Genomic DNA, 72,089 nt, shown 5'->3' with positions numbered 1-72,089 from the left:
TAAGGACATCGACAGTGGGCCAATGCAGAAAGTACCTGGACTACATAGATTTGAAACATAGCATTATAGCTTTATAGAGCTGCAGCGAGGGCTCTACCGGGTGTTATGGGCCCTGCAGACCGAGATAATTAACGAGGTATGAGGGACCATAACGCCCGGTAAGGCACCCGCTGCAGTTCTATAAAGCTATTAGAACAGCCTCAATTTTTAATTAAAGTAGAATAAACGAAACCTGCTTAGTTGAAGTAGAAAAAATAGCTACATGATACATAAATGTTGCAGCCACATTGACTTGGTTGTGTTTTTTTTATAGGGTGGTGGAAGTTGATTGGGTGGGAGGAGTATGCCATTAAAGAGGAATCTGGTGTGGGTATGCCTACCCAGTGTTCTAATTAAGGTCATTTCAGGTGTCTTTTTTTTTTTACCCTACAGAAACTTCAGCTTTCAATCATTGCATATTTAAATAGAGTAGCAAAACATTAGCGAGGTGCCTCTGCACACACATTAACTTAACGTGCTATCAACTTACATTATAATGCCCTTGTTTTCCATTAGCCTTCCCATACAACGGTGCACCAAACCACGTGAGGAGGTGAGGGCAAGGTTCCATGCGACTTTATTGCGGCGAAAAATGATGAGGGCACGTTCCATTTACAAAAAATGAAGCCCTTCTCGGCTATTTGAAACTACTTGAGACGCTTTCCTTGCTAACTGAAAGCGTTTCTTCCTGGTTTACATGAGTTGGCAGGGCTACGTGGCACCATTGGTTTAGTACATGTAATACGGAATGAAACGTTAACTCTTTATGTTAACTATTTCCGTTGCGAAATTACACGGACACCAACGCGGCCACTTCACAGCTGTCAATGGGCGGCGGCAGCGGCAGTGCAGAGGCCACAGGTCAGCAGCTACAATTAAAACTGCGGGCTGTAATCAATTTGTGGGATATACCAGTTCGTATAACCCGCAGATTGACCAATCACATTACTGAAAACACCACTAGGGTGTTCTAATATAGCTTAATTTTCCATTGAATTAGCAATTTTCAAAAGGGGGCACATTCCATTTTAAGGCAGTGAATGTGTTTCCCCAAGTTTGTATAACTGAGGTTATTGGATTTTATTCTTTATTCTAATAAAATATAGAGAATTAAAAAATGCTGCTTTAAAAATAAATCAGAACTCTAACTAAGCAATAATCCCCTGCCCCAAGGCTTCACCGGCCAGTACCATCCCGGTCCTCAAGTTACAGGCCCAACTAAGCATACAGATGGGGGAGGCAGTGGCGAGAGGGCAGGAAGATGGCAAGTGGGTCCTGGCAGGAGTGAGCATGCTCAGAAAGCGGGCTTTTGATTGTGCAATTCAGCCTGAGTTCTGAGCGACCTGATTGGCTGCTGCACTCCCCCTTGGTGCTAAGTTCCAGAAATTAAAAGGACAGAAGAACATGGAGCCGCAGATCACACTAACAGTGAGTAAGTGGCATCACTTATATCAAAAGGCCGATGGTACGGGGCGCAGGTGCCCAGGTGGCAGAACTGCCTTCCACGTCGATTTCTTCTGCTCCTAAAGCTCAATGAATTCGGGAGACACCTTGAGGTGATTGGGTGCACAGTGTGGGAGTAAGGGGGCTTCTTAACAAACCCAAAATAGCAGCCCATCGAAGTGTAAACATTGGACTATGCAGACAAACAGTCATTGCCTTAACTGCCGGAGTACACTAGCAAGAGTAGGCACACTTTGGCAACACACAATGCAGATGGACAAGAGCAGTGGTAGACGTAGGCGGGAGCAGTTGGGAGCAGTGCTCCTCTACTTTTTTAAATGAACTTTTACCGTTCCTATACTTTTATTTTAAAAAGAAACCATTCCGGGATGATTTCGTTTTATAAGTGTGGGAAGAAGTTGAAAGTTGCACTTCAGTGCACTGCACTGAACGTTCCCTTAAATAGCAAGCACGTTTGTTTGGTGATTTGTTTTGCACGTGTGCGGGGGCGTGGTGATGAGGTTTGAGGGGAGCGGGGCAGGTCAGCAGGGATTTTAGTTCCACTACTTCTTTTCGTACACTTCGACCACTGGACAAGAGCGATTAGGGCCAAGGGGTTACACGCTAGTCTGGTTTCATATAAAGTCTGTTAGCTTGTTCTTGGTAACCTCCCTCTTCAATGAGGCTCCATGTATCCAGATCAGACCTGGGAGGGCCAGGGAATTCATGGTAGGGCCGAGCTAGGACTGAGCCTGGGGTTCTAGCCTGGTTCATAGGGCCAATCACAAGCCGAGCTAAAGAAATTCGTGCAAAATGGGGGAGGGGCCTGTATCAGAGGTGGGGGGTACGAAAAAGGGCTAAACGGGAAGGGGGCAAAACATTGAGCTAAAAGGACTATCAGCAACCAAAGAGGCTAAAGGGGGGAAGGAAGGGGCTAAACGGGACAAAGGAGTAAACTTGGGACAGCGCTGGTGTTTTGGAGGACTGGAAGGGGGCTGGGCAGTTAAAATGGGATGGTGGCACTTTGGGGGTTGAGGAAGCGCTTGTGTTTTGGAATGGGGCGGGGAGCTGGGACAGGGAAAAGAGGATGGTGGCGCTTGCGGCTGGGAGGGGAATGGACTGGGCTAGTTTTTGAATGCTGAGGGGATGGGGGTCATGAGAGATGGCAATGGGAGTGAGCTGCGCACATAATATTACATGCACCACCAGCCACTGCACAGTCGCAGAAAGAAGTGCTCCTGTCCGAGTCAATCAATGAGTGACTGGGGCCGGACAGGAAGTCAGGGAGCAGGGACAGGAAGTCATGCGCATATGCTCCTCTAAGTGTTATCCACACTTCAGGAGAATGTTTTTTTAAACACACTTTCTTTTCTTTTGGGGTACGGTAGGTGGGGCTCGTGGCCGATCCATGTTTTGGGTTGGCACTCACCTGATAGGAGTGGTCAGCAGCTCAGAGTCCCAGCTTTGGCCCGGGCCAAACCCCCTTTGGGCTTGCCCAGCTTCAACTAGATTTCAATGCTGAACAATCTGTACTCAAACTTGCGCTGTCCAGTCATTTGGTCGACAGACAAATGGTCGACAGACAAATGGTCGACGCAATTTGGTCGAAAGACAAATGGTCAAATTTTTTTTTATTTATATATATATTTTTCAGGTTTTCACTTAGGAAAAAAAGGGTGTTTTTAGCAAAAAAAGGGGGCTGGGGGAGACCCCCCCAAAAAAATAAAAAAAGTAATGTGAAAATACAAAAAAAAATTCGACCATTTGTCTTTCGACCAAATTGCGTCGACCATTTGTCCTGTCGACCATTTATTTTCGACCAAATGACCTGTAACCCAAACTTGCTCATGTACGTGTATGTTTCAGTCCCTATTCATTGGTAGACATGATCCGGTCTAGGCGCTGCTCCCTGGCCTATCACTATAATTTGTTTCATGCGTACAAATATTTGCAGGAACGCAAATCGGCTGCCATTTTGGATTTGATCCAGCATAAATATAGTATTCATAATACCTACCTGGTGTGAACTGCGACAAATGGACATTCCAGGGATAGTATCAATAATACTGGCTGTTTGGGAAAGAGACAGGCACGCACAAGACTTCTTGCATCAAACACTGGTGTAAACCATAGCTCGTATGGAGGGCAGGCCCAGAAGTGCAGAGAGCAGCAGCGTGATTAGGGCGATGTGGCTTTTGGAACCAGGTTTGGACAGCAAGACGAATGCGTTGTTTCATGATGTTCTTCTGTGTTCCCGACCTGCCTCTTACACCCAGCAAAACTCTCAGGTTTTCACCTCCAGAGAAATGTGTGGAATCTCCACGTACCTTTTATGAGGCAGCAACCGCGTGACCCCATGGAACATTGTCTTCATCACAGTGATGGGTTTATTAAAACTGTCGAGGAAGAGCCGAAGAGTTTTCAAAGTACAAGCCAAACACTGAGGAAGGCGGGCTGCTTCCGTTCCAGCATGCCACATAGATAGTGTTGGGAAGGAGAGAGGGTCTTCCCACCCCCCTAGGCGATACCGAACATCTTAGAATTTAGGTCCAACCGTGGTGAACAGCACCTTGTATATTAGTATTAGGCCCCCTGAATTAATGCGAACACCACCCCCATCCTGGCCAGGTCCCAGAAATCCACAACCTTCTCCATTGTTCGGAGAGTTACAGGCCCTCGTGCCCTGGGAAGAATGCGCCCTGCAAGGTCATGAGAAAGGAGCAGAGTGCCTCTTGGCAGTGCCATCCCATGAAGCAGATAGCAAGGCCCTCCCTCCTGCCCCCAACAATCTTCACATGAGAAATACGGCTTTGCCATGCTTTTATCCCATGACCCCCGCATGCCACAGCACCATCCAAACTCAGATCACGACCATAAAACTTTTACACCCCTCGATCGATTCCTAAAGTCAGAATGCAAGGCTATTGTGCCTGCAGCAATGGGTCACGTGATTTGTGCAGCAAGCTGCAGGATGGCATCCAAATTATAGCTCAAAACTAAAGTGGAGCACCTTGGGTGTTGCTGATCTGTCTGTGAACGAGTGAAGTGTGTGTGAGTTAGTGTGACCTCAGTTCTCCCCCGAGTCCATCCATGTATCTGCCAGGTGCATTGTTATAATCGTAAGAATAACATTGTGTGTTAGAGTAGATAATTAATTGTTAAGGCCGCTCACTGTGGATGACGAGCCCAGCAGCACCCACATGAACGGAGATGGACAGATGAAGATGGGCCAATGGCCTGGCATCCCCTATGGAGCAGGCCCTATACCTATAGGCCTCCGCCAATCCGTATTGTAGAATTGTACTGTATAGTATGATGTCATTAGTGATACTTTTTGTGCTTATATTGTATCGCATGCCAAGGGACCTCAGAACGTTCCGTGGCAGCAGAGTCCTTTGCTGATGCATTCCTATTTTTGTAGAAATAAATACTTGTTATCCTTGCAAGAATGTCCTGGGCCTTTATCTCTAGCGAGCTGTATTTTTTCTGGTGTGAGCATGTAGGGGTGTGTCTTCATTGGGACAATGTTCGCAGTAAGAGACTTTTTAAAATCCATATTTAGATTGATATACCTGTAAGGACATCCAAACACACCTTGCTTTTGGCTATTGTTAGACTGCAGCTGTTATTGACACCTTAAATGTTAACCACTGAAGACAGGGGGCGGACGTTGGTGGTAATGGCCTACCAGACCGAGCCTTTGTAAGCCTGAGTGTCATTGAGGTCCACCCCAAAACAATGTGATTAAGAGTATTAGCATCCCTGGTGGACAGTATCAGTTCATCACACTTCCTCTACTTCCTCCATGACCAGCTTACCCACTATGGTGGGAAATCTCTTGACCATGTCTTTCTCTCTAATTCACACCCCCCTCTGAATTCTCAATTGACCCTTCTCCACCTCATCACTCTATTGTTTACTTTAACATCTTGGTCTCTCCACCTTCTATTCCCCATCTACTCTTTTCAATGACCAACAGGACTCTCAAGCCGGGCTCCCTTACCCCTTAACCCGATGATTAGTTGATTACTATACTGTATCGCTCCCCTATGCATGCCTCTTCCATTGGCCTTGCCTTTTATGACTTTCATGTTGCATTTATGACTCACTATGACTAACACTATCCTGCAGGCACTGTCTCATTTTGTTTACGGCCATAGTATTAGTGACCATCTATTGATCCAGGTCCCAGCTGCACATCTCCCAACAGTGTCCTGACTACATGTGGAAAGAGTCAATGATACCAAGGTTCAACCTAGGACTCTGGCAGGTGTTTTACTCAGTCCTGGAACACCTCTGAGATCCAGATGCAAATCACAGACCCCCACCCTACTTCTATCCTACTAAAATGTACTTGCTGCCACCATCTCCTGGGCATTGGAGTCTGCAAAATCGTCCTCACAAACATAATCCCTTCACAATCACCCCACAAACATTGATCTACCTTACAAGCTTTTCTCATACCTCCAAAGCCAATATCCATTACCTCCCCCTTTCTGCTGATGACTTTGCTTACTACTTTTCCTTTAAATATCCTAAAATGCATGACACTCTCACTGCTCTGCTTCCTCTGTCACTCCCCTTCCTTCTGTTCACCTCCTCTCTCCCACCCCTTCTACTCTCAACTACTTCTCCCCTACATCCCCTATCAAATTAGCCTTGTCCTTCATAGCGCCAGCCCATCTTTCAATCCTATTGACCTGTTTGCTGCAGAAACAATAAAAGATTTTGCCTTTATCACCTGCCCTTCTCTCTGGGCTCTTTAACCTCTCTCTCCACTGGACTCTTCCCTGTCTCCTTCAAATCTGTAACTGTTCGATGCTATTCAAATAAACCCTCTCCTGACCAAAACGTTGAGGCAGTTTCCCTCCCTCCCTTTATTCAAAGGGATTCAAAGGGATTCAAAATGATCCTTGTTCATGGGATCTTTAAACTAATCGCTACCTCATCGTACCTCATAATGGCCTTGGAGATCCACTTCAATCTATTTTCTCGAGTAAACACCCTACCAAGACGGAACTCATGCATGTCTTCAACTTTCGCTCTGATGCTCACCTCTCCAAACTCTCTTCTACACTCCTTCTCTTCTACCTTATTGCCACTTTCGACTTGGTTGACTACTCCGATTTTCGATTCACTCTTCAAAAACTTGAGTTTCACACATTTGCTCTTGAATGGATTGCATTCCAACTGGAGGATTGGTCCGTTAAAGTCCTTGGAACTCACTAACCTCTTCCCCCCCCTCTGCCGGCAGCCCCAAGAATCATACCTCTGCCCTAGGAAGACTTATCTCCTCACTTCTTTGCCAAAATCACTCAAAATCTTTTTCTTCAAACTCTGCCTCTCTCTGGCCATCTCAGAATAGATTAAAAACATCAATCTTCCACTGGGTGGCTCTATGCTGCATCATGTTGAACTCTTCAAAAACAGAATCCATTTCCTGACTTCTAACACCATGCCTTCCCTTCCCCTCCTATATCCTTCCAACCTGACCATCTAGCTCCCTCGCCCAAGGCTCGTAAGCTTGGGGACCACTTTGATAGTGACCATTGACTTCACTAATACATCACTACCACCACATCTGCTGTTCGTATTAACGCTCTCGACATTTGAAAAAAGAGTCCATTTATTATTCTCCACTTACAAAAACTTGAATATCCACCCTCATGCTCAGCAAACTCAACTACTTTTCACTCCAAAAAAAGGAGCATGCCAATTCACCTAAGGGGAACCTGAATGGGTGCACCTTAGATGCTCCCATTCAGATATTGTTGGGGAGGAGCTGGCGCTTTGGCTACCGACTTCCTGGACCCCTCAAACGCTTTACAATTAGCCAAGACTTCTCTAAGCACTATAGCACTGAGAAAGCTTTTTTGATGCAAAAAGTATCACACACAGGTATGGCCACTAAATGAAATAGTTAATATTTAAGTATAAGGTGCAAACAACTATTTAGCTGAATGAATTTGTAATAATGTTACATTGTAGTTAGTTTTAAAATCTCAAAGCACGGTGAATGCAGCTTGTGCTACAAATAGACTAAAGGGATTGCCTGGTGTCGGCTAGTTCTGGCAGAGAAGGTAACTCAGCAGCTGTGTCCTGTCCAAAAAAGGCCCACGCAGACCAAGAATAGGGGAGTGTACATGCACATGAACACAATGCAACATTAAGTCAAAATGAGGTTTTTGAGGAGAATTACTGGACCAGATAAAATATGAGAATATTGGAAGTGTTGAGAATAAGGAGGGAAGGTGTGTTTATATATAAATGTTTATAACATAGAAAATGATGCTAAACAGGACCTACAATGTGTTCCTGCAGAAGCAGCAGTATTTTAAGTAGTTTGTAACCTGGCCATGCAAGAAGGGAGACTGCAGCATCCCTTGTATGGGAAGAAGAAAAGTTTTGGATGAGCTATACCAGTAAACAAGTTGAACAGTATATAAAGGTGCCTGCTTGCCATCAGTATGGAGGAGCTGGCCACAGAAGGACAAAATGCTGGTCGGAGGGGTCGGGGGGGGCAGAGTCCTTTGCAAGTCCTCATCTTTGTACAGATTAAAGTTTGTTATCCTTGCAGGATGACTCTTGGCCTTAATTTCCTAGAGGGGTAAATTATTAATCTGGTGTGAGCGTGATATATTTAAGGGGTACCCTTGTAAATTGGGCTACCTTTCAATATCTTTTACCACCCCTTGGAGCATTTTTGCAAATCCAGGGGTGTTTCTGCCCACTTAAAAGCTCATCTTGAATTCACAAACAGGATGTGCTTTTAAATGTACTGAAATTAAGGACATTCCTTTGCGCCTGTTGCACACAGGCACAGGGGATTGCGAGAATCATGGCACAGTAATTTCTGAACAGTGGCCGTCATACAGTAGCTTTCCATCTTCCACACAGGAATTAATGCTTTTTTTGCTTACCATTTAACAGTGACGTCCCTTTAGGGGACCGTCCCTGTGCAGGTGATGGGACTAATGTATGCAAGGGGACTGGCCAGCACATTTTTGTGTTGCTGACCAACCCCAAAGAAATGTGCAGGTCACTTTTGATAATAAGGCAACCTGCGCCTTTCTAGAAATAGCACAAATTAAACAAACGCATTCTCTGTGCTTCTTTCCTTTGCACTACTTTTTGAGAATTTGCCCCATAATGTTTGTAGTTATAAACAAGGTGATTACCTTCCTAATTACATGTATGCTTAATTCAACAAAAGGTGGAATAAAGTTTTAAAAAACACAGAAGCAGCTGGAAAATGTACTAAATAAATTGGGCAGAAATGATGTCTGGAGAAGTCATAGCAGAGAGGGGGAATGCCGTGATTGTAAGAAATTAAATCACAGAGAATGCTTTAATAATGAAAAAATAATAATGAAAAAATATCAAATTTTGGTTTAAAATGTACATGGGGTGGAGTAAGTGGTTAACACGAGTGGAGAGGGGGTTGCAGTGGGTTTAAAAGCATAGGGAAACAGTGGGCTTGGGGGGACCCCCTAAAATAACAAAATAAATATAAAAATAAATATTTTCTTTATAAGATTTTCGTTATTAATGCATTCTATGTAATTTAATTTGTTATAATCACAAGTAACCCAGAGTGACTTGTGGTGAGGGCCAATCATACCCTGGAGAAAGAACAGCATGGCCTGCGGCAGTGCAAACTGCCCACGCATAGACCAGACCCAGCAGTGGACGCTTGTCTGCTATAATAGGACAGGCTCTGCATTTGTATTACAAGTGCAACTCCCCCACAAGGAGCAGGCACAGCAATGGCTGCAGCAGTGCTAGCTTCCATGCTATAAAACAGCCCTGGCATCAGCCACAGCAGTGCTAGCTTCTCTCAAAGCAACAGTTACAGCATGGACACCAGCAGTGCAGTTCCCCTCACAAGGAACAGCTCTCAAAAGTACAGCATCTTACCAAAAAAGTGCTGCGTGGGCATCAGCAGCACAACTCCCCTCACAAAGAACAGCTAGAGAGTGGGCATCAGGAGTACAACATCTCTCACACAAAAAGGTATAGCATAGATGTCAACAGTGCAACTCCCCTCACAAAGGACAGCTCAAGAGTGGGCCTCAAGAGTACAACATCTCTCACACAAACAAGGTCCAGCATAGACGTCAACAGTGCAACTCCCCTCACAAAGAACAGCTCGAGAGAGGCCCTCAGGAGTACAACATCTGTAGCACACAAAAAAGGTACAGCATAGACGTCAACGGAAATTGCTGGGTAAACAGCAGAGGCCTGATGTGCTGGTGATCCACTTGGGGGGGGGGGGCGATTTGACCAGCTTGGGGAGGGGGGTCTTGTTGAGGGACATGATGTTCTCATTACAGGAGATCTCAGCACAGCTGGGGGAAATGGAGATCATTTGGTCGGAGGTAATTCCCAGGCCGGAATGGAGGGGGGCCGAGAGCCACACATCAGTGGAAAGATCAAGGAAGAAATTGAATTGCGCCATGTCTAAATTCTGCAAGGGCAGAGGCTTCCAACACATCAGACATGGCCTGATCAATTTAAAAACTCCCGAATATTTTCTAAAAGATGGAGTGCATCTGCCGGCAATGGGGATGGAGCTCTTCTACTGGAATATATGTACCAAGCTGCTGGAGCTATAAAAGGAATGAGGAGAGAGGGGGAGCCACGGTGGACAGTAACCCACCTAGTGGCGTGGCAGTGTTTGGGCGACCAAGCACAAAAGACAGACTCCGAATGAGCCAGGAGGAAGCCGGAAGGGTCTTCGCTATTCTCGGACCAGCGCCTCTTGGCAGCCTAACAGCAGGGGCGTCTGGTGGCAACAACAAAGGCTCAGCTTCCCCCAAATGAAACATCGCTCTCCCCGCCCACCGACACTTGCATGGGCAGAGTAGGCTCAGGCACAAAGGGTTGGGAGAGTTGGGCCTACTATGGACTTTATGCAAAGGAATAGGGGGAAGCAGGTGGATTGGACACGGAGCAAGCGCCACACTTACAGACTGAATTTCACTAAATGTGTGCAGTGATTCTTTTGTTGTGAAAATAAAACTGCGGCCAAGTTTGCCATTTTACAAAACTACTGTCTCTTTCCAGTTAATTTTCTTACAACGGGAGAAAAGGGAAGCGGAGGAATGAGCAAATGTGGCTTATTGGCTAAGGGTATAAATGGACAAATGCAGGGTTTATGAAGATGCCGACAGGAAAGACCGAAAAGAAAATGGAGGAGGCGGCCCGGTAACACCTGCAGGGGCCCCCTCTACCACGTCTTCCATCTCCCTGGGGAAGGGGAGGACTCAGGCGCGGAACGGTGCCAAAACAGCAAAAGCCTGCGAAGGGCAAACAAAGGAAGTGGGCGGGGGAAGCCCTTTATAATGACCGGGTGTCCCACAGCAGGAAGCATCCAGCACCTGCAGTAGGACGCCTGTCCCGCTGCCAGAGGAAGGATTTTGTTTTCCACCCACCCACGCCACATAGAAACATAAGGAGCACAATACCTGGTTGTCGCTGTCGCAGGACGGGCAGGCGGGAATATGACGGTGTTTGGGCGACCAAGCACAAAAGATAGACTCCGAATGAGCCAGGTGGAAGCCAGAAGGGTCTTCGCTCTTCTCGGACCAGCGCCTCTTGGGAGCCTAACGGCAGGAGCGTCTGGTGGTAACAACAAGGGCTCAGCTTCCCCCAAATGAAACAGCGCTCTCCCCGCTCACGGACACCTGCAGGGCAGTGTAGGCTCAGGCACAAACGGTTGGGAGAGTTGGGCCTACTATGAACTTTATGCAAAGGAATAGGGGGAAGCAGGTGGATTGGACACGGAGCAAGCGCCACACTTACAGACTGAATTTCACTAAATGTGTGCAGTGATTCTTTTGTTGTGAAAATAAAACTGCGGCCAAGTTTGCCATTTTACAAAACTACTGTCTCGTTCCAGCTAAGTTTCTTACAAGGGGAGAAAAGGGAAGCGGAGGAATGAGCAAATGTGGCTTATTGGCTAAAGGTATAAATTGACAAATGCAGGGGTTATAGTAAAGCATTAAACGGTGCACCTCCCCTCACAAAGAACAGAGCCTCAGCAGTGCCATCTTCCTTATAGAACAGGCCTAGCACATGCCGCAGCCCTCAGCAGCGCAAGCTTCTCTCAAAAGCAACAGGTACACCGTGTGCGTCGGCAGTGCAACTCCCCCCACAAGGAACAGCTGGCGCGTGGGCCACCGAAGTACAGCCTACGTCACAAACACGCGCACTGCATGGTCCTCAGCAGTACAACTTCCCTCGCAAAGAATAGACAGTGCACAGGCCGCAGGTATGCAATCGTCTTCGCAAGGAACAGGCCCACACATGCCAACATGCCCCATGTCAATGGGGAGATGGCCATACAGTATTTTTCCCTTTGTATTCTGGGACTTATAGTCCTTGTTTTATCACGAGAAGCACAAAAGTACAAGTGTCAGAATGCAAATAAAAAAAGAACTGGAGGAGCACCTCCTGAATGACATGCTCAACAGCGCATGCTTCCTTTACAAGGAATAGCAAAAACATGAATGTAGTGTAATTTAACTGGGTCTGTTTAGCAAGGCATAGGCTTCGACTGCCTCTTGGCGCTACCTTGGCAGTCTATATATCAGGTAAATCCACTTTTGGGAGTCGGATAAGCACTGTGTAGTAGGAGTGCTTTTAACCATTATCACATCTAAAGTCATCACCTGCTGGTAAGACAGGTCCTGAACCATGTCAAAAAGAAAATATACAATTTTCCTTTTAACCACGTGCATTCCTTCAAATGAACATTAACAGACATTTAAAAATAAATTGCTCACAATGTTTCCTGTAGCTTGCTAATTTTGGCAGGAAGTGGTATCTATACTGGCAACGTTTATAATTTGTGGAAACTAAAATGTACAACAAATCCTTTTAGCAGAAACAGCCGCATTAACATCCGGCCCATTTAGATTAAAAAAGCAGGAAAGGGATTGTTTACATTGTGATGTAAGATGAGCCACTCTTTACTCATTTCCTTATTCCTGGTCGAAGGTCAGCAGATTTGCTCTTTTCCATGTATTTGATTTTTAAGTGGCACTCTGCTAATTTGCTCAGTTGCACAATAAAGCAAAATGCATGGTTTTATCTGTGTTGTGATTTGATAGCAGGGAATGTTTTTGCCCGATTAATTAAATTCCTCATTACCAGAGCTAGGACAGCTGTGCAAAAACGCATGAGCTGATAGGCTTATGTTGAAAAAGATAGCTCCGCAAGTCAAGTGGTCACTGCTGAGAAAAGTATGTGTAACAATGCACCCTCTGGCTTAGATGTCAGCAGAGCCAGCTCAGGCTTTTATCCTTTGGAGATAAATAGAATACTTGTCAATTAGCTGAGACGGACAGGGCCAGATCCTCAAAAGTGTTTTTGACACAGGTCATCCTCCAGATTGAGCAGCCGCAGTGCCTCCGGCAGCATAGTGACCCTATATTGTTCACTCTCCCAGTGGAACAGCAGCCCGAAGGGGAAGGTCCAGCGATATCTAATCTGCTTGTCTTGCCGAAACCTGAGGATGGTTCCCATTTCTTTATTTTTCAGGAGGGTGCCGTGGGCGAGATCCTGTTATAGGTGGACCTCTGCCCCGTTATAGCGAATTGGTTCTGCAGACCTCACCACCCTCAGCATCGTTTACTTCTGCGGATATCTGGCCAGTGCTGCTACTGAATCCTGTGGTCTTGCGCCCGGTTCCAATCTCTTTGGGACAATTCTGTGAACCGTGTCTATCGGAATATCGCCTGAGTGGTCCTTGTCCATGAGACTTTTAAATATTCGAATGATCGTGCTGTTCAGGTCTGAGTCTGATACCGTTTCCGGCAGGTTCCTTATTCGGATCTGCGGGACCTATTCTCTAGGTTCTCGCATTGCTGCTCTATGTTGTGGGTGGATATTGCCAGCTCTTCCAAAGCTATGTCCATCTTCTGGGTGTCGTCCACCACCTCCTGTAGGGCCCTCTCAGTAGTATCTGTGACATTCACCCAGCTGTGTGATGTCCTTCATCAGATCGGTGATGGACTGTTTCATTTCCGCCATGTAGGTCGTGAATTAAGCTTGGAACGCAAGGGTCATTTTGTTTGAGAATTCCTGGAAACAGGCCTCCATGTTCTCTTTAGTAGCCGCCTTTGAGGGAAAAACCGTGTTCAGGCCCCCGACTGCACCTGTGGTTGATATTGTGATGTTGGGGGTGGATCCCAAATAAATCTCAAATGTAGCAGGGGTTCTGTTTCCGGGTTGCACTGTATGATATTTAAATTGCATTGTATTTGTATTTGTTTATTTGTATAGCGCAAACCAGGCCCAGAGGCAACCGGACGCATATCTTAGAAGCAGTGGTTACATAATGTTACGGCATTTCAGATAACATTTAGAATGACATAGTAATCAGGCACATTGGTAATTTTACAGAAATACATAAGTCATCAAGTTTTCAGAATGCAGCTTGGTCATCTGATGTGACTAACCAAAGTTTGGCTTTGTGTTTGAAAAGATTCAGGGAGGGAAGGTTTCTGATAGTAAGGGGGACAGAATTCCACTGTTTGGCTGCCAGAACTGGGAAGCTGGACCCGCCGGCAGTTTGGAGCTTGTATCTGGGGATCAGTAGTCTCTGGTTGAGGGAAGATCTTAGCGATTGAGATGGGGTGTACTGTGTGAAGCGCGAGGAAAGATAGATGGGGGCCAGGTTGTTCAAGCATTTGTAGGTCAGGGCAAGCGATTTTAGTGAGATCCTTTGGGTGACTGACAACCAATGAAGGTTCTTCCTGGTTTCCAAGATGTGGGCTGATCTAGGGATATTGAGGGCTGCTCTGATGGCGTTGTTCTGTATGACCTGGAGTTTGTCTAGGTTGCCTTGGTTAGTACCTTGGTACAATGCATTGCAATAGTCCAGTTTGGACATGACCAGAGTCCTAGCAAGGATAGTACAGTTCTGCGTGGATAGAAAAGGGCGGCATGCTGTGATCAGCTTGCAGGTGTAAGCAGCGGCGGCAGCAACTGCATTTGTTTGTCTATGGAGGGAAAGTTTGGAGTCAAGGTAGATTCCGAGAGTTTTTGTATCTTTAGAGACTTTTATGGAGTTTCCGTCGATATTAAAGGAGCTGAACACGGGGTTCAGCTTGTTAAGTCTTTGCTGAGAGCCTAGGATGAGGATCTCTGTCTTGTCATTGAGACAGAGCTCATGTTGGCCCATCCATGTTTGGATGACAAGGTATATGTCATTTAGAGATTTCGAGTCTACCGTGTAATCGCCCGTAATGGGGATGAGCATCTGGGTGTCATCAGCATAATTAGTGTAGTTGACACTCAGATAGTCCAACACATTGAACAGGGGTTTAGTGAAAACATTGTAGAGGGTGGGGGATATGCACGATCCTTGGGGCTTGATTGGCCTCTCTCCCACTAGACAGGTCTCTCAAATTTAGCAGGGCTTCTGTTTCCAGGTTGCATTGTATGATACTTAGATTGCATTGATAGGCCCCTCTTACACTATACAGGTCTCTCAAATTTAGCAGAGGTTCTGTTTCCAGGTTGCATTGTATGATACTTAGATTGCATTGATAGGCCTCTCTCCCATTATACAGGTCTCTCAAATTTAGCAGGGTTCCTGTTTCCCGGTTGCATTGTATGATACTTAGATTGCTTTGATAGGCCTCTCTCCCACTATACAGGTCTCTCAAATTTAGCAGGGGTACTGTTTCCAGGTTGCATTGTATGATACTTAGATTGCATTGATAGGCCTCTCTCCCACTATACAGGTCGCTCAAATTTAGCAGGGGTTCTGTTTCCAGGTTGCATTGTATGATACTTAGATTGCATTGATAGGCCTCTCTCCCACTATACAGGTCTCTCAAATTTAGCAGGTGTTCTGTTTCCAGATTGCACTGTAAGATATTTAGATTGCATTGATAGACCTCTCTCCCACTATACAGGTCTCTCAAATCTCACTGACCAACTCACTCTACAGTGAGACAGAACCCACCAGTGGATTACTGTGGAGTGACACTCCGTTTAGGGGCTCAAGCCTCATAAGGCGTAAGTCCTAGCTGCGCCCCTCAAGTCACTCTTTAACTAGTAGAGATCATTCCTAAACCCACATAGCTAGCTCACCGCAGTGAACCGCGTTCAGGGAGACGGACACTAAGTTTAGCCACCGATAACACCCAACTATATAACCCTTAACCACCTCACCTACCCCTCTGAAGACAGCGACCGAACGAGTCAGCAACATCAGCCGGAAAAAACACCCACAGACAGAGCCCAAACTGGTAGCGGACAACCCTCCACACCCAGTAGCTCACCACAAGACAACCAGACCAAAGCAAAACCAACTCGACATCAGCAAACAAATAAAGACAAAACAACTCTCAATCTTATAATAATGCGCAAACGAGCCATTTGAGGGAAAGAAAAAGAGAAGAAAGAACAAACACTCCGGAACAGCAACAAAGAACCACAGCTACAGAACGCCCCCTCACAGACAGGAACAAAAATTGAACCAACGCTGAGAGAAGAGACAAATCCCTCTGCTTAACTCCATACCTTGCTGACAACTGGTCACCAGAGCAAACCAATCCAATGTTAGAAGCAGCATCATCAAATAACCTAAAACAAGCAGGCAGAAGAAGGATGAACAACACTAGAACCAACACCACCGATGTGATAACACCTTACATCACCAAAACAAGAGGAACTTCCAATCGACAACCACAACTCCTGGAAGACGAACCCGATGAAAAAACAAAACCCAAGACAGAACCTAGAAGAACTCTTCAACGACACTGACACCCCAGAACCTATACCTCAACAAGAGATTGAACAGGAAGGAAACCTCAACACCAATCAGAAGACGACCTCAACAAGAAAGTCCAAACCAAACGACACCTCCAAACTCCACTGCAATCTAATAAACGCAAGATCCATGTCAAAACACTCAACATAGATCTTTGACCTACTCGATGACAACAGCATTGACATCCTGTTCATCACAGAAACATGGCTGGACGACAACTAAAAAATCACACTCCAAAGCTGCCTTCCAACCATCTTCAAATGCCTTCAAATAAACAGGAAAAACAAAAAAGTACAAACCGCTCAACATCCTCAACTGTGAAACTTGGTAATACACCTAACAGCGGGCCCAAAAACCCCCATCACATTCATCTTGGTGTAGAGACCACCGACATATGATGCAACCTTTGTCTACAACTTCATAGAAGCCATCACCAACATAGCCATCAACCACGAACATCTAATCATCCTGGGGGACTTCAACATCTGGTTTGAAGACAGTCATGCTAACTCCCAAAACTCACGGATTGAACAACCCACTACCATGAAACTACGACAACTAGTCAAAGGGGCAACACACTCGGCAGGACACACCCTCAATGCAATTTTCACCAAGGAAAAACTCATCACCAAGGTACCACCAATACAAATACTGTGGAGTAACCATCTCATCATCCCATTCGTGATCACTCTGCCAACTCAAGTCTGCATCCAACCTCCCAAACTCACAACCACCACAAAAAGAAAATGGAAGCACATCAAAGACAGCAACCCATTCGAACAACTGGAGTTAACCAAACCCTCAACTACAGAACTAGAGCTAGCTTACCTAGACGGGAAAGAGGAGCTACTACACAAATGGATTGCAGATACAATTGATAAGATCGCCCCAGAAAAACCATTCACCCCATCAAAAAAAGAGCAATGGCAAAATGGCTCACCCACTATTAAGCACCATGAAAAAGGAAAACAAAAAGATGGAACTGGAATGGAGGAAAGAATACAACCCAGATAATAAAAACACTGTTCCAGAAACAAATCTGTGCATACAAGAAGGAAACTCAAACGGCAAAGAGGAGGCATTGTGATGACAGAATCACCAATGCCACCAACACACGAAAAGAAATGTATAACATCATCAAAGAGATGACAAACCCACCAGGCTGCAACAACACCCCAAACCCCTCAGAGAAACAATGCAACGACCTGGCAGACCACTTCAAGAAAAAAATCAATGACATCCGACAAACCATACAAAACAGACCAACCAACCACAACATAAAACCAAATAAACCCAACACCGAACCACAGAACAAACTCCAAAACTTCCCTGAAATATCAGCAGAGGCATTCGCCTTGCTGGTAAAATACAGCAAGAAAGCAGGATCACCCATGGATCCCTGTCCCCCGGACATTTACAAATCAATCCTCGCACAAGGAACACCAGCAGAATATTACAGAAACCTTCTAACTCTATCACTAGCAACAACAACTGTACCACGGAACTTCAAATCAGCATATATCAAACCGCTTCTGAAAAACACAAGTGGCGACGTAGAAGACCCCTCCAACTATAGGCTGATTTCAAACATTCCCTACCCGGCAAAACACCTGGAAACCTACGTCTACAAACTAATTCAAGAGCACGTAGAAAAACAGCACCTGCTAGATCAAGCTCAAGTCAGTTTCAGACCCGCAAGTGGAATGGAAATAGCAATACTATCCATCTGTGATGACCTAAAAACTAACGCAGACTCAAACACAACCTCAGCCCTTATTCTGCTCAACCTCTCGGCAGCCTTTGACACAGTTAGCCATGACACCATAACCAAAAGACTAGAAGACATAAGCATAGCAGACACAGCACTACTCTGGAGTAAATCATTCCTAGCAGACAGAACAGAAACTGTATGGATTAAACCCTTCAAATCCAACCCACAAGTTATCAGAATCTTCAAAAAATATGACATTACATGCTACAACTACACAGATGATACTCAAATCATCTACAAAATCAAAGACACCAAACCGATCACTCAACCCTAATCGAGTGTCTAAAAGACGTCTTCAACTGGATGAATGCCAACAACCTGAAAATCAACCCAGGAAAGCCAGAAATCATGATCATATCCAAAGACCAAGAGAACAAAACTGCCATCCCTTGGTCAACGGAAATGGGAACTGCACAATCTCAAATTCTCAAAGTTCTTCCAACTATGTCCTCAGAGCTCATTGAGCTGTAACTCTAAGGTATCCTCGAATTCTTCCAAGTGCAATGCATTGGCTGCTCCCAGAAGCACCTCTATGCACAGCAAAAGTTACCAGACATAAAGTGTGCTTCTGAGTGGAGCAAGATGAAGCAGCTAATGTGATGCATGGCTCATCTTCACAATTGTATCTGAATGTGACGCATGGCTAATCTTTACAATTCTGTCTTTTGCAACACATTTCCTGCCCCCGATATACATCTACGTGTAACACATTGCCTGCCCCCTAAAATACATCTATCGGGCTATCTAAGGAGCACAGCAGGTAATCTACAGAGTGTTCTTATTTGATGGTACTAATGAAGAAGTGGTGGGTTTTAATTGAGCACAGTAATGGCTGTGCTCACCACCGGTACCAACTTACCTTAGTTGTTGCTGTAGGGTGCTTGGTCAGGCATCCATGGGTGAACAGGGGCAAACAGGCATGGGAGCCGTCCATAAGTGAGCTGCCCTTCTCCTCTCGTTGGTGTAAGAGGCCTGACTATCTTGACCCAAAGGCTGCCAGGAGCTACATATGGCTCACCCAGCCAGCTGGCGCTACTCATGTGAACCTGTCTGGCATTAACTCTGTGACTGAGAACTTGTTTGGAAACTCTAAAGAAAAGGCTAGCATGAATGGTTATCTGGACTGACCAGAGACATAGCTGCATCTTATTTGGAAGTTAGATTAGCTGTATACTATGTTTTAGCATCACATTTTGCTGCACTTTGAGAGAGAGAAGGAGTGAGCAAGGTCAACTACGATAAACTGGAGGCAGTAGAGAGAAAATGTTGTGGCATTAAAAGACCCAAATAGTTCAACAGAGAAACGGATGTAGTGGCAGCGTTACCAGAACGTCTGAACATTTACGGAACAATCTGACAAAATCAAAAACGTGGCTTTAGATACAGCAGGCCACAGCAGACTAAGGGCTTTCAGCCACCACAATGTCTATCCTCGCAGTGGGGTTAAACCTTTGATTGCACATGAAATATTTATCATGGCAGAACGCATAGATAATGCGAAAGAGGGCGGGTGAAAGCATATACTATAATGTTTAACCAACAAAGTGATTCACTCTGCATACCTGCAAGCCCTCGCGGAACGTCGCCACCCCCCCCCCAGGCGCAGACGAAATGAAGCACCCGAAAAACACCACAGCCCACCTAGCCCATCCTGCAGTTAGCCATTTATCTGTGCCTGTCTGTATCCAATTTGTATTTTTGCTCAGAAAGTCATGTGGATGTACAAATTCGCCACACATTGCAATCAGTGCTCAGGAAGGCAAGAGGAGGTAGGTTAGGTGTCAGCAGTGGTCAAAGTGCACAAACAGAAGTAGTGGAACTATGTGCCCTGCTGACCTGTCCCCACTCCTCACAAACCTCATTGCCACGCCCCTTCCACTCGCAATCCAAACCTCCAAACAAACACATCTGCTGTTTAAGCGAGTGTTCAGTGCAGGGCTGTTAAATGCAAGCTTGAACTTCTTCCTACACTTTTATTTTAAAACAAAACCATTTCGAATGGTTTCTTTTTAAAGTAAAAGTATAGGAACAGTCAAAACATTTTTTTAAGGTAGAGGAGCACTGCTCCCAACCGCCCCCGCCCACTTCGACCACTGGGTGTCAGTCATTGTATGTGCATCCAGTTGAAGCTCAGTATGTCCGGTCAGTCCCTTTACAACAGGGGTGCACAACTGATTGTGACAGAGGACCGAAAGTACCTTCCATGAGGGCTATAGTGGGCCTTAAAGTAAATGTGGGCGGGGCGGTAGGCGGGGCGTCGCAGGAGGCTTTTTCAACCCCCAATTTGTATTAAACACATGGAAAAATAATATGTTTTTGAGGGGTAATGATTTTCATTTGCATTTCAAACTTACATTTTGTACTACACATTTTCCATTGTTATAATTTATTTCTATTTAGTTATTGTATATTGTCTGTTTAATTAAATTATATATATTTTATTGACCCTAGATTGGACATTCCGTTATTTTGGACTGCTATAGTTTGCTGTTTGGGTTGCCCAAGAGGAATATGGCCTTCGTTGAGTCAGGTTTCCTCAAAAAACAAAGTATGTACATCTCCGAACTGTGCCTATTTTAGCTTTATTATTGGGTTCACTCTTGGAGTGCAACACTATGCCCCATGGCTCCCACCCCCATCCAAACACTATGCCCCATGGCCCCCTCACCCCCAACCAAACACTATGCCCCATTGCTCCCTCAACCCCCAACCAAACACTATGCCCCATGTCCCACACCCCCAATCAAACACTATGCCCCATGTCCCCCACCCCTCAACCAAACACTATGCCCCATGGCTCCCTCAACCCCCAACCAGACACTATGCCCCATGTCCCTCACCCCCAACCAAACAATATGCCCCATGGCCCCCACCCCTCAACCAAACACTATGGCCCATGTCCCTCACCCCCAACCAAACACTATGCCCCATGGCACCCTCACCCCCAACCAAACACTATGCCCCATGGTCCCCTCACCCCCAACCAAACACTATGCCCCATGGCTCCCACCCCCAACCAAACACTATGCCCCATGTCCCTCACCCCCAACCAAACACTATGACCCATGGCCCCCTCACCCCCAACCAAACGCTATGCCCCATGGCTCCCACCCCCAACCAAACACTATGCCCCATGGCACCCTCACCCCCAACCAAACACTATGCCCCATGGCACCCTCACCCCCAACCAAACACTATGCACCATTCCCCCCTCACCCCCAACCAAACAGTATGCCCCATGTCCCTCACCCCAACCAAACACTATGCACCATGGCCCCCACCCCTCATCCAAACACTCTGCTCCATGGCTCCCTCAACCCCCAACCAAGCACTTTGCCCCATGGCCCTCACCCCAAACCAAACACTATGGCCCATGGTCCCCACCCCTCAACCAAACACTATGCCCCATGTCCCTCACCCCTAACCAAACACTATGCCCCATGGCACCCTCAACCCCAACCAAACATTATGCCCCATGGCACCCTCACCCCCAACCAAACACTATGCCCCATGGCTCCCACCCCCAACCAAACACTATGCCCCATGTCCCTCACCCCCAACCAAACACTATGACCCATGGCCCCCTCATTCCCATCCAAACACTATGCCCCATGTCTCCCACCCCCAACCAAACACTATGCCCCATGACACCCTCACCCCAACCAAAACGCTATGCCCCATGGCACCCTCACCCCCAACCAAACACTATGCCCAATGGCCCCCTCACCCCCAACCAAACAACTACACACGTTCCAATAGGCATTTTGTACATGCAGGATTTGTGTTTGTTCCCTTCTTTCATATAATATACTAGAAATGTTCCGTACTCCAGTGGTATGGTCGGCTGGTTATATGATAATTGGTTTTTATACAGAGCAGTGTACAGTTTACACTTGGTGCTGTAAAACACCTTCAAACCAGGTACATGTCCCTACCTAATTACCATAGAAACATACGTGTTTTGCTATTATAACAAAACGCTGGTTTGGGATATGGCAGCTGCTGCTGAAGAAAGTGCTCTCATAGGGATCCGAACCCCCCACCCCCCAACTCAGCACACACACTCAAACATGCACCCATACAGGCCCAAACCCCCCACCCCCCAACTCAGCACACACACTCTCAAGCATGCACCCATACAGACCTGAATCCCCCCACCCCCAACTCAGCACACACACTCTCAAGCATGCACCCATACAGACCCGAACCTCCCACCCCCAACTCAGCACATACACTCTCAAGCATGCACCCATACAGTCCCGAACCCCCAACTCAGCACACACACTCTCAAGCATGCACCCATAACAGACCCGAACCCCGCACCCCAACTCAGCACACACACTCTCAAGCATGCACCCATACAGACCCGAACCTCCCACCCCCAACTCAGCACATACACTCTCAAGCATGCACCCATACAGTCCCGAACCCCCAACTCAGCACACACACTCTCAAGCATGCACCCATAACAGACCCGAACCCCGCACCCCAACTCAGCACACACACTCTCAAGCATGCACCCATACAGACCCGAACCTCCCACCCCCAACTCAGCACATACACTCTCAAGCATGCACCCATACAGTCCCGAACCCCCAACTCAGCACACACACTCTCAAGCATGCACCCATAACAGACCCGAACCCCGCACCCCAACTCAGCACACATTCTCAAGCATGCACCCATACAGACCCAAACCCCCCACCCCCAACTCAGCACACACACTCTCAAGCATGCACCCATACAGACCCGAACCCCTACGCCCCAACTCAGCACACACACTCTCAAGCATGCACCCATACAGACCCGAACCTCCCACCCCCAAGATCAGTGGTAGCACACTCATCAGCATCTCAGACTTGTGCCTCTAGAAGTCTGAAAGAGGGTATATGCAGCCAGTTTATGTGTTAAGCCTAGGGCTATGTAAGCTGCAACGCAGAAATGTTCCCCAAATGCTCCAGCCCAACCCCGCCTGAGCAAGCGGAGAGACGCCACGAAAGGTCGCAAACATGCAAAATAAATGACCGCGATAGCCCACCTCAGGCATTGACTCATTGCTCTCCACCGGATCAACACTCTATTCAACCCCTGGCTAACACGGTAGACTCAAATTGAAATATATATATATATAAACACATATATATATATATTCAGTGAAAAAACTTTGTCAAAGGGACGTTATGGTTCCAAGTAAAACCGAAAAACCATTGAAATTCGCCAGTTATGGTAAGCTAAGCAACCATAACTCGCGCCACCACCGTGCACTGCTAAAACTAACACCCAGGACATCAAAGATGACATCACAAATGTCATTGATGACATCAATGATGACATCACATGTGTATGTAGTTTTCGTGAAATATGTGTACAAGGGATTCTTATTGTGTCAAGGATCATTGCAATAAATATCATACCCTAATTAGTGCATTGAACGATGCATTGATATAAATAGCATTCTATTATGGGGTTCTATCTAACACACGGGGCATGAGCGGGGGGTGGGTGGGAGGGGAGAGACACACGGGGCATGAGCGGTGGGTGGGGGGAGGGGAGAGACACACGGGGCATGAGCGGGGGGTGGGGGGGAGGGGAGAGACACACGGGGCATGAGCGGGGGGTGGGAGGGAGGGGAGAGACACGGGCATGAGCAGGGGGTGGGTGGGAGTGCTAGAGACACACGGGGCATGAGCAGCGGGTGGGGGGAGAGACACACGGGGCATGAGCAGGGGGTGGGGGGAGGGCTAGAGACACATGGGGCATGAGCAGGGGGTGGGTGGGAGGGCTGGCTAGAGACACATGGGGCATGAGCGGGGAGTGGGGGGAGAGACACACGGGGCATGAGCGGGCGGTGGGTGGGAGGGCTAGGGGCATGAGCAGGGGGTGGGTGGGAGGGCTAGAGACACACGGGGCATGAGCGGGGGGTGGGGGAGAGGGAGAGACACACACGGGGCTTGAGCGGGGGGTGGGTGGGAGGGCTAGAGACACACGGGGCATGAGCGGGGGTGGGTGGGAGGGCTAGAGACACACGGGGCATGAGCGGGGGGTGGGTGGGAGGGCTAGAGACACACGTGGCATGAGCAGGGGGTGGGTGGGAGTGAGAGACACACACGGGGCATGAGCGGGGGGTGGGTGGGAGGGCTAGAGACACACGGGGCATGAGCGGGGGTGGGAGGGAGGGCTAGAGACACACGGGGCATGAGCGGGGGGTGGGTGGGAGGACTAGAGACACACGGGGCATGAGCGGGGGGTGGGTGGGAGGACTAGAGACACACGGGGCATGAGCGGGGGGTGGGTGGGAGGGCTAGAGACACACGGGGCATGAGCGGGGGGTGGGGGAGAGGGAGAGACACACACGGGGCTTGAGCGGGGGGTGGGTGGGAGGGCTAGAGACACACGGGGCATGAGCGGGGGTGGGTGGGAGGACTAGAGACACACGGGGCATGAGCGGGGGGTGGGTGGGAGGGCTAGAGACACACGGGGCATGAGCGGGGGTGGGTGGAGGGAGAGAGACACATGAGGCATGAGCGGGGGGTGAGAGGGAGGGAGAGAGACACACAGGGCATGAGCAGGGGTGGGGGGAAGGGAGAGACACACACGGGGCATGAGCGGGGGTGGGGGGAGGGAGAGAGACAAACGGGGCATGAGCGGGGGTGGGGGAGGGAGAGAGACACATGGGGCATGAGTGGGGGGTGGGCAGGAGGGATAGAGACACACGGGGCATGAGCGGGGGTTGGGGGAGGGAGAGAGACACACGGGGCATGAGAGGGGGGTGGGTGGGAGGGAGAGAGACACACGGGGCATGAGCGGGGGTGGGTGGGAGGGATAGAGACACACAGGGCATGAGCGCGGGGTGTGTGGAAGGGGAGAGACAAACGGGGCATGAGCGGGGGGTGGGTGGGAGGACTAGAGACACACGGGGCATGAGCGGGGGGTGGGTGGGAGGACAAGAGACACACGGGGCATGAGCGGGGGGTGGGTGGGAGGGAGAGAGACACACGGGGCATGAGCGGGGGTGGGGGGGAGGGAGAGAGACACACGGGGCATGAGCGGGGGTGGGGGGGAGGGAGAGACACACACGGGGCATGAGCGGGGTGGGGGGAGGGAGAGAGACACATGAGCGGGGGGTGAGCGGGAGGGAGAGAGACACACGGGGCGTGAGCGGGGGTGGGGGGGAGGGAGAGACACACACGGGGCATGAGCGGGGGTGGGGGTAGGGAGAGAGACAAAGGGGGCATGAGCGGGGGTAGGGGGAGGGAAAGAGACACATGGGGCATGAGTGGGGGGTGGGCGGGAGGGATAGAGACACATGGGGCATGAGCGGGGGTTGGGGGAAGGAGAGAGACACACGAGGCATGAGCGGGGGGTGGGTGGGAGGGAGAGAGACACACGGGGCTTGAGCGGGGGGTGGGTGGGAGGGATAGAGACACACGGGGCATGAGCGGGGGGTGGGTGGGAGGGATAGAGACACACGGGGCATGAGCGGGGGGTGGGTGGGAGGGATAGAGAGACACGGGGCATGAGCGGGGGGTGGGTGGGCGGGCTAGAGACACACGGGGCATGAGCGGGGGGTGGGTGGGAGGACTAGAGACACACGGGGCAGGAGCGGGGGTGGGGGGAGGGACAGAGACACATGAGGCATGAGCGGGGGGTGAGCGGGAGGGAGAGAGACACACGGGGCATGAGCGGGGGGTGGGTGGGCGGGAGAGAGACACACGGGGCATGAGCGGGGGGTGGGTTGGAGGGCTAGAGACACACGGGGCATGAGCGGGGGGTGGGTGGGAGGGATAGAGACACACGGGGCATGAGCGGGGGGTGGGTGAAAGGGCTAGAGACACACGGGGCATGAACTGGGGGTGGGTGGGAGGGCTAGAGACACACAGGGCATGAGCGGGGGTGGGGGAGGGAGAGACACACACGGGGCATGAGCGGGGGTAGGGGGGAGGGAGAGAGACACACGGGGCATGAGCGGGGGTGGGGGGGAGGGAGAGACACACACGGGGCATGAGCGGGGGTGGGGGGGAGGGAGAGAGACAAACGGGGCATGAGCGGGGGAGGGGGGGAGGGAGAGAGACACACGGGGCATGAGCGGGGGGGTGGGTGGGAGTACTAGAGACACACGGGGCATGATCGGGGGGTGGGTGGGAGGGCTAGAGACACACGGGGCATGAGCGGGGGGTGGGTGGTAGGGATAGAGACACACGGGGCATGAGCGGGGGGTGGGTGGGAGTGATAGAGGCACACGGGGCATGAGCGTGGAGTGGGTGGATGGGATAGAGACAAACGGGGCATGAGCGGGGGTGGGTGGGAGGGCTAGGGGCATGAGCGGGGGGGTGGGTTGGAGGGTTCGGGGCATGAGCGGGGGGTGGGTGGGAAGGCTAGAGACACACGGGGCATGAGTAGGGGGTGAGGGGAGAGACACACGGGGCATGAGCGGGGGTGGTGGGGAGGGAGAGACACACACGGGGCATGAGCGGGGGTGGGGGGAGAGACACACACGGGGCATGAGCGGGGGTGGGGGGAGGGAGAGACACACACGGGGCATGAGCAGGGGGTGGGCGGGAGGGATAGAGACACACGGGGCATGAGCGGGGGGTGGGCGGGTGGGATAGAGACACACGGGGCATGAGCGCGGGTGGGGGGAGGGATAGAGACACACGGGGCATGAGCGGGGGGTGGGCGGGAGGGATAGAGACACACGGGGCATGAGCGGGTGGTGGGCTTGGAGGGATAGAGACACACGGGGCATGAGCGGGGGTGGGGGGGAGGGAGAGAGACACACGGGGCATGAGCAGGGGGTGGCTGGGAGGGATAGAGACACACAGGGCATGAGCGGGGGGTGGGTGGGAGGGATGGAGACACACGGGGCATGAGCGGGGTGTGGGTGGGAGGGATAGAGACACACGGGGAATGAGCGGGGGGTGGGTGGGAATTCCAGGGGCATGAGCGGGGGGTGGGTGGGAGGGCTAGAGACACACGGGGCATGTGTAGGGGGTGAGGGGAGAGATACACGGGGCATGAGCAGGGGGTGGGGGGAGGGAGAGAAACACAAGGGGCATGAGCGGGGGGTGGGCGGGAGGGATAGAGACACATGGGGCATTAGCGGGGGGTGTGTGGTAGGGATAGAGACACACGGGGCATGAGCGGGGGGTGGGTGGTAGGGATAGAGACACACGGGGCATGAGCGGGGGGTGGGTGGGAGTGATAGAGGCACACGGGGCATGAGCGGGGAGTGGGTGGATGGGATAGAGACAAACGGGGCATGAGCGGGGGTGGGTGGGAGGGCTAGGGGCATGAGCGGGGGATGGGTGGGAGGGCTAGGGGCATGAGCGGGGGGTGGGTTGGAGGGCTCGGGGCATGAGCGGGGGGTGGGTGGGAAGGCTAGAGACACACGGGGCATGAGTAGGGGGTGAGGGGAGAGATACACGGGGCATGAGCAGGGGGTGGGGGGAGGGAGAGACACACACGGGGCATGAGCGGGGGGTGGGCGGGAGGGATAGAGACACATGGGGCATGAGCGGGGGGTGGGTGGTAGGGACAGGGGATGAGCGGGGGATGGGTGGGAGGGCTAGGGGCATGAGCGGGGGGGTGGGTTGGAGGGCTCGGGGCATGAGCGGGGGGTGGGTGGGAAGGCTAGAGACACACGGGGCATGAGTAGGGGGTGAGGGGAGAGACACACGGGGCATGAGCGGGGGTGGTGGGGAGGGAGAGACACACACGGGGCATGAGCGGGTGTGGGGGGAGAGACACACACGGGGCATGAGCGGGGGTGGGGGGAGGGAGAGACACACACGGGGCATGAGCGGGGGGTGGGCGGGAGGGATAGAGACACACGGGGCATGAGCGGGGGGTGGGCGGGTGGGATAGAGACACACGGGGCATGAGCGCTGGTGGGGCGGAGGGTTGGAGACACACGGGGCATGAGCGGGAGGTGGGCGGGAGGGATAGAGACACACGGGGCATGAGCGGGGGGTGGGCGGGAGGGATAGAGACACACGGGGCATGCGCGGGGGTCGTGGGGAGGGAGAGAGACACACAGGGCATGAGCAGGGGGTGGCTGGGAGGGATAGAGACACACAGGGCATGAGCGGGGGGTGGGTGGAAGGGATAGAGACACACAGGGCATGAGCGGGGGGTGGGTGGGAGTTGAGAGACAAACGGGCATGAGCGGGGGGTGGGTGGGAGGGCTGGGGCATGAGCGGGGGTGGGTGGGAGGTCTGGGGCATGAGCGGGGGGTGGGGGGACAAACAAAAACACGGACATGCCGCACGGACACATGAGTTTGTGCAGCAGATCCCGCTCCTCGGCCTTCCGCTGGCCACCGTGTGCGATGGCGTGAGCGGGGGGCTGGAGGAACAGGGGACACACGGAGCATGAGTGGGGGTCGGGGGGACAGGATGGACACACGGGGCATGAGCGGGGGTTCGGTCGGACAGAAAGGACACACGGAGCATGAGCGGGGGGTGGGGCAGACACGGGCATGAGCGGGGGTGGGGGGAACAAGAGACAGACACGCTCCTGCTGACCTGACAAAGCCTCTCATGCGGCAATGAAAGATGGCGGGCGTCTCTGAAGCCAGACGCACTGCACGCTTTCACCGCATCCAATGAGAGAGCACGTCAGATGTCCGCGGACATCACGCAAGCTGCTGGCCCAATCACCGTCCTGTCCGCGGAGCGAACAGGGAAGTCCGTCCGCGGGCCGAACACAGATATCACAAATTTTTTTTACCTACTTTTTGGTCATTTTAAAAAAAACTACTGGACGAATTTTCACCAAATTTGCAAAAGCACGCTTTCGGGACCAAGTCGCTGCTCCTGGTCCAAATTTGGTGAAAAGCCGTCCAGCGGTTTGGGCTGTAGACGCGAGCAAAAAATGTTTCCATTTCAGTCTATGTTTTTTGGGACCCCCCCCCCCTATAACTTTGCCCCCCCTGGACGAATCCCCACCAAACTTTGCAAAAACAATTCAGATTGACCAAAATACTTTTTTTGCAAAGTTTGGTGAGGATTCGTCCAGGGAGAGCGAAGTTATAAGCCACCCAAAAAGTGCTCTTCCTATGGAAACAGCAACTTAACCATAACTACATGGCCACTACCTATATATATATTCAGTAAAAAAAACTTTGTTAACGGGACAATGATATTTGTGATGTCATCTTTGATGTCCTGGTTGTTAGTGTTAGCAGTGCACAGTGGTGGCGCGAGTTATGGTTGCTTAGCTTACCATAACTGGGGAATTTCAAGGGTTTTTCGGTTTTACTTAGAACCATAAAGTTTTTTTAGTAGGACAACTTAACCATAACGTCCTGTTAACAAACTCTTTTTTACTGAATTTCATAGTTTTTTAGTAGGGCAACTTAATCATAACATCCCTTTAACAAAGTTTTTTTTACACATTCATCATATGAAATTGGGAGATAATTACTAGGATTCCCTTACTTTGTGTACATGTAACAGCGAAAATACTGAACCTCCTTCGCTAATGATATTTGAAGGCCACGGACTGAGCGTCTGTCCGCGGACGGGCACAGACTAGAGCTACACTACCCAAACAGTCAGGGGGTATTTGAAATTGTTCTATCATGCTATATAAAAACTTCACAAGGTTAAAAAGCAGCACATAAACACATTATAAGTAGTAATAAATAACCATTGGAATCTACACGTCTCACACATAACCCATCCATTTAAATACCATGTGTAATGAAATGGATTATACCATAACAAAAAAAGATATGCCTCCAACGTAATTACTTCACAGAAACTGTACAGCTAGGAGTGACAGTAGACGAACACAACACAACGAATACAAAATTACAAGAAAGTAGTAAGTGAACTTCATTTTACGTGTATGTTGGTACACTTTTTGTATGAGGTGCAGAACAAATAATGTATTTCTGTTGTTTTCACACAGAAATGTGCAGTACTTTGGACTGGCTGGAGGAGAATCTTCCGCATGGTGAAATGTCGGAAGATAGCGATAATAATGGTACACACTTCTTTGCATAAGCAAATTAATAGTCAGTACATTATGGATACTTAACATATATATATTTATTTTTAAAAGACCAGGTAAAAAATGAACAAAGTCCACCAAAGGACACAGTGGAAGACACTGTGAAACGCATAGAAGGCAAAGTGGACATGCTAAAAGAGAATTTTAACGGGTTAAGGCAATTTGTGGAAGACCACGTCAAAGGAAAAATAAGATACCACTGTCCTACCTGTACCTGTCCCCCTTCTCCATTTCCCAGTGAACTATCCCCAAATCCTGAGGAACAACATAAACGTTTCGACAAAACTTCCATCCCTTCATCCCCTCACAACGAGCCTGTGGAAACCCCTAATTCCCCTATATTTGTTTCAGTGTCTGCTTCCCCCTCTCTCTCTTAATTGCTCTATATGTGTTTAATAAAAAAAAACGTTATGTTACTTTTAATGGAATTGTGTGCATCAATTTTAAAATATCAGTGGACAGAGCGCCTGTTCTGTCTGTCCGTAATTACTAAAAATGGATGTCCTAAGGGCAATACACCTACCTGTACCATTTGCAACCAAGATGGAACTGTTCTTAGAATGCACCAGGCGGCCGGGATGTCCGTAAATGTACAAAAGAGGAGTGTCCTAAGGACACTACACCTGTCCGTACCGTCCACAGCGAAGATGGAGCTGTCCGTAGAACAGGCGCGGTGTCCGGCATGTCCCTAGTCAAACAAAATGGAGGTGTTCTAAGGACACTATACCTGGCCGTACAGTCAGCAGAACATCTACGCACATGCGCACCCCACCCGTAAATCCTGCGAACATCGCGCCTGTCCGTAACTGTCCTTCTCACTTGTGTCGCACTTTTAATTAGTTTCAGGACCCGAACACTGTCCGTAGAACACCCACGCGCATGAGCACGACCGTTCCTGTGCATTTGGTATCCTGCGGGCACCCATTTCCTTCGCGGATGTGTTCAAAACATCATCATGTGACCGCACCCATGCTGAGCGTGTGCCCTAATTTCAGCACTTTGTCTGCTTCCGCAACATTTTCAAAGAACCTATGCAGACAAGGCAAATTATTTTACAATACAAAATCATCATTTCACATGTCCCATACAATGGCCCTAGCTTTCCACATATTGTTTGGAACTTTTTCAATACTTTTGAGTGATCAATATGGTCACGAGGTGCACCCCTCCACCCCTATAAAAGGCCACACCCCCGAGCTCATCTTCATTGTACTTCTGGCGATTGTATATTGAGTTTTGCTGCTTTTAGTGCTTTAGTGGAGATTATCTCACCAACCCTAATGGCATCCATGGCTGCTGTTGCTACATCAGCCCCAGCACCACCCCCAAACCCTCCACTGCCACCACCTCCCCAAGGGCCTGCAGAGGGAAATACGCGTGAGGATGTAGAGACCGAGGAAGAAGAGGATGAAGAGAATGAGGTGGGGGAACTCCCTACTACCACCACTCGCCGGGAGTCGTGGGTGTGGCGGTTGTTTACCATTTTTGGTAACGTACCAAAAGCAAGTGCGAACCTGGTCACCTGTAAAAAGTGCAATTTGGTTCTGAGTCGTGGGAGGCCTGGTGCGTACAGCTTTGGTATGACAACCATGAAGCGACACCTAACTTTGTTCCACGGTGCGGAAATTTGCAAGGTGGTAGCATGTAAACAACGTAGTAGGTTGAATTCCTCCACAGCATCCTCTGTGTCCGATCCTCTCTCCACAAGAGACACTCCTGTGGGAGAGCACATCCCCCCAGCTGCCTCACAGGCCATTCGCAATACTGTTGACCATTACCTTTCGAAGGTCACAATATTGTGTATGTACTGCGACGCAGTACTCTGCAGGGGGCAGAGTCTTCAAAGTGCTTTCGAGACTTCGGTCACGGAGCACCAGAAGACCTGCTACCTACCTAAATAAGGCCCACCCTACATCTTTCTCTCTCCACCTGCCCTTTATCATCCCCGTGGTTGGTGTCCCTTCCTTACCCTCCTTTCCCCTTCTCTCCTAGTGTGTCGTGTGTAAAAAATCCAAAAAAATATAAAACAACAAAAGCTAAAAAAAAGGCTCTTTTCAGAGCCGCCTTTCTCAGTTTAAAAAAGGAAGTATCAAATAAACGGTGTAGGCTGCCGTGCATTTTTCAAAAAGTCAGCGGACAGTCCTAGGACAGACAACATATTAGGGTGCAACCGTAGCAAAACCAATGCACTTTTCTCTGGCAGTAAGTGGTGGCTCTGAAAAGAGCCTTTTGATGGTGTTTTGTGTGTTTGAAAAACTTGGATTCCTCAACATGTAATGCAAAATGGGTGACTATAATGGCAAAAAAAGTCACAATGCATTTTGTACATTTCTAAGAAAAATCTGATTGCCAGCATATGTAAGATGGACTCCATCTCTGCGAAAAATGAATGCGCTATGAAACATAATATATTCATTGTGGAAAGAAGACATTCCAACATCTCTTAGAAAGGCACAAACAGCCTTATTGACATTGCGCCTCGCTTTCTCCATTTGTGGACCATATAAAGAAGAATGCAGCCACATTTGTCTTCGTGCAATACGTGAAAAAATTACTTGGCAATTTGGAAACATTTCCATGACCTTGTCAAGTCCTTCCTTCATTGCAAATTGCAAAGAAATTCCAGACACATGCCCTAAACTGTTTCCTCCACAATGAATGATAATTATATCAGGAGGACGCTCTGTCTGTAAAGTAGCACAGAGAGGTACCAAATCCAGCCACTTCATTCCAGGAACTTCATGCCAGTGCACTTCCACATGAGGGAATCCAAGATCTGCAGATATACCGCGACGTTCTGCATGCACCTTCAACCAATGTATCCATGCGTCTCCCAAAATCCAGATAATCTGTTTTTGAGCACACACAGCCATAGCTGTCTGTCCTCCTCTCACGGAAAAGACGTTGTCACTAAATCTCTCCATTCACAACATACCCACTGAACTTTACTGACCAGTCCCTAGCTCCGCTCGTTCTCATTTGCATGCCTCTTCAACCCAGAATCCCTGTATGCAGTACGCGCTGCCTGCAGACTCCCGCCATGTTTGCGGACATGTATTGGATCTGAGCATGACGACTGTACATTTAAATAGTGTTCCCCTTTTCCCCTTTAAGGTGGGCTCTGAAAAGAGTCGTTTTTCTTTTTTGCAGATGCCTGACAGACACCTGTTATTTTGTATTTTTTTTTTCTTAGTTTACTCCTACAATCATTACATAACCTCCTCCAAAGCAAGCCTTACATTCCAAAAGAACATGGCATTTCCCAAAAAAGATAAAGAAACACCATCTGCTTCAAAATAAGCCGCATTACTGGAAACAATGTTCTTGTGGCTGCAGAAAAACATTCAAGCTCTTAAAATGAAAGCGTGCATGCCGCGATTGATTGCACACCCAGCAATACTTTGATCAGGACAAAAAACAGAACTGTTCTCCCATTTTGCTTGAGGGAGTAAGCCAGAAAAAATTACTTTAGCAGTTGGAAAGATGTGGATGACTGCTTGAACCAACTGTTCCAAATCTCCCAACAAAGTACGTGAACTCACGCAGCCCAAATGGAAAGCACCATAGTGCAAAACTACAACATGGGGACTGTTCATCCTATGCATATCTCTGCATATTTGGAGAATTGCCTCTACATTGCAATCCGTCACAGCGCTCCACACCACCTCCACTGCTCATACATCAAAATGTTTGCCACATGCCTACATTCAGAATAGTTCTGTAAACCATGGACAAAAAGATCTCTGAGCACCAACACCCTGACTGTCTCCACCTCTGCCATCTTCACTGCACACACTCTCTTTCTACACAAATCAACAATGTCAACATCTGATTGGCTGATCCCTACAGTCCCCTTTCCATGCTGGATTTCCTGGAAAACCACATATGTGGCACACCCTACCCGCGGACAAGCGCGGTGTCCGTGCGGCACGTAACTCTTAGCCAGCCCTTCTACCATTTCCACATCACTCGCAAATCCATTCCCTCATTGGACACAACTAAGCAGTCAGACAACCATCCACCAATCACATCCAAGACCTCTACATATAACTCCGTCATCAGAGTTCCGCACTTCAAATGTACTGTTAATCACTCTGAATACAAGTCTCATATAATTGCAAATCACCTACTACAAAAAGTACTGTGCAAGTTTGGAGGATTTCTACTTACAACTCCATGCATACCCACATGCATGATTACAAAGTACAGGTATGCATATATTATTCAGAGTACATGTGCAGTTCTTATGAATCCTTTTAAACAAATTAATGTCACTAAATCTGCATAGCCAGTACATACATACCAACGCTCCCGCTTTAAGCGCGAAACTTCCGAATTGTCATTGAAAAATCGCACTACTTCTTACTATCTCCCACATAACCTATACATACGTGCCAACCCTCCCGATTTACGCACGAAACTCGATTTTGCATTAAAAAATGTCACAATATTTTACTGTCTTCCGCCTAAATTAATGCTACTTCCAATGCTATCGTACGAGAAAAATAAACCTTCCTGATTGCTGTGGTGACATCTCCCTCTCAGGTGCTTCCGAGTTTTCACATTCCTACTTATAATATGAAAGTATTCAAATTTTTCCCATCTACTACAATTACCTATCACTTCCAATCCTCTCTGCTATCTGCAACACAGCTGCAAAAAAACAAGGGAATTTCATGAACTTAAAATTGTACTCATTTGCGAAGCAGGTTCAAGTAACATATTTCAAATAACATATACATTCTGCGCATAGTCAAATGAAATGCATGCATACACTGTGTCGAGCTATCAAACGAGAATACTTCCACAAAAGCTGAAAAATGAACGTGTACATTAACATCCGTGCTATAAACACAAAAAAATTCTAAATTCTTCCTTTTACAAATGCAGTGAAGACCACTCTCGTGAAAATCAACCGCATCTACACTACAAACAACATATCCGAAGAAACCTGGTCATTGCACAAAAGAAAGTAAGTACAAAACTACCTTTATATTCTTACTGTTCCTCAAAGAGATTGTGTGGGGTATGTATGTAATTTTCGCACCAAAAAAAACATCGATTTCTGAACCATTTTGCCCACAAATCCCCATTTATTAAACAAAGATTAGCAGGCACAATGGCACACAAATCTCTGTTTTTTTGGAACACAAATAACATTCTCATCCCTTAGAATGTTAGTACTAGAAAACAAATAATTGTTTTAATTTTATACCATTACGTTTACTATTAATGCTTCTCCTCACCACTAACTCACTTTCTACTCTCATCTGAACTCCAGTATAGTAACATACACACAGAAGAATAGCCTTCCCAGCTCATTGTAATTGCCCAATGCACATTCACACACCACCACATACATCTTCCCTATCAAACTCATACACGCATGCACACAGCACACATGCATTGTAAAACAGACCAACCCATACCTTCTTTTTTTTCAACAGACCCCAAAGAATGCCTACCAAACAGCAAGTCTGTAGAAAGGAACGCAGAAATAGAGCAAATGAAAATAAAAGTGTCCAAAGAAAGCATCCATCTCGACCAGAGTTTGTACAAAACGTTAAAACAAAACAGCTAATGCAGTCATTTAGCGAAACAAATGAACCTTCAACTACAGAAACTTTGCCTCCTCTATCAGAATGTGGCACGAAAAAGAAAATGCTTAACAAGAATTCGGCTACCACTACTGCTAACACTGCTCCTATAAATCCTGATATAGTAGGAAGAAACCATAGTAAAAAAAGTATTTTAGAAAAAATGTTCCGCCACAGAGTCCTTCAGAATCTAATAAGAAGAGGAGTGAAATTATCCACAACCCTTAAAACGTATCATAGAAAATTAATTCTAGAAGCTCTCGTAGACAGTGCAATGCTTCTCAAAAGGAAGTTATTTATTTTAGTTTTAAACAGGATGAAACCACTAACAAAACTAAGTACTAAACTATTAAAGAAACTTCTCAAAAAATGGAATGTCAACAAAAATAACTTCTTAAATATTTGTGGAGATGAATGGAGTCACACCACGATCACAGAACCATATTTTAATGAAGAAGCATACAAACAAAATCAAACAAACACAATTGCCATCCATAGCAGTGGACGAGGATATGAAAAAATCAATAATACCATCATGGAACAAGAAACACTGCTTACCAAAGTTCCCCCAGAAAACCCAAAATTACCTCTCCATTCGACTGAACCAGACCATCCAGTATACAGATGGCCATGCACGTCAATTTGTAACATTCCTAACAAATTATTCAAATCTTTACGCCAGTTCCTCAATCAGTATGTGAAAGGTAAAGACAAAATCAAAATGAAAGTGCTGCAAAATATGGATACCTGTCCAGTGCGCAAATACACAGGACTACAAGGGCATTCATTAGCCTGCATTTCAGGACCTATTTGCAAAAGCACCTTCCATGATATCAAAATGATATCAACACATCATTCAAATGTAAGAAATCTAGTGTATAAACAGTACTATGCTAAAGGTCCAGCTTTATAAATAGCCAATTTAAAAGAAGAAATCAGCCGTATCCAGAGTAAATATTTTGGAAGTGAAAGCCACGTACAAAATGCAATAGTTTTAGAACAGACTAGCAACAATTCTGCACATGGTAACCTTCTATTACACACATACAAAAAAGAAATGCTAAAATGTAAACATACATCCGCTGAAATACCAAACCATGTGTGTGTGTGTTGCCGCAGAACTTTTTACAAAAGTAACACAAAAACTATAGACGTAACATACAAAATAGAAGACAATGAACATTCCAAATGGGTTGAATTAGCTCTGTACCTTTTAGCAGAAAACAAATACTAAATAAGTTAACCCCTAATATGTTGCAGTTACTGCACTACAAAACTTGACAACAACCAAACTCCTTCACGTGCTATCACAAATAATTTGGAATTATTACCACTACCAAAACCCCTACAACAACTCAATTTGTATGAGAGCATCATAATTCAAACAGTACACCCATTTAAAGCAATAATACGCCTTCAACAAAAAACAGCAGAATTACCATACGATAAAGTCATTTATGGCAAAGTAGTTTATTTACCATTAGATCTGACAGAAAATGTGCACACTCTAGGAGTGCAACGTCCAATAGAGCATTCTTTAATTGTCTTAGTAAATGGTGTACCAACAAAGGACAAAAAAAAATGGCAACAACTCGTGGATTTACATAAATTTAGACAAGCCTTGCAATATCTGAACCACAATAATGAATACTACAAAGACATAAATATTGAAGAAAGCTTAAGGGAAACAACTGAAATAATTCAAGACTCCTCAGAAACTGGTCAATTTAAACTTCTGGATCCTGCTGCAGTATCCACTCTTTTAGACCATTATACAATTCATCCATTGCACTCTAATGAGAGCATAGATGATGCACTAGAAACTTACCAAATGCGACAAACCAAAGGGTCAACAATCAGCATATGGGAAAAAAGTATAGAAGCAAGTGCTTTTCCACTACTATTTCCTACTGGCAAAGGAGGAAGATAAGCATCAGAATACCGCTCATTACGAATGTATTCTGAAGATCCCAGATTTAGACAAAATATGGAATACATATTCCGCTTACTCTTTGAAAGTGAACTTGCAACCCTATGTTACAGAGTTGCACACATATTGAAATCTGGAACCCACGTTCAAAATATGTCAGCTACACAATTAATACAAAAAGTGGAAGAAAAAGATGAGGTTTTACAATCAAGCATAACAAATCTGTTTGCAAACATGTGTGTATGAAAGAATACTGGTTCCGATGTCACGGAGATGTACGTTGTATGATCAGAAACATTGGACCACCCACTTGGTTTGTTACATTAAGTTGTGCACAATATGCATGGGACGATTTACAAGATTCCCTACGCATATCAAACAACAACAAAACCAACATAGATATACTAACATCCGGAGAACTTTGCTCTCTAGATCCTGTTAATGTTTCAAGATATTTCCACCATCGTTTCATTGCTATGCTGCACTTTATTTGTAATAAAACTGTTCCTCCCCTTGGAGAAGTGCAACACTTCTTTTGGAGAAAAGAATACCAAGCCAGAGGAGCACCACATATCCACATGCTTTTATGGATTAGGTGCACCTAAATTTGGTCAGGACAGTGATGCCACTGTTTTGCAGTTCATTCAAAAATATGTCACTTGTGAAATCCCTTCACAAAGGACACATAGTGACCTCCATGGACAAATTGTACAATTTCAAAGACACAAATGTGGCAAATTTTGCCGTCGCAAATTCAAAAGCAAAGGGAAATATTACACCAAATGCTGCTTTGGTTTCCCTAGCCCAGTTACAGAAACAGGTGAAGTGAACAACTTCATATCTTCAGTTCGACATAGTGTTAAAGGTAAATCACCTAAGAACACGTATTACATAAAAAGAACAGAAGAATCAAAATATATCAATGATTACAATGCAATCATTGCCCTCTTATGGAATGCAAACATAGACATGCAGTACATTGCAGACAATTCCACTGCAGGTGCACGATATGTTAAAGCCTACTTAACAAAAGCAGAGTTGCAAGACCTCTGGAATTACCTATCATCAGTGTTAAGATGGATTTCTGAACTCTGACCTGGAGGAGCAGAGGTTCAGAAGGCCAGCCTAGTTTCTTGGAACAGGGTACCCTCTGGACAAGCCAGACCAATCAGGGTAATGATGGCAGCGGTCAAGACTAAGTCTCAAGAGGGGTGAGGGTAACTGAAAGACCTCAATGAGCACACAAAGCAAGGACACTTACACATTTCTCCAGACAGGTGTTATATTAAAAATATAGACACATTTATTGCAAGGCCTTTGTAACATCGACCATAGCAAAGAATCACAATAATACTGAAGTAAACCAACACATCACTATCAATACAATATATATACAAGACCGAGGGGTCTAAGGAGTTAAAAGCACGAAATATGTAGACCACCTAGATGGGGAGGAAAACAGGCAGTGCAAGTAATCATTAGAGCCAGTTCGACATCAGAAATACACCTAACTAAGAGGCCGTCCAAGCCCTACGAAGAGAGGAGCCTTATGCTCAATAGTACATGCACGCGTTTGTGCTAATCGACAAAATAGGGTTTCTTCAAGGGTTTCTGACAATTCAGGAAGGTGAATGAGGTGATGAAGAACAAGTCCCCACTACTCAAGCAAGACCTCCACTTGCGGGCAGAGGAAGGGTGAGAGTGCTGGATGGAGCCACTATTTCACAACAGCGGTAGAAAATAAATGGGTTCCTGTGCAAGAGGCCACCGGTTGGGGTATGGACTACTCACCGGTCCCCGACGCAGGCAGACCCAGACTTCGCCAGTTCAGTTCACTTTGCTGGCAGGTTCGGATGCGACAAGCAGGACGTCTCGATACCGTGTAGTTTCCACGGTAGCAGGTCTCACGGTCAAGGGGGGTCATAAGTGCAGCGAACTTGCACAGGTCATTGCCGCAGCAGGGCAACACGGTAACCGCCTTTACTCTGGTCCGGGCGCACTCGTCTCACTTCAGACCTGGGAATGCCAAGTGTACGAAATTCGGTGTGAGGGTGCCGGGGACAGAGAGCAAGCAGGATACCAAGTTTCGAGGGCTTCCTCAAAACGGCAGCGGTGACGGAGCAAACGTCCCGTGTAAGCTGGTCAGCCCACTGGTTGGCCCATGGACACTTCCGAAGAGGCTTACTTGTAGGGTTTGATGAAGGTGCTGAGAATAGTTGGTCCCACTATTCCAATGGGTGGAAGCGCCTTCGCAGACCTTCTAGGACGATCAGATGCAGAGGGTCTCTCAGGACGACAGCAGGCTCAGGGTGCCAAACCTTCCAGCGGGTCACCAGCGGTTCCTCGACTCGACTTCTTGTTGCAGGATGCTTGGCTCCTTATCCTTTGTTCGTGTGAACTCAGGAGATCGATATGGTAGTGGTGTTTTTGGCCTCCTCTTATCCAAAGTTTCCTTCATGCCAAAATGGAGATGACCCAATGGGAGATCTGCTCACAAACACTCACTCCATACGTGGACCAATCACGGACCACGGTGGTCCCAGGCATTCAGGACACTCCAGACTCTCTGGCACCCAGGATGTGTATTGGGGACAGACATCCCAGCCCACATCCTGGAGGCAAACACACAAGGCATGCAGAAGCCTGTGAAAGCTTTGGGTTTCGTGGGAAAGTGCATGACCAAATAAGGACTGATCCGGGTCGGCTCGACCTGGGGAAGTTGAAGGGGCAAGATGGCCAAAGGACAGGACAAAGAACCTCGTGGCATGGCCATATTGGAGCCAGGCCACCTATTTGTGCCAAACGTGGTAAGCGCGGATAACATGCCAAAAAAGGGTTCAAAACATAAGATAAACGATAGCTGCCACCAGTCCTGTCCATGACACTCCTGCACAGTTCATGATAAGTCCAGCAAGAGTTTCTAGGGCCTTTGGAATGACTAGAGATCCAACGGTGCGGTAAAGTAAGTTACATTGCACTCTTGTTACATGTTGCATGAAAGCTGCAACATGAGGAAAGGACTAAGGGAAATGGAGTCTCCCAGTACTGACTGTCTTAAGGGCATGTCAGTTTCCCCATAAGAAGTGAGCGAAAGCCCAGAGGAGTGCGGCGGAGGGCTGCACTTCTCTGGCAAAGGTTAGATCAGGGTGTAAAACAGCAGCAAAAAGTTTGGGGGTTGACACATGGAGGGAAAATTACATTCAAATATGACATCTTTCCTAACAATCAGACAAAACACTATTTCGGAAATTGTACAGCCTGTGGCGCCTGTGAAGTTGCGCCTCTGAAGTTGCAGATCATTTAACCGGTACTGCTTTGTATGGAAAATCTGTAAATATAGTATGGCTAAGTCTTGGTCCTGCTAAATCTAGGGAAAGAGTTCTCAAATCATATGAGGACATAGAAACAATAGCCAAAAATGATCCCAACAGCCAAAACATTTTAAAGAACAATTTACTAGGCACATACTACCCGAACAGGAGTACCACTTTGGAAACCATGTGTCTATACCACATAGCCCAAAATTATGCATACAAAAATAATATAAAACCCGATGAAAGCAAAGGTAGATATTGAGTGACAGATTGTGAAGGCATCTTAGTGAAACTTACCAAACAAAGCTTAATTAATCATGTCAAATTGTCATTAAAAACTTCTCAACAGAAAGAACTATATTACATGTCCCTGCTACAACTTTTTAAACCATGTAGAAAAGAGGAAGAGATACTAGATAACTATGACTGCTATGAAGAGGCTTTCAAAGCAAATGAAAGCACTATCACTGATGTGAACATTACGCAGTACAAAACAATGTTGCACAATGAACAGCAACACGAAGAAGAACTCCAGGCCTAACCAGATAAGGACACTTCCGACAGTAGTTAACCTTCTATAACAGGAAGTTAAGAACCACTAGGGCAGCCACTAATAGCAAATGAGGCAGAATTAGCTATGACAGAAGTGGAAAACATCATGTGTCACTATGAAGAACATACAGAAGACTTAACTGTACTACAATCAAAACTTAACAAAGACCAGCGCACCATTTTTGAAGAAGTAACAAAAGAAATTGCACAAGGTGGACAGCACGAAAATAAAGAATGTACCTGCCAAAATTACAAACCTATACTGCGGTACTTCAGTGGGGAAGCTGGTTCAGGCAAAACATTCTTAATCAAAATCATCAGCAAGTTCCTTCAACAATTGACAAACAACAAACTGTCAGCTGTTGTAACTGCCCCCACAGGTTTAGCTGCCTACAACATAGGCGATGTGACTTTACACCGATTACTACTCCTTCCAGTAGAACACCAAAACAAATTAGACTATTATAAACTTTCTACAGAAGCTGCAATGGAACTACGCAGAGTATTAAAACAAATGAAAATGCTACTAATAGATGAAGTGAGCATGGTCTCCAACCTAATGTTGGCTTTGATTCACCTCAGATTGCAAGAGTACTTAAAACAAACTACGAAGAACTCTTTGCAGGAAAACACATTATAGTTTTCGGAGATCTTCTACAATTGACACCAGTGAAAGGTGAACCTATTTTTAAAACCTTAGGACACAAACTCTGCCGTAAAACTGTTGGCAGCATAGGAAATGTCAACCTTTGGCAACATTTCCAATACAGAGAATTAACAGAAAACATGCGTCAATCGGCAGACCTCACTTAACCCAGCATTTAAAAAAGTATTAGAATTGGTGTACTATCTCAAGAAGCACAAGCAATATTGAAAAACTGGCACATCCATGCACTTTGTGGCGATAACAAAATTGCTACTGATGTTATGGAACAATTAGCACACAAAAATGTCAATTGTATGGCCTTAATGCCAACTCTTGCAAGCTGTTCCAAATTCAATGAAACAATGTTAAAAAAGAAATGCAACCAATAATTGAAATTTGTTCCACAGACAAACTGGACGTACATGGAATGACACTACCCATTTGTCAGCAAGCCACAACAAGACTAAATACCTTAGAAAATTCAATCTCCAACACAGCTGGGTTGGAATAAATATTAAAATTGTCCTTAAATTGTAGAGTGATGCTTAAACGTAACTTTGACATGGAGCAAGGACTAGTTAATGGGGCACTGGGTACAGTTGTTGGCTTTCAAACATACCCATGTGACAACAACATTCAGTTTGTCAATATTCTCTTTGACAAACTTTCAGAAGTAAAAAGGATAGGGCGCTCAACAGCTCGATTCCTTCTCTTCAAAGACATGTATGTACGTAGAGAACAATTTTCTCTAACTCTTGCATATGCAGTCACCATTCATAAATCCCAAGGTCTTACCCTAGACAAAGCATTGGTAGATATTGGAAACACAGTCTTTAAAGAAGGCATGAGCTACGTAGCACTATCACGCTTACGTACACTTGACGGTCTATTTCTAATCAACTTTGATGCAAGTAAAGTGAACGCTGATATTCCTTGCATTTTAGAATACAATAGACAGTGTTCACTGTACACCCCCCATCTGAAATCATATCCTGTTCCAGAAAAAGGAAAATGTTGTAAAAGAAAACTTATTCAAACAGAAATGCAACAGGATCTGACTCAAATCCTTCAAAGAAATCAAAAGAAGTTAATAGTTCACAAATTACCACAGGCAAAGAAGAACCTATTAGTGAAAGTAAATCAGGTACTTTTTCAAAAAAGGAACACAAACTCCAAAAAAATCACTCGGACACAGAACTATCAGGTCCATTCAAATTTTCAAATGAAACTGGTGTAAATTGGTACGCAAATGTAGCAATGAATATTCTATTTCAATTGCCACCAATTGTTAACAGCATTTACTTACACAGTACAGACCAATTGTGTTTGCAAATGTTAGTCCTTCATAGAAATGCAACAAACCATCCTGACAACACGTATAGTGTTCACGGAATAAGACAAGAATTGGAATACTGTGCATGAATGGTGAGGTTCACTACAAACTCACAAGAAGATCCACAAGAATTTCTAATGTACTTGCTACAAGTACTTGAAAACAAAAAAACATACCTATAAATAAAATCTTCCAGATTTCATACATGTGGAAACATACATGCACTCTCTGTAACAATGTGACACAGGAACAAATCCCTAATGAGTGATTTCTGTATGTATCCACACCTAACTGTGAATCCATTCCATTTCAGCAACTTCTACAAAATGCAAACCATGGCAGATTATGTACTATCTGCAATTCAGATAATCACTCCACCTTACTGATACAAACACATAGTAAATACATAATACTAATGCTTCTTCGTTACAATGCAGACGGTACCAAAAACAACTGCAAGCTGACTGGATTCACACACGGTCAAGTGTCACTTGGTAAGAAAACCTTTACAACAATAGGTATAATCTACCACGCAGGAACCACAACCAATGCAGGTCACTACACTGCATATATTAAAAAGAAAAGTGGATGGTTCGAATTTAATGATAGTAGCATTACTCTAAAGCAGAGATTACCAGCAAATCTTACAAACGCTTATTTAATCTTGTTAAAGCCAAAATTTAATAACTAATGTGTACGTGAACTTTAACAAAAAATCAATTAAAAAACTGTAAACAGTTAGAATACGCCAACAGGTATCTAACTGCCCAAGATTGTACAACAACCACACAGAAAAATCAATACCACTGATTTGCCACAAAAAATACACAGTTAGAATACGCCAACAGGTATAACTGTTTAAAAAATCTGCAAGAAGCCAACATATAGAACATTAATCAGAAATAACAAGTGAACACTGAAAGGAAACAAAGAAATTGTTTGTAGCATAGCAAAGAATGTTTTTTTTAATCCGACAGGGATTTTTTCCCCCCAGACCCAATGATTTAAAAACAGACACAGAAACTGACCAAAATGCACAGTACATTGTTTTGTAAACTAAATATGAGGGTAAAAAAAAGCTAACATGTCTATTATACAATTTAATAAGTCTTTATAAAAAACAAACATTAACAAGCTCTTTTCTTTTATCACAGAAATTGAAAAAGAATATTTTCTCCAAGTACTAAAGTCATGTAAGAAATATATGTAATCTCAACAAATTAAACAGTAAGTATAATTTCACACATTTCTTACATATTCAAATCTATACGTGTGATCTTTGGTTGTAATATGGTGCAGTGGCTGTGGGCAGGGCCTAGAGTCTTGCATGTATAACCTACAGCCTACACTCTACGGCCATGCAACCAAGACTCTAGGTCCTACCCACAACCACCACAGAATATCAAAACCATGGTAGCTTATAACTTCACTGCTTATAACTTTGGTCTTAGGTGCATGGCCTCTGGCCATGCACCTAAGACTCTCGGACGTGCACACAACCACCACACCACAGCACACCCATGCTGACATATAACTTCAGTGCTTATAACTTCAGTCTTGGGAGCATGGCCTTCGGCCATACACCCAACACTCTAGGTCCTGGCCACAACCACTGCAGCATATCACACCCATTGTGGCTTATAACTTCAGTACTGACAACTTTGTTGTTGGGTGCATGGCCATAGGCCCTGGCCACAACTACTGCAGCATATCACAGCTATAAATACACTCGTAGTATCGAACATAGATCAGGTGGTTGTGGGGAGGGTTAAGAGTCCTGGGTGCAAATTGAGTATATGCTGCGGTTAAAATGTTTCATTCTATGGGTGTGGTAATGACTTTTAAGCCACCATGGGTGTGATATGCTGCGGTGGTTGTGGCCAGGGCCTAGGGTCTGGGGTGTATGGCCATATATATTAGAATCTATGGGCGTGCACTAAATAAAACCCATGTTGGCTTATAACTTCAGTGCTTATAACTTTGTTCTTGGGTGCATGGCCTTTGGCCATGCACCCAAGACTCTAGGCCCTCCCCACAACCACCTGATCGATGTTCGATACTACAGGTGTATCTATTGCTGTGATATGCTGGAGTGGCTGTGGCCAGGGCCTAGAGTCTTGGGTGTGTGGCCATAGATAAGCGAATCTATGGGCGTGCACTATATAAAACACATGGTGGCTTATAACGCCAGTGCTTATGGCCACAACCACCACAGCATATCACACCCATTGTGGCTTATAACATTATGACGTATAAATTTGGTCTTGGGTGCATGGCCTTCGGCCTACGGCCTGCGGCCATGCACCCGAGACTCTAGGCCCTGGCCAAAACCACTGCAGCATATCACACCCATGGTGGCTTAAAAGTCATTACCACACCCATAGAATGAAACATTTTAACTGCAGCATATACTCAATTTGCACCCAGGACTCTTAGCCCTCCCCACAACCACCTGATCGATGTTCGATACTACGAGTGTATCTATAGCTGTGATATGCTGCAGTAGTTGTGGCCAGGGCCTAGAGTCTTGTGTGTATGGCCATATATATTGGAATCTATGGGCGTAAACTATATAAAACCCATGTTGGCTTATAACTTCAGTGCTTATACCTTTGTTCTTGGGTGCATGGCCTTTAGCCATGCACCCAAGACTCTAGGCCCTCCCCACAACCACCTGATCGATGTTTGATACTACGGGTGTATCTATTGCTGTGATATGCTGGAGTGGCTGTGGCCAGGGCCTAGAGTCTTGGGTGTGTGGCCATAGATAAGCGAATCTATGGGCGTGCACTATATAAAACACATGGTGGCTTATAACGCCAGTGCTTATGGCCACAACCACCACAGCATATCACACCCATTGTGGCTTATAACGTCACGACGTATACATTTGGTCTTGGGTGCATGGCTTTCAGCCATGCACCCAACACTCTAGGCCCTCCCCACAAATACCTGATTGATGTTCGATACTACGTGTGTATGTATTGCGGTGATATGCTGCAGTGGTTGTGGCAAGGGCCTAGAGTCTTGGGAGTATGGCCTACAGCCATGCACCCAAGACTCTAGGCCCTCGCCACAACCACCGCAGCATATCACAACCATGGTGGCTTATAACTCAGTATCACACCCATAGAATCAAAAATGTTTACTGTGGCATATATTCAATTTTAATGTCCGCTGACAACACGCGTGTCCTTAGAACAGTTTAAACTTGCCTGTGCACAGCACGGACGGAAATACTATCCTTAGGGCACCCCTCATTTTCAGTAATTACAAACATCCCGGACATGGCGAATACATCAGTATCACCTGCCGCCTAAACAAATACAGTATATCACCCATCTCTTACTCCCTAAACCTCCCCAAGCACTCTGATACACCAAAACTCTCCCCAAAACTGCATTTCGCCTCTGTTTGCCGCTGCGCTGTCAGTGGATCCAAGATGGCGGGTGCATCTGAACAATCTGACGCACATCACGCCTCACTCCAGCCAATCGGCGGACACGTCGCGTATCCGCGGTCATGACGCGAGCCCATTAGCCAATCGTTATCTTGTCTGCGGAGTGAACAGGGAAGTGTGACCGCGGAGCGGACATAGATATCACTAATTTTTTCAGACATACTTTTTTGTCATTTTAAAGAAAACTACTGGACGGATTGTCACCAAATTTACAAAAACCCGCTTTCGGGACCAAACGCCTGTTCCTGCCGCAAATTTGGTGAAAATCCGTCCAGCGGTTTGGTCTGTAGGCGTGCGCAAAGTTTTTTCCCCATTCAGTCTATGGGAAAAAAAGACATTTTGGGACCTGCCCTATAACTTTCCCCCCCCCAGACCCAACCTCACCAAACTTTGTGAAGAAATTCAGAGTGGGCCATATACTTTATTGCAAAGTTTGGTGAGAATTCGTCCAGGGAGAGCGAAGTGCGAAGTTATAAGCCGCCCAAAAAGTGCTCTTCCTATGGAAACAGCAACTTAACTATAACTACACGGCCACTAATAATGATAATAATAATAATAATAATAATAATAATAATAATAATAATAATAATAATAATAATACTGTGGCCGTGTAATATATATATATATATTCAAACACACAAAAAAGGCACCATGAAGGTACTGGGTTGCACTGTGAGCTGCAAACAGCAAAAGTATCCAACCAGACACTTTGGTCAAATTAAACATTTATTTTTAATATGGACAATGACCAACATCAGGAGCCCAAGGTAAGAAAAGAAAATGAATAATAACAGCATTGGAAAAAATTATAATCATTTATAATTATATCCATCATTGCAAAAGAAAAATGGCACAAACATCAACAGAACTGAAACAAAGTGAGCAATGAAGACAATTCTTATTATAGTCCAATGAATGCATACAACTCCTTATCGATGTTGTGTCCATAAGGTCCCTTTGTTTCAAAATCTAACATCATTTCCGTCTCTAACTGTCTAAGTTTCAGTGTCCTGTCACTGCCTCGTGGTTGTATATTGACATGTAGGACTCCAAAAAAGGAAAAACCTTGTAAATGTCCATTATGTCATTCATGGAAATGTTTAGCAATGGGGTAGGAGAAGTCATCATGTTTACTAGCACATATATGCTGCAAAATCTGTATCTTTAATTTGCAAGTCGTGCTGCTGACAGACCATTTTAGACAAGGGCAATTGAGGATGTAAACAACATAGTCTGCATTACAATTGATGTTTTTACAAATAGTGTATATATTGCCCATAATAGGATGTTTAAATTTGGACTGGCAAGTCGCATACTGAAAAATCGTACATATTGTACACTTTGTAAACCCCAAATTATTCTGGGCTAACCATGTTTGTGATTTGACCGCAGGTAGAAAACTTGAAACCAATTTATCCTTTAGGGGCGTTGCCCTACGGAAGGTGATGCATGGTCGAGTTGGCAGGACACCACCCAAATCCTTATCAGTTCTGAGAACATTCAATATTTAGAAATGATATTGCTAACCCCCATGGATTGAGAACCAAATGTAAGAATAAGTCTGATGTCCTGGTCTGAGTAAGGCACAGTAGTGTAAGATGTGGTAAGTAAAGAATCACGATTGAGACCATGGGCATTGTCAAAGGTTCTTTCAATAGTTTGTTTTTGTTGGAATAACCACGCTTGACAAATGCAGACGCAGCTAAAGCACTCTGCTTCTCAAAGTCAGTGGGGTCAGAGCAATTACGGCGAAACCATATCAACCTACCGTAAGGAACGCTATTGATACAACTCATGGGAAGATTGCTCACCGCAGATAAAGGCTGACAAGAGATGGTGGGTTTACGTTAAACGGTGGTTCGAAGACCATCCACCGCTGTGCTAACTTTAAATCTAGAAATACCAACTCAGTCAAGCTGTGGGACTCTATAAAACGCAAATTCAAATAATTGTGATTAAGGATCTTGACAAGGTCCAGCAACTCGCCCACGTGCCATACCATGACACCTGTTCTCTCACAGCCCCTTCTAACAGCCGATGGGTAACCACCAGTAACCGTTTCACACCTTTCTTTTGTCGTGGGTCTTATTCCTGAAGGTCCTTACCAGTGAACTGCAATATGGTATCTGCAGTTTTCCATTCATAATGGGTAAAATACACTATAATTTGCAAGTATACTTGAAAGGGTACTATATGATGATGTGTCCTGTCATCCATATTGCAATAAGAATGTCAACATGTATATCTGCATATCTACCCACCCACTTATACAGGAGAATATCAGTAACTTCTACTGCATTTCCTCCTGGTATTTGTAGCCTGTCCCTGTGTAATCTGTCTGCAGTTCCCTAACATACTTCTTTGAATGCGCAGGTAAACATGTTGACAACAGTCTTCAAAACTTGAGTGTAGACTGTGACACTTATATTATGGGTTTCCTGCATATATTAAATAATTAAATAATGACAGTAAACCTGTTTCTAAAAGGGAGGCCTGCTAATCCAACCCCACTTAAAAAGAAGCGCCATGCTAAAAGCACATTGTATTCATGTGCCCTAGCTGCACATGTCTCCTGACCTCTGAAGCTCTTGCTCTCCAGTGGCAAAGGGCAGGCTTTGAGGTCTCTGACAGCTGATATGAACCAAAGTCACTGCAGCCAGAGTTTGCCTTTTAGTGACTGCAACTCTGTTCTAAAGCGGATTAATTGTTGCCTTATCAGTCTGGTGGTAGGGTGGGCTCTAATACGGCATGTCTGGTTGTGGTATTGTGACTGATCAGAGCACACAATTATTAAAGCCACATCAATTTGGCATCATACAAGTGTCAACTCTGTGAGCCCAGGTCAGTCATGCCAGGGCAATGTATATTCATGTCTAGCCTGGCTGTTTCCACTGCTCCCAGTGAGACGCTAACCAGGATGCTGTCTTCCTATGATTTTTCCACGAGGAAGGGCAACACCTCTCAGGCCACAGGAGCTCTCAACAAGAGATGACCTGGGAAACCTGCTTCAAATGGGCACTCACACAACAAAGGGCAGACTCACACTAGGGTCCTGTACTACATAGGGCCTTTGAAGTCAGCTGGCATGGGGAAGAGGCCGAGTTAGAGTAGCCAGAGAGGGAAAGGTGGACTTGATAAGGGGTTTCACCATGTTGCCTTTCTGTTGGGGTTCACCCTTCACGTACCCTCCACTTTGTGCAGGACAAGGCACTCTGGGTGTGATGTAATTAGTAATGGGTCGCTTTCTAGGGCAAGAGGGATTGGACCCCTTACATCAGGCTCGCTTTTTTCCGATCAATTGCCTTTGTAAGGAAGGGGTCTCCCACTGCTTCCTTGATTCTTCTTTCGACTTTCAGGAAGACATGAATCAGTCACAGTGCCTCTATTGGAAGTGCAGTCCATTCCAAAGGCCTCCAACAGTGAGGTGAAGATATACAGCATCCAAAGCAGAGGTGAGCTCTGTCTCCTAAACATTTCCAAGGGGTGACTGCTTTTGGATCACTGCCTGCTCCTTTGCCAGCTGCACTGGAACGAGCTTCCTCAATGGAGGTGAAGGAACCACTTTAGGCAGTGGCGGATTGGGCTTTCGCCCGATGTGCCAGCAACATCAAATGCTCCAAAGGTTGTTCTTGTCTTGGTTCGGGAATGCCTCTCTTTTTGTGGTCACTACCCTCCCCGTTCTCTCTCAAGGCACTGGGCCGCCTCAAAGACAAACCACTTTAAAATCACACATTAACGTAACTAAAGGGCTCGTAAGACTTGGACCTCCCTCCTGCATTCGTCAGGGTAAACATTAGTCATCGGCATCCACATGGCTCATGTTCCCTCACAGGGCAGATAGCTCACTGCATTAGGCGCATGTTGTTCAGATCCATGCTTACATTCCAAATTAATGTGTTTGATTCCAGGAATGGCTGAAACATTTTATTTTCCTGATGTTGGGAAAATGTGCCCAATTCAAAAAGCTATTAACTAAAGTGCTGTAAAGCAGTGCAAACTGCATCAGTTATGTACATTTGCACTACGACTATTTTAGAGAGAACATCAATCCAGGTACTTCTGACACTGCCCTGCTAGCAATGGGGGGTAGTAGTATTTTTTTTCTTTTGCAGCAGTGCTTACGAGCCGAGGAGCCTTCACACTGCTCTGTATGCAGAGGAATAGTTTAGCATTTTTGAACCGGGTTGAAGTCCCTTACTGCTCTGGCTGCTGGTAGCCTCCCGGTCCGCCCCTGCCTATAGGTGCCATCCACACTCCATGTATTAGGAGAGCAGAGCCAGAAGGACCAACCTTGCCCTTAAAGTCCCTGCATTGCTAGTCTCGGCATGATCTTGATCCCGGTATGACCACAAGAAAAGGGCAGAGAAGCCAAGTTCGGGTGTTGAGCCACCTAAGATCAGGAATGAGGTATTGTCAAGAGGCCCTGTACCCGCTTTTGGGACCATGGTGATTTATAGGCCCCCTTTTCAATCCTTTTCTTGAAAGACGTATCCTGTGAATACTGGCTTTGATGTAATTGTTTGCCTGATTAGCCGTGCTCACATACCCAGGGTGCTGTTTTATATCACTTCTGCATTTTTTGTGTTCTCCCCACAGGTGTATGTTTTTGTTTGTATTTTTAGTTGATTGCATTTTTGATTGTTTAACTAAAGTATATATATTTTTATAGAACCTTGATTGGGCGTTAATTTATTTTGGAGTCTTTGCCCTATTGTTGTTTGTGTTGCCACTGTTACTCCTTCGCTCCCCTCCTGGGAGTGTAGTCTGCCCTCAGCTCACGTTACCAGGAGGTACACTGGTCGAGCTGTATCTGTTTTACCTTTATAATTGGGATCACTGCTGGTTTACTAATAGTGCAGGTTGAGTTGGCGGTGTAGCGACTACCCTGTACTCCTGCAGAGTAGTCATTTCATGACAACACTTACACTGTGTAGTAAGCTCCGGCAGCCACATCTGCCTCCTTCAGCTTCCTGTGCTCTCACTGACACTGCTGCGCACTTCCTTTTCCTCACTCCCCCAACCTTCAATGTCTCTTCGTCTGACATTGCTCCACCTGCGTCAGTCAGACCAACATCCCTACACTGACCGCCTCCATAACAATGAAACAAGTCCATCCATTATAAAGTCTGGCGTTCACTCCTTCTGGCCCAGTAGGTTCCACTAGCCTGATGTGCCAGTCTTCATTTTGACTGGCCCTTTGTTCTACTGGTACCTCTAACATGTATTCTTACTCAATCCTGCCCTGCTCTGATTCCGTTCTTTTGGGTCTGTCTGGAGCCGTGTCCCTGTGGATTCTCCAGCCATTGCATTTTGGCCACTTGGTCTAATAATGTCTTGTTTCCTCTGCTCCATTGCTATTCTTTCCAAGTTCCATTTTCTGCTATCTTTGCTTTGAATATACTGTTCTCTTGCTGAGTGTGTTTACTGTGGAGCGCTGTCCTTGGACAAAAGCAAAAACCAAACAGTGATGGCTGGAAGTTTTTGAATCAATCATAACCTCTGGCATTGTTCTGGGCCACTCCCCAGACCATTGTTTTTTGCCTGCAAAGCCATTACAGAAGGGGAAAGACAATATTCAAATCAGACTTGGTCCCATCCCAAAAGGGGCAGTCCAGCCTGAACTGCTTGGTCAGATTCCCTTCTTCATGAGAACACAAGTGTCCGCAGACATGTTTCAGCCTTTGAGGCGGTACCAAGCCTCATTTGCATATGGACTTCCCCTTCCTGCAATGGCTTTGCAGGCTGATGAATGATGATCTGGGAGGTTGCCCAGAGCTGTGCCAGAGGTTAAGATTAATTCTAACCCTTCCAGCCATCACACCTGTTATGTTTCTTTTGAACTATACCTGAACAGCATTTGTCATGAATAGGTCACATTATTATAATAATTGTATTATTATTATTTGTGCAGGAACTTTATTTCCCATTCTCTAGCCCTGAGTTTATTTGCAGCGGTGGCTTTGCAGGCATCATTTATTTCTTTGCTTGAGGCTTGCTTTTCATGCACTCTCCTATGAGCACTTGGCTATTCTGCTTCTCTCCTCCTTGAAACACTCAATGGTGGACCACACGGTAATTGCTTACACTAATGTTACTTCTTGCATTTGGATATGCAGTTCACTGTTACAATTCTATGGGATCTTTGGGACCCATGACGTCTTTTATGGGATCTTTGGGACCCACGACGTCCCCGTTTCAGGCTCCACTCTACGTTTTGCGTAGTGATTAATCTTTTGCCAGCTTCCTACTTGCCGCTCTATTTTTTTGTCCATTTGAGGCTACCAGTACCTCTCTCATGCCCTACGTCTGGTCATAATCATTGTTCCTGTGTGACCTACATGTCCAGGTTGAATACATCTTGTTCTAATAGTTATCAGTGGCATGAATACTTTTTCCCACCATCAGTGTGGGTTTTCTGGTGCTATATTTTTCAATGCCTCAGTTCGGGTACAAGTCTCCTTTCAGCCCGCCATTTTCTTTTGTGTGAGAGCTCACTCTCTGATGAGTACATCGTCTTCTCTGTCCTCCCTTTCCCACAGCCCTGGAGAAACAGCCCTTCCTAGATGTGCTGTCAAATCCACTATTATGGCCATTACACACTCTTATTTTAGATAGGTTTGCCTTTGAGGGCCTTTCACGGATAGTCTAGAAAGATGATCTGCTTGCCTGTTCTGCCACTCTGGTATTCCTGCATTTTGGAAGCCATCGTGCTGATCTGGGCATCTGGTTTCCAGTACTTCTTTATCCTAGGATGTTAACCAAGGGTTTATGTTCTGAGAACAACCCAAACCTTCTTCCCCATAAATGACCCGGAAGTTGTTTATGGCCCAGACGCTTGCAAGCATTTCCCTCTCTATGACCAAGTACTGTCGTTGCGTGTCTGCAAGAGCATTTGAAGTAAACTCTGCTGTGTAAGCTTCTCTAATCGTTCTTGGTACCTAAGCCACGCCTATGCATAGGCACTGACATCTACAGCAATTATTGTCCCTTTGTCAGGATTGAAAGGTTTCAGACAGGGAGATTCTGATATTTCTTTTTCATTGTTTCCGAAACTTCTGTGCATTGTTTTGTCCATTTGTATTGTTCTCCACTTTTTAGCAGTTTTCTTATAGATGCTGTACTTGTTACAGAGTCATTCATGAACTGGGCATAACACTCTGCCATGCCCATGAATGAGTTTATCTATTCCATGTGTTTCGAGCGATTCTTTTGAACCTCTTGCTAGGTTTTTCTTTGGGTTCAATGCCTTTGGCAGACACTGTGGAGCTCATGTTCCTCCCATGCGTAATTTGACGGCGGGGGCCTGGTATGTTTGTACTCAGGTGGAGCCAGGTCCCCACTGTCACATTTTCATCATTGAATGGCAGAGTGCAAAAGTGCAGGGCAAAAGGCGGCGGACTCTTGTGTAAGGAACAGCCACATTTACCTACACATTTCTGTTAAACCATACTCACTTTTACAGGTTCCATTTACATAATATATGTTGATTCGTTCTGTAATGCTGTTTCCTCTGCACTAGGGATCTGCATCTCCAGGCGTTATGGACTAAAACTCCCATTATGCCTCATCATGTACTATGCTGGCGAGGCCTGACTGTATTTGTAGTCTAAAAAATCTGAAGAGCCAAAGATTGCTGACCCCTGCTCTACACTGTGCTCAATGCTTAACTCTTCCTCTAACCAGGGATTTTTGTTCAGTGCTTTTTATTTCTTGCATCTCGGCACTGTAGCACCCCGTCCACTGGTCAGTCTCCTAGCACTGGACGAGCAGACCTGCTGGTTCTCTTGACATCATTAGACAGTCACCCATGGGGTTTCATTTGAACCTGTCTTCTGATTATAAAAGTACAGTCTATGCACTTCGAATCTCTTGGTTAGCTTTTGGATAGCTTCTTCATATGGATTTCTGGCCAATCCGCTTCTCTTTGAGCGGGGACAAAGTGGCATATTTTCTGACCTTCCACCCCTAGTCTGTTGATCAGCACCGCTGCTTCGTGCTGTGCTTCTCTCTTTTGCAACCTCAAGCCTCAATCTATATTTTGATATTCTGCGGCTTTTGCTGCTATCTTGTGGTTGGTGTGCCTGGGGGTCTGCATATAAGGAGGTGGTGTTGCTACTTGTTACGCTACACTGGTTTCTTCTTCTTTTGGGTCATGTTTGTTTTGATCTCTTTCATTGTACTTCCCTGTCCTGTTTCGCCATCTGTTTGTGGCTACCTCTTGCCTTCTGATATATATCTTCTTGGTAATCTTCATGCCCCACCCTAGGGCATCATTGTGGAGATTAATCTCCTGTTTGTTCGTAAACTGCTTAACATAACTATTAACATTGCCATATGCTGCTTCTTTAGTTGCACTTATGGCACACCACTCAATTCTATGTCAAGACCCGGAGGCCTGGATTATGCTTTCTCTCAACTTTACTATTCAAGCAGCATCATCAAAACAATAACAGTAACATACAAATGCGAAAAACTACAATCCCCATCTGCTTAGAGTCTTTTATAGTTCGTAATGTTATTGGTCTTTCCAACATGTGACTTAAAACACCAATAGCCTCTGTCCATCTCTATAAATCCTGTCCACCATTTTATATATTTGTCTTTCTTTGCTGCTCAGGCAGCCAGTTAAAGGAATGATTTGGTCAACATTTTTTATTGTCCCTGCGGGTCGGCCATGTGTTTTTAAGCCTAAGTCACTCGATTTTAGAAAAATTTCCTATGGATCTTACCCGGGTTTTCGTCCATTAAACGCACGCGAAAACAGGCACCAGGGCGCTGCCATTTTGTGATAATCCTATCACTTGCCCCATCGCCCTGGCTGACCTGCTTTTGCGGCACTAAATCATATCACCCGCCCCTGAGCCTGACATCATCAAAACATTCATATTCCCCGCCTCTCTCCGTGACGTTACTGTGCTGCGTAGGCAAACGCGCCCAGTCGTCTTCTATGCGACTTCACACAGAACCCGGAAACCAACACAGATCAACTCACAACACAGCGCGCCACAATTCGGAATATGAACCTGTACTTTAATATCAAACAGCAATACAGTACATTTGGTGAAGTACATTTATTTGACATTAAATGTTTAGAGAATATTCAGCAATTGGCATGTTAAATCGGAATGGAATTTTTTTTCTTTTCTCTCGACCCGCAAATCTGGAAAAGTTTATCGTGAGTCACGCACTGTTCCTTTATGGTACACAGGGTGTTGGTTTTCATTAAAAGAAGCACTTTGGACGCACAGTGAACCAAAAGGCTGTTCCATCAACTAGGCACTAGGCCACCGTAAAGGTCGATATGTTGCTTTTAGCCGCTAGTACCACGTAAGGGCATATGGCCCCTTGACGATCGTCCCATAAAATGGTCAACATTGTGCAGGCGTTTACAAGAAGCTGCAGCTGGTGGTTGAAAAATCTGTCTGCCGGGGTCTGGAATAGGTGGCAGTGGCAGTACGGTAGGATGTACCTGTTTAGAAAACATAAAAATTGAAATTAGTCTCACCAGCCGATTATTCATTATTATTACTATTATTATATATATATATATATTATATTATAATACTATTATTCATTTTATTTATTACGGGCGAGCAGGAACTATTTGCTTGCGAGGATAGTGCAATGGAGTATTGTTCGGCTCTAAAAGCAATGCGAAAACTAACAAAATAAATCGAGGGAAACACACAAACCAATGATTTTTTGTACCGTTGAACCACTGAGAAACGACTGTTTGTCTACATGCGTGTCGAATGGGCACATGCATGCCCATGTGCCCAGTAGAAAGACGATCCCACAAATGTTGTACTTGCTCTTCATTCATTCATTCATTCATTCATTCATTCATTCATTCATTCCGGTATAAATGCATCTAAAGAATTACTTACATTATATTTGCCATTTCCATTTTATCTCTGCGTAATGCAGTCCGTAAATCCCACTGCGTTCGTGCCAATGATTTTTCATATACTGAACTAACATGAAACTCGGTCTAGTTTCAGAATTTTCAGCCTTATCGTCTCTTACGTTATTGCCCCCCTCCTTCAAATGAAGTCCTTTCGGCATGGCCCCTGTCTCTCAAGGTCAAAAAACAATAGAACCTTATACTGCCAGTGCGATTCGCGGGCCTCTTCAGCCCGCGAGCAAAAAATCAAAGCTGCTGACCTTCACTCTGCATGAGCGTACATTCTTACTTTGCAACATCCTGTCTAAAGCCATCTGTGAGAACCTGAATTTTCAACTCCATGTTTGTACTAGGCCTCAATGTGCAAATGCAAACTGACTTCTCTCCCATCTGCAACGCCTTGCTTGGCGTTCTAAGGCCCCCAATTTGGTCCTCGTTGTCCGTGAGCTTTGCAGCCCTAGAGAACCATAACTACGGACACATTGACTTTTTGGGAGAAGGTCAGGGAAAGTATAAAGTACCCGAGGAGTTGAGTTGAAAGTGAATTTATTGTTTATTTGTTTTATTATTTGCAATACGCAAGCCTCCCCTCGGTTAACAGTGCGCAGCATTTACATGAAATTGCGAAACTTAGTTACAGCAACAAAAACATATACATACACATACACATATTCACAAGGTCAGTGATATGAGGTGAATAGAGAGAGAAGTCAAAGATGACACCCATGTTGTTCGCCACCCAGGATGGTGAATGGAGTGTTTAGGGTTAGCATACTTTGTATGCATACTGTACAATAGCATTATTTTCAAAAAGACAATCAGATTACAATGATTTATTTAAACCGGGATTTGAACTTCTCAACAAGCTCTGCTTTGGGTGGACATGGCACAGTGGCAATGTTTGGTGGCAATGCATCAGTGCTCTGCACAGAAACGCTCAAAATTCCATATCTGTGCTTCTCTAGTACACTAACAATAAGGCCTTTAACAAAGTCTAACTCCATTTCCTCATATACTGGTTTTAACCCCCATTTCTTAGTTCTTTTTCGAAAGGTCGTAGTGTAGCGAGGCATCCCTACATTTCCCGTAGTCCTAGACTGTTCACGGACCACATTCTCGTTATGGGCCAAGACCGCTTGTAGAGTCCTATGTTTCATGCCCTGTAAGCTGAAATGCAATCGCTTTGGCCTGTACTTTAGGCACATATTGTGGAACACCTCCAATTCTCCTGTGTGACAGAATTCTGTCAGTCAATCTCTTGATAGAGTTTTATCGAAAACAATCTTCTCAATGGCTTTGTGTGTAGGTGAAGATGCAATCAACCACTTCTTCTTCCGTGCCTCCTCTGTGGACAAAGGGCCATGTTCACATTGGTGGAAATGTTGGTTTCCTGTCCAGCGGTGAACGTTGGTACAGTGGTGCTTCAGTGACCGCCATTTTTCAAGTAGGATTTACACTGACCCTTCACAAGTTTTGGAGCTCCACCAAAGATGGTTACTGATAGACTGGGACCACTGTGAAATACTTTCAAAACCTTTTTTTTCTCTGCAGCCGAGATTTTCTTATTGATTGATTTAGCAAGATGCCATACGTCAAATTAATGTTTAATATGTGGGAACTGCTCTCTCATTGTCTTGGCAATTGAAACGTGTCTGTCTGTGCCTATGAGGTCGATGTGCATTCCCCTTGATTGTAGATATTGAAATGATTTTATAAATCCTAGTTTCTCCATGGCCACTGAGGATTTACATTGGGACACCTGCACGACCAACAAACTCACAATTTTCTTACTATCCATGTCCTGAAAGTGGTAGGTGCAGTACGTGGCAGAAAATCCAGGGCTGTTGCACTGTCCATCGCCAGCTAGCCTGAATCGTTTCCCTTCAAATGTACTTGCTAGAGACAATTGTTCAATTTTCCAAGCATCACTAATGGCCGGAAACAGATAATCATGTTGGTATTTGTAGTACTGCGTTTTAGTTTTTGTTTGTAACTAACCTTATTTTTGTTTCTTTTCTTTGCAACTTTCTTGACTCGAACTTCAACATCTGCACGCTGTTTCTCTGATTCGTTTCCGCATGTCTTCCCTTCCTCTTGCGCTGCAACGACTATATTTTCTGGATCCGCATAGACAGCACGGAATGACGATCCATCGACTCCCTGAAAAATAGTACTTTCATTACTATGTATCACAATATTGAAAACATAAAACACACGTGAGGACGAACACACAGGTACATCTCAATAGCTAAACACGAATTAAACATTCTGTAGAACAATCAAACGACAAGTATTCAAGGTCTGATGATCTAGTTCGATGGAACTGTCAGTATCCATACCTCTGGCTCCGCATGGACTGCCATGAATGGTTGTATTGGAGAGGAGGCATCAGCATCTCCCTGAAACACAGTACTTGCATTAGTATGATTTTCAACATTGGAAACATAACACACACTCGGGGTCGACAGCAAAGGTACATATAAAGAGATAACCACAAATGATGCATTGTCTAAATGAATCAAGGAATATCTAAATATGATCAGATTTCATCGACTTATTTCTCCGATTTATTAACATCTGCAACATCTAAATGGGATATTGTTATTGTAGTGGAAGCTCCGTCGTCTCCCTGAAACACAGTACTTGCGTTAATAGGTAAGAAAGTATAGCAAATGGAATCACGTTATATGATGACGCTCAACGGAGCTGTCAGTATCCATACCTCGTGCTGCCGAAGAATATGTAGGGATGTTGTAAATGCAGTGCGCACTTCCGAAAGCGGTTGCGCCGATTCGTATACGCAAGGTCCCGCTTCCACTTCCCCTGGAATTACTTGAATGTCAGGCTCCGCATCAAGTGCAGGGCTTGACGCTCCATCAACTGCCTGAAAGATAGTACTTGCATTAGTAAGGATTACAATATTGAAAACATAACACACACTTGGGGTCGACCGCACAGGTACATATCAATGGCTAATCACGAATGAAACATTGTGTAGAACAATCAAACGACAAGTATTCCAGCTCTGATGATCTAGTTCGATGGATCTGTCAGTATCCATACCTTGTGCTGCTGAAGAACATCTAGGGATGTTGTCAATGTGGTGGACGCTTCAGCATCTCCCTGAAAGACAGTACTTGCATTACTATGGATAACACTAATCATAACTGAAAACAAACACCAGTGGACGATAACTAAGGTGTATATCAATTGGAAAGCACTAACCAAACATTCGGTAAAATAATTACACGATACAATAAAAATATTACTTGACATGCATAAAACAAGTCTGTAGCGGAATAGCCAGGTAAGAGTACCTGATACGCGCTAGAAGTGGTTGATAACTGCGAGCACGTCAAGGATGTAGAATTTTCTTGCTTCCGATTCAAGGGATAGTCAAGCAGTTGTAAAGGTAAATTATTGATTGATAATGAAATGCCAATATTAAAAATTGCCATGTAAGGATACAGAATACTTGAGAGTAATGCTATTGAAAATGCGCAATATAGCACAGTTCCCTGTGACCATATATAGATTTCATTTGTGGGTTATGAAATCGAAAAAAGAATATATTGATAAATATCATTATTCAAAAAGCTATACACTCATATCAATGTCGAAAGTATTACAAGGGACACAACACCTAAAATATCAACGAATCCTTTCGGCTACCTACACACTACCGCAAGGCCTAAAGCTAAATCCGGACACTTGACTCACCAGTTCGGAATGTGGACGAATAGATTGGGAATAGCGTTTGCGAGCAATTTTCGTGTCGTTCGCCGTTTATTCTTCTTTGTTACCCAAGATGTTGTGTACATGTTCGAGGAAAAGTGTCGGCTGCCGGTGCGGTATCGATCACCCCTCTTGTCCTCTAAAACTTGTTGGACTCTACTTTCCAGCTCATCCAGGGGATATCCGCAATGTCTGACCCATTCTCTTATTCGATCAACAGTTTTCGGGAATACATGCATTGTAGTGCCTTCAGATTTAGCATGGGTCTTCGAAGGGCAACCGCTAATCGAACAGGCAGGCATTGTTGAAAATTCTGAAAAGTAAATATCGACATTATTATACAATCTTGATGAATAAAAATGTGATACAAAGTAAATGAACCATACAATGTTCAATGCAAGGTTTGTTTTGGTCGCAGGAACTATACCAGTTCATCATGTGCGGCTTAGTATTTGCATACATTGCAGAAATTTATAAATGATGTGACTAAACTCTGAACATGTGACTCGTCCCTTGGATGTTCTGTCTTGTACGAGAAGGAAGCATGCTTACATTATAGACTGGACCCCCGAAGAATGCAATTCGATGACAATTGACACAGATGAAAATAAATAGCATAACAATGGAAACTCAAGTCAATATCAATGAGACCAATGAACATAGCACTATTGAGTACTCTACTCGCAAATAGATAGAAATGTAAAAATCAACCAAATATGACTAGGATACATGGCCTTACCTTGACCAACAAACAGTTGGATTCAGCAAGCAGAGCAGTATTTTGCAGGAGAAGAGGTAGATGGCCACAGGTAGCACACTGACGAGTTTGCTCGAAGCGGTCACAGAAGTTCACGGATAGCACGACGACGAGCAGATTAGCATAGATCTCAGTGGTTCTCAGGTAGCACGTTCGGAAGTTGACTTGCAAAGCACAAAGATGTTCTCATGAGACATACCAAGTGGTTTATAAAGTATTACAAACAGGGGTGTGTTTGTGAATGAATGATGTGTGTATGTTGTGGTATTATGTGGTTTGCCGGGGGCCAGCCAGTGTGAGGGGGGTCCTGGCCGGACACACAGGGTCTGAGGAGGCCATTTGAGCGATGGGCCCTTGGCGTGGGATACCTTTTGAATTCTACATGCTGTTTGGCACCTTGGCCGTTCGTGTCCCTGACAGTCCCCCATGGCAGCGCGCATCCACTGGCGCGAACCGCCTTTGATGGAGGGGTGTGGGATGGATGGGCCTGGGGCGTGCAGGTAAGGCACAGGAAGACTGCTGAATGGAGACACACTTATGTGGATTGCAGGGGGGTGGCCTGCTTCAAGGGGGAGCCCTGCCTGGAGACACAGAGTCTGAGGAGGCCATGTGAGCGATGGGCCCTTGGCGTGGGATACCTTTTGAAGTGTACATGATGTTTGGCACCTTGGCCGTTTGCGCCCCTGTCAGCCCCCCATGGCAGCGTGCATCCACTGGCGCAAACCGCCTTTGATGGAGGGGGGTGGGACGGATGGGCCTGGGGCGTGCAGATAAGGCACAGGAAGACTGCTGAATGGAGACACACTTATGTAGATTGCAGGGGGGCGGCCTGCTTCAAGGGGGAGCCCTGCCTGGAGACACAGAGTCTGAGGAGGCCATGTGAGGGATGGGCCCTTGGCGTGGGATACATTTTGAAGTGTACATGCTGTTTGAAATCTAGCCGTTCGCGCCCCTGACAGCCCCCCATGGCAGCGCGCATCCACTGGACTTGTTGTTATGGACTTTTGTTTTTGTTAAACTAACCACTTTTTTATACTTTATATAGTTATACTTCGACTTTGATAGGGGAGGGGGGTGGGTGGATGGATGGGCCAGTGGGCATGCAGACAAGGCACAGGAAGACTGCTGAATGGAGACACACTTGATTCATTTAAAAAATCGAAACAACCGTTCTTAAAATATATGTGGTGTTTTATTTTGTTTCTTTTTTTGATGTCACAAAAATACTAAATTTTACACATTGTACAGGTCAGGTTGCAGCACAGCGAGAGAAAATGCCCTGTACTGACCGCTGTCACTCGGGAAAGTTTCTCTTATGGCACGAACGGCACAGGCGGGTATTACTCTTTGAACGCGGTGTCCAAGCCTCCCGTGAAGCCACCATGTAAAGGAACGATAGGCCGCCAGCCGGTCCCACCTGTGAAAAATAATGATACAAACTGTTTTTAATTGACCAAGATAAGTTGATTAAACGTTTGTTGTCAATGACAATTCTTGTAACTAATGGCATTCTGCTCGGACAAATGCTATCTAGACACTGCACACTATTGAACGACTTTCATGCGTTACAATGATATGTAGGTGTCATTTTGGATATAGGAGACGACCATGAAATAGTAGTGGCATCACAAGCAGATTATACTTACTCGTTACTCGGATTACGAGGACGAACAGTTGCGCGAAGTTCGTGCATAAGCACCATCATTATCCTCAACACGGACCGTGTGAGGCAGGCTGCCCTGAAGTCTGGCAGCTCGTTGATGCATTGCGGTCGTGGCTCGCCTTCCGAAATGTAGGCCACGCATACTGAGTGTTCACGGCAGCAGCAGTTCTCCTCCTCGGTTGGCATTAGCTCGCACCGATTGCATGTGCACCAGGTGGAAACACCGTCCATGCGACTAGGTCCAGTGTCTTCATCCGTTAATTCGTCCTGCCAACTGCTGTCCGAAGCCCCATCATTTTCTCGTGTTTCCCTTTCCAGTTGTTCCTCCTCGGTATACTCGGGCTCGTACATGTAGGGCATTATTGTAGCCATTGTGTGGTAAACAAACTAAAATAATTTATAGCGATGGTACGGGTGTTCACACAGGCTACAAGCGGCAAAGGTAGCTGACCAGAACACAGAAACGAGTCACAGAATACTCAAAGTAACACAGAGAGAGGAATGGAATTGAAAATCTGCTGCTGTGTGTTGTGAAACGGTCTGTTTATACTTATTGAGGAAAGAGGCATCTTCTCATTTCCATGGCGACACGTCATTAGCTGAAGCGCAGCGATTGTTGACACGAGATGTGCTTTGGCGTTGTGAAATGGGCGGTACGCGTCTGCTGATGACAGGCTCAGAGGCGGGGGATATGATTTAGTGCCGCAAAAGCAGGTCAGCCAGGGCGATGGGGCAGGTGATAGGATTATCACAAAATGGCAGTGCCCTGGTGCCTGTTTTCGCGTGTGTTTAATGGACGAAAACTCAGGTAAGGTCCATAGGAAATTTTTCTAAAATCGAGCGATTTAGGCTTAAAAACAAATGACCGACCCGTAGGGACAATAAAAGTCCTTTAAGTACCTTTTCACATTACTTCAATAATTTTACTGTGGCATTGGATTGACTTAATCATATGAAAGTAGATTAGACAGTTAACGCAAGCAAATTTAGCGTGCAGCGTTAGGTAGACGTGGTGGAACATATCAGCAAGGTTTAGAGAAATCTAAGCGGACCATGGCGGGACGAACAGTTCCGATGATTGCAACATTAAATTGGCAAAAAAGGGGGCACTGCGGTCACGGAAGTGCGAGGAGCGTGACGGGACTTATCAGAGTTCCGGCGCTCCTTACTATCACTTCCATGACCGTGTGGAACCCCAGAGACAGACTCTTTGATCAGCCGGAGCTATTCTGCCATTTACCAGCAATCGTAATACTTTCCCTTACGCGAAGCGCATGTGAAGGATAACAAAAGCACTTACATCGCAGATCAGGGGAACAATGCCACATGGTGGCCAGAAAGATCAACTCATTATAAAGTAGGTTAGCAAAGAAATAATAGCCTTAATAGCGCTATTTGAAGTTAATCTGCCCTAATAAGACATATTTTGGATGGGTGCACGGCCAAGATAACTTGTTGGCTTGACAAGCAGTGCCACCTTTTGTCCTCAGTTAAGTCCTGCGATGTCCAGCTCCAGTGAAGAGGGAAGAGCCAAAGTGAGCCAAAAACAACACGACCCAATATTGGTCATATATTGCACCAAGCTCTGGGAAAGAGTCTAGGTCACAGCTCACAACAGCTGGCAATCATGGAGAACTGGCTAAAGTTCTTCAAGGGTATGGAAGATCTTAGAGGGACAAGTGGACAAGGAATGGAAAAAGGGGGAAGAAAGAAAGCCTGCAAGGCCAAAAGGCCAAGACCCCCCCAGATTCGCCACTTAAAAGAAAGGGCAAGAGAAAGGCAGGAAGCCTGAAGAATAAAGAGCGCAAATGGCGAGATGCAACCACAGACAGTTCAGAGGAATATTATGACGATGATTGGGGGAGTCAATCATCAGAGGTAGAAGTTGAAATTATATCCTCAGAAGAAGTAGAGCTTCTAAGAAAAAGAAAGTGGAGGACAAGGAGGAAGAAGCTGTGGACGCGTTCAACTCGGATGCATTGATCCATCCATGTTCCTCAGAATGGGAACCGCCAACTAAGATAGTGGCATACATAGAGAGAAGACTCAGAACCCCATTGGAAAAGGAAGCCAGAAATAAAATGAGGGCAGAATGCCCAAGACCACATCTGCCGGAAGGCATAGCAGAGACCCCAGATATTGACGACTGCATGGTCACATTTATGGGGAGATAGGTTAAGGACATTAAAAAAGGTCTGGACAGGTCCTGGTGCTCATGTCAGGACAAAATGCTGGGCGTGCTTGGTCCTCTGACAAAAATCATGGAGTTGGCTGACAAAGCGAAAGAGAAAAATTAAACAATAGACCCAGCTATACTGTCTGGATGGGCCCAATGAGCGATATGTTTGCTGGGCAAGTTCAATAGCACAATTATGGCAGAGAGAAGGACATCGATTTTAGTGAAGATCGATCTGAAACTCAGTGAACTGGCCACATCAGAGACGGTCGCTTCCGCCAAAGGGAAACTCTTCGTAGACAGGCTCATAAAAGAATTGTCAAAATTTGCTAATTCATACACGGCAATTGATAAAGTCCAGGCTTCCTTGAAAAAGGGTGTTTGGCAGATAGGTTTTTGGCCAGGCTGGAAGAGGCAGGGGCCCTGGGCCAGCCGCTACACAAGCAACAGGTTACATACCGACAGATACCATTGGAAGCAGGATGAAAGGAAGCCAAACCCCATTCATCCCTTCAAGTGGAAGAGGGAGAGGGTGGAGACATGCAGAAAATGAACATCACCTAACTCAGGTGAGAATGAAAGTGCAGGTGCAAACATCAGATGCACAAACTCCTGCAGTAGGGGGAGAGTAGCAAGGGTTTTAAGAAAATGGAGAATGATCTCATCAGATACTTGTGCTTTAGACACCATACAATGTTTCCACATAGACTGGCAAAGTATTCCATGGCAAGGGAAAGGGCCAAAGACACTAGTGCTCAGCATGGCAGACGGGCACTTGTTAGACACAGAAATAGGAGAGCTAGCTCAAAAAACTGCCACAATACAGGGAGCAGATACGAAGGACAGCTTTACAAGCAACAATGCCCCAGTGAGAGGTTGCCACAAGATGAGACCAATAATAAATCTAAGAGAACTGAACGTCTTTATAGTATACAGACATTTCAAGATGGAGGGCATACACCTCCTGAGGGACATCTTACAGAAAGAGGACTGGCTAGCCAGAATAGATCTCAAAGATGCTTACCTGACCATATCTATGGTAGTAAAACAGTGGAGATTTCTGAGATATTGGTGGTGAGGTAAAACATAGGAGTTCACATATCTACCGTTCGGGCTAGCATCAGCCCCATGGTGTTTCACGAAGGTGATGAAACCAGTAGTAACCTTCCTCAGGGAAAGAGGGGTCGGGCTGATTATTTATCTGGACGACATGTGCATAATGTGTCAAGACAAAATACTGATCAAGGAACAGATGGACACCACCTTTGACCTGCTGCAGCAGCAACTGGAGTTCATAATAAACTGGGAGAAATCAAGCCTGCAGGCGTATCAGAACATGTTCCTGGGTTAGATAGATACAGTGTGGGGAACATTAAACCTCCCTCTGACCAAAGTAAATGATATCAAGAAAGAGATAAGGAGCAGGCTAGCAGCAGAGATGATATCTCTGAGAGAATTAGTGAGACTAGTGGGACAACTTGCGTCGTCAATTCAGGCGATCTTCCCGGGTCCACTCCACTACAGGGCCCTCCAGATCCAACACCTCAAGAGAGAGGGGCGCATCCTAAAAGCAAAGAATATCCCTTTCTCTAGAAGCAAAGGAGGAATTGGAGTGCTGTCAACAACACATGGATGCCTGGAATATTTGGCTCATCCCTGGACATAGTGATAGAATCCAATGCCAGCATGTGGGAATGGGGAACCAGATGTGGAGATCTGTCAACAGGAGGCAGATGGACAGAAGAAGAACCGAACCTCCAAATAAACTGCCTGGAACTCCTAGCGGGCTCATGTGCGGTAAAATGTTGGGCACAAGAGAGGGCACGATGTTGCATGCTCCTCAAGATGGACAACGTGTCAGCAGTCCGATATATAAACAGACTGGAAGGCACAAAATCAAGAATGTTGGCATTGCTAGTGAAGGAATTCTGGCACCTATTCCTGCAGAGAGAGATGTCAGTGATGGCAGAGTACTTACCAGGCTGTCAGAATGAGGTTGCTGACTGGAACTCCAGATTCCTCAGGGACGCCAGTGATTGGAAGCTGGACGAAAGAGTCTTTCAGATATTAATGACGAGATAGGGTCCGTGCAGAACAGAACTTTTTGCAATAAGATTGAACAGGCAAATTGCTTGGTTCTTCAGTTGGAGACCACACGCAGAGGCTGAAGCGATAGACACATTCCTACAACAGTGGGGTCAGGACAAGGAATATGCATTTGCTCCATTTGCAATGATTGCGAGGACATTGGCGCAGGTGAGGAGACAGCAAGTATCCATGGTGCTGATCATGCCAGACTGGCCAAGCATGGTTCTTGGATCTGTTAGGGATGTCCCACGACAACCTAATATCACTACAGAGGTTCATTGTAATAGTGAGGGACCCCTCAGGTGGAGATCACCCTCTGGTGAAGACAGACAACCTCAATTACATTGCGTGAGAAATTTCAAGAGATCCTGTGCTAGGCCAGGACTATCGGATGAGGCTGAACAGATTATCGAAGAAGCCTGGGCACCTGGGACCAGGAAAGAATACAGCTCAGCCTGGTCAGGATGGCACAATTGGTGTGTGAAAAGGAACGTGCATTCCACTGGAACAGATGTGGTACACATAGCCAATTTTCTGGATCAGCAGCTCAGGGCAAAGCATATAGGACGATCAACACAGCTTGTTCATCTATTTCAGCGGGTCATCCGTGAATAGAAGGAATACCAGTGGGAGAACATCCACCAATTTGCAGACTTTTGAAAGAGGTTAGAATAATTAGACCCCGAGACAGAAATACGACCAGGTATGGGACATTGATAAGGTCCTAAGAATGTTCAGATCATGGTCAGATAATGATCAGCTGACAAGGAAATCATTATCAGCCAAACTGGCTATGCTTCTATGATTACTGTCATGTAAGAGGGTATCACGTCAGCCTGCTAGAGATCAATACGAAAACCTTATCCCCACAGAGAATGGCTTTCAATATTGTGAAAAGGAAGAAAACTTGGTTGAGATCAATATCATGTGAAGCATTTCCAGATCAAACCAAACTATGCCCAGTGAGATGCATTTTAGCTTACAAGTCCATGACTAGGGAATTCCGACTCTGAGGAGTGACTCAGTTATTCTTAGCCATAAGGAAACCTTTCGGGGCAGTGGCATCAGCTAGGCTGGCAAGATGGATCCGGTGGGTTATGTCACAAGCGGGAGTAAATACAGATTGTTATTGGAGCCCATTCAGTGACAGGGGCGATGACCTCTACGGCCTTTCAGGAAGGGGCCAGACTGGTAGACATTATGACGGCAGCAGACTGGTCGAAAGAATCAACGTTTAAAATCTTTTATTTTAAGCCTTTGGAAAAAGTGGCAACGTTGGTGGTAAGTAAGATTTGAACAAGCATAATCCGAGCCTCTGGGTCTTGACATAGAATTCAGATTTTCCATACATACGTTACAGAAAGTCATAACTCTGTTAAAGACATGGAGGAGAAGGATTATCTGACCCAGTAATCGATGTCTTGTATTGTGTAATGAAATGTTTTAATATATTGATAATGATTATATGATGATATGTTTACAAGATGATGAATCATTTGGATGTTCTTGCTCATGCCGATTACACACCCTGGGACCAGAAAACTGAAATATGGCTTGTGCTTCTTCTATGGCAGATAATAAAGCAACAGGATCACGAAGTTGATTTAAGAGAACAGTTCTACAGCATCTACCCATTGGGATGCTACAGTTCTGTTACGCTCACCTGGTATCCACGGGGACGCCACCCAGCCGGGTTGGTCGCTGGTATCCTTCTCAGTGGTTCCTAGATGTGGGCTGTGGGGAAGGTTCTGCCTGAAAATACAGGAGGGCTGTGTTCAAGACTGGCCGACGAGGTAAGTATCCTCCCACCACCCCGTATGACTTCAGCCCCTCTGGGCCCTCTCCTCACCTTTTTGTAGAATTGGGCGTGCTCTCCGTCCTGCCTTCTTGGCAGGGGCACGTTGTCTTTCGTGGGCGTGAGCGGTCCAGTTACTTCACTGACGCCGGCCCGTTTGATGTCTTTCAGATAGGTCTTATTGTTGTTTTTTCGTATTGTGTTGTTATTCATGCATGCCTTTCTTGGTTTAATAATGTCTTTTTTCTCCCTTAGATATGCAGAGCTTCAGCGTGGCAAATTGGCTGAGTTGTGCCTCGCCGGTAACTGATGGCGCGTAATGAGCGCTATGATGTGGTAAGTAAGCGCTATGCGCAGCGCTGCGATGTCTTGCCTTTGCTAACCTGTTTTCCTCCTTTTCTCGTAGGTCGCGGTGTTCTCCCAGCATGTGTGGAATTCCGGAGCGATGCCAGCCGAGAGGCGACCAGCCAGGTAAGCCTTTTGAGCAGTTTTTAGGTTTGTAATATCTCTAATGACTTCTTTAATGTTGTCGTTTCCTTCCTCTTTCAGGTATTCCGGTCCGGGAGGCATGCAGATCCAAAGGAAGCTGTTCACAGGAGCTGCGAGTGGATAAAGATGGAGATTGCAGGTAAGATGCTGCTGCTAACGATGTTCCTTTTGTCTCCTTGCAGGTTCTGTTTCTCTGAGGCTCGTGGGTATAGCTGGACACGATGGGCGTCACGTTGCAGACTGCAAAGTAACGCGAAGCGTGTTGTCTAGTTCGGTGTGATTTAAATAGCCTCAACAAAGTAGTCCAGGTAAAATAGTCCCTAGGCCACCACACCCAAAACACTATACCGCATAGCTTGGTTCCTAGGAGCCAAGCTATGTGGATGCCTCCATGTTGGCTGAAAGCCTCAAATAAAGTAGTTCCCTGAACACATGTCTTTCAGGGTGTGTGAGCCTGGTGCCATGGGTGCCAGGACTGGCCCCAAGAGGGCTTTGGAAGTGGATGCCAGGCCTTAATAGAGACCCAAGTCCTGATCCCACCTGGCCAATGGGCTTGCCAGTGAGGATCTGGGATGAGGGTCATGACAAGTTCTGAAAGGATCAGCCAAAGAAAGAGGAATACATAAAATGGTGGGCATGATTTATAGCGATGGACAGAGGCTATTGATGGTTTAAGGGAACATGCTGGAAAGACCAATAACATTACGAACTAAATAACACTCCAAACAGCTGGGCATTGTTGTTTTTCTCATTTGTATGTTACTATTATTGCTTTTGATGATGCTGCTCGAATAGTAAAGTTGAGAGAAAGCATAATCCGTTGCCTCTGTGTCTTTAATAGAATTATGACTACCTGTAACGTATGTATGGAAAACCTGAATTGTTAACGTTGCCATATGCTGCTTCTTTAGTTGCACTTATGGCACACTCACACCCAAGAGCATTGGCAGTCGCATCCGCCTCCTTCAGCTTCCCTCACTCAAAGACGTTGATGCGCATTTCCTTTTCCTCACCCCTCCTCCCCCATACCTACTTCCTTCGGTGTCTCTCTGTCTGGCATTTCACACCCCCCAACATCAGATGGAGATACATTACTTAGGCAATATGACCCGAGGAGGGCGGCCATTACCCGTGTGGTAATGCCCCCGGGGCCATAGTTAGATTGGTAATGGCCCCCCTCCGAGTGTCACATTGCCATTAGTACCCTGGCACGTTGTATTGGGGTATTAATTGCAATTTTTCTCGAGTCGAAAAACGGTGCTGCAACTGTTTCCGTTTCTCAACTTGAGAAAAAAAAAATGCCCACCGGGCAACTAGTCCCTTCTCCCTTTCTGTGGTGCCCATTGAAATGAATGAATGGAACAGGAAGAAGGGACTACAGGTAGTCCCTTCTCCCTTTCCATGGAAACGGTGGTCGGGAAGGCGCGAGATACACGCTGCAACGTCTTCGGGATTACCATCAGGTAATGCTCGGAAGCCCACCAATCGCTATGCAGCCTTATTCTCTTTGTTGGGAAGCCGGGTACTAATATGGTGTGTGAAATGCGTTGGATACTGGCCAGCCCATATAACGTGCCATCCCAGGCAAGCAACTAGCTGGCCTACTGCTTGCACTGGCCCTAATCAAACTCGCCGCTCTTCTCTCTCACACACACATCAAACTCTGCTCCACCACCTGCCCCCACCCCTTTACCCAGAGACGAGAACCTGTTCTCCCCAGGGATCAAAGGTCAAACTGATTTCTTCTTAAATTATTCTAGCAGATATGTTTTCCCTTGCTCAATTTGCTCTCTCTGTGATCTCCAATTTTCATTTTTGTCTAAAGGAAAATTGAACAGATGTCGCTCTGTAAATATTTACAAAGAAACAGAAGGGAAGATATTTTCGATGCTCCCACATTGTCCAGAAATAAAATGCGTATAGTTCTTGTGCAGCTGTGCCGTGTCAGTACTCCTTCAAGGGACCCGCTGGAGCCGGCTCACTTCATCCATTGCCTCAGGGAACGGATGTCAAGCTCTGTTGGTGCGCATTCTTCCCGAGGTCCCGGCATTCATCCTGCTGGGTCTTCACACTCCATGAGAACACCACAGGATCAGGATCACTTAGGACCGTCATTGCCGTCACTCAGGAACCCTCTACTGCATGGCGGACTCTAGTACCTCCTCCCGCGTTCAGCACCTTCCTCATGATGCCTCTGCCCCCAGGGAGCACCTCTGCAGTTGGTTGCATTCAATGGGTACACAAGTATCGACAGCAGAGCACGACTTTCTGCGGGTGCTTCCACTGCCCCTGTATCACAGGGTACCAACACAGGGGCTAACCTGGTGTAGACCCCTTGACTTGCTGCAGGTGAGGAAGCCCCCTCTGGTGTGCAAGCCCCCTCTGATGAACACCCCTTTTCTTGCTGCAAGTGAGAGAGCCACCTCTGGTGCAGACCTCGGCCCTGGTGTAGACCCCTTGCCTTGCTGCAGGTGAGGGGGTCACATCTGATGTAGAACTCTTGTCTTGCTGCAGATCTGGGAGTCACCTATGGTGTAGAACCCTTGTCTTGCTGCAGGTGAAGGAGCTCCCTCTGGTGTAGACATTTGCCTTGA

The sequence above is a fragment of the Ambystoma mexicanum genome, chromosome 3q, assembly GCF_040938575.1.
Source record: "Ambystoma mexicanum isolate Mex_15411 chromosome 3q, UKY_AmexF1_1, whole genome shotgun sequence".
Taxonomy (NCBI): domain Eukaryota; kingdom Metazoa; phylum Chordata; class Amphibia; order Caudata; family Ambystomatidae; genus Ambystoma; species Ambystoma mexicanum.
Note: the sequence above shows the minus strand (reverse complement) of the source record.